The sequence below is a fragment of the Macaca nemestrina genome, chromosome 17 (assembly GCF_043159975.1).
Source record: "Macaca nemestrina isolate mMacNem1 chromosome 17, mMacNem.hap1, whole genome shotgun sequence".
Lineage (NCBI taxonomy): Eukaryota > Metazoa > Chordata > Mammalia > Primates > Cercopithecidae > Macaca > Macaca nemestrina.
In genome coordinates, this window is record NC_092141.1 from 67,420,652 (window position 1) to 67,491,270 (window position 70,619).

The following is a 70,619-nucleotide window of genomic DNA, read 5'->3' on the forward strand; positions in this document are numbered from 1 at the left end:
AGCAAGACAAAAAGGTGCTTTATTGAGTGGCAGTATAGCTCGCAGGAGACCCGAAGTGGGTAGCTTCTATCTGCAGGCAGGTCGTCCCAATGCCTGCAGCCCTCAGTGGAGAGGAGACCTGGAGTGGGCAGCTCCTATCCATAGGCAGGTCATCCTGCCATATCCATGAGTCTGGCTGAGTCTGGAGATTTTATAGGCTTCAAAAGGGAGGAAGTATGTGCTGATTGGTCCATGGGCGGCCATAGGTGAGCCTGGAAAAAGCACCGTAAGTTCTCACTCTGTGCTGTGGACTCCACCTGGAACTAACAGCCCAGTCCCCATGTTTCAGGCTGTCCCTGGTCTTCAGTGCCCAAGGTCTGGAGGGGGCCAAGGTGGCAGGGGGCTGGCATGTCAGCGCTGCCCCAAGTGTGCTCACACCTGGCTGGGTCACAACACCCAGGCTCAGTCACAACTTTGCTGCAAAATCAGAGCAGGCACTGGAAGTGGGGAGAGGCCAGGCAGTGGGACTCAGCACTTCCAAGCCTGAAGGGGCAGGGGGACCCCGGGCCCCTGAGAGCACAGGGATGCCCGGGTCTGCAGTTGCAGCTGGGCAGCTGGAAAAGCGACACCCTAGGAGCCTGAGACAGATATTTCGTTACTGTCTCACAGGTCTCTGAGGCTCTTTTTAAAAAATCAGTAAGATTGAGTAAATTATATTGATCTGTCCTCAAGTACACCGATTTTACCTTTTATTATCTTCACTCTACTACTGAGTTCATTTGAGCTTTTTCTTTTGCTTATTGTATTTTTCATTCCCATAATTTCCATTTGGTTCTTTTTCATATCTTCTATTTAATTGCTAAGATTTTCCATTTTTAAATTTGTTTCAAAAGAAGTTACAATTAATCATTGAAGCATTGTTATTACAACTACTTTAAAATCCTTGACAGATAAATTCCAGCATCTGAATCACATTGGTATTGCCACCAGCTGACTGTCTTTTCTTGTTTAGACTGTGGTTCTCTATCGCTTCTTGGCCTTTTGCCTTAGATCATGTGTAGACTGTGATTCTTCTGGTTTTTGGTATAGTGATTTCCTATTGCATTCCAAATATTTGAGTTATGATGTTATTTTTCCTATTTAAATCTTCTATTTTAGCAAGCAGTAGTCCTGTTAAGGTGCAGTGTGGAGGTTCTTGCCTTTTGTTGTTTTTAGTTCCAATGAAAGTTATTTTCAAAGCCCTCGCAATGCTATTTTGGTCTGCTTTGTTCTTGGGAAGCTGCTGGGACTCCCACCCAATCCCTGCTGATGTCTTCTGCTGATTCAGAAGGTGCTTCCTTGGGGTGCATGGTGTCACTTGGCCACCTTCTGCTGAACCTGGGTCTCCTTTTGCCACTGGGTTGGAGGGTAGAGAGACACAGGATCCCACTGCTGCTACTAATGAATTGAGAAACCTGCTAGTGACCCAGTATGGAGGTAGGGTTGGGAATCCCTATGTGGGTCTCCATTGGGCTTCCGCCTTCCCACCCTTTGGCCAGAGAAAGCAAGCTTGTTTTTTTGCTTTGTTTTGTATGTTGTTTGTTTTTTCTGTCTAGGCCTGTTGGCAGAACCCCCTCCATTGTCCAGTCTGGGGTATACAGAGATAAAGAAAACCCAGCGAACTCACGACATTGCTTTTCCTCAAGTCCTGAGGTCCCCAGTCAGCTCATCATCTTCTTTCCAGCTTTCAGAGTCCTTTTATCATTGTCTGTCGAATAGTTTCCAAGTATTTTGTTGTATTTAGAGGAGAAGAGGAGGAAAAAGTGGTTCTATACCATCTTGTTCTGAAACCATAAGCCTGGCTTTTAAAGGAAGCAGTGGTTGGTGACTGTATTCAAAAGGCAGGAAAAATGGAGTAAGAAACTGATCAGTGGCTAGGCGCGGTGGCCCACACCTGTAATCCCAGCACTTTGGGAGGCCAAAGCAGGTGGATTGCTTGAGGTTAGTGTTCAAGACCAGCCTGACCAACATGGTGAAACCCCGTCTCCACTAAAAATAAAAAAAATTAGCCAGGCGTGGTGGCAGGTGCCTGTAATCCTACTGTAGTCCTAGCTACTCAGGAGGCTGAGGCAGGAGAATTGCTTGAACCTGGGAGGCGGAGGTTGCAGTCAGCCGAGATCACGCCATTGCACTCCAGCCTGGGCGACAGACACTCTGTCTCAAAAAAAAAAAAAAAAAAAGAAGAAAGAAATCGATCAATATTAACTCCACTAAATAGAGAAATGCTGCTTATTGGTTCTTAACTATCTGATTAAAAATGGGCTTTGTGCATAATGCTGAACTCTGCAGTTATTAAAGAAATCATCAAGTGTTATTGTCTGGATGCACGGTCCTGTGATTGGTAGCATAAATGATATGATACTGGATAAGTGGATACACAATTTGATTTGTCACATGTTTTAAAGCACGTATTTCAACATACAATTGGGTAATATATCTGAGCACTGCCTGTAAATGACAGATGGTTCTAACTTTCTCAAACCCATTCACAGGGAATGAAGTGGATAGCAGGGAAGGTTACAAATCAGTGGATTGAGAATGGCAAACAGGAATAACTCACTAATTCTGCCCAACTGATACTGAACACTGTCCTGAAAGAGCCAAAGACATAACTAATTGATCACAGCACTCTCCTGTTAATTCAACAGGAGAGTGCTGTGATCACAATAGGAGAGTGCTGTGATCAATTAGTAATGTTTTCCACAGGTGCAGGAATGGGCACTGGCTGCACATATGCCACCTATTTAACACTTCTGACCTAGAAAATTCCTCTAGAGAGCACATCCTCTCTGGCTGTAGATACAGGCAGCCAACTTATCTGTTTGAAGACCCAAGGATTAAAAAACGTCCATCTTGAGGGGTTTGTAATAAGGAGATTTATTAGTGTTGGGCCCAGAGTGATGGACTTTTTCCAAAATTTTGCCCAGGGGCTCAGAACATATGGACTGCTAGTTGAAATGGGGCTTGGAATTACATTTACACACATTCCACCAATAAATATTTGAACACAGGTGCATTTTTTAACAACAGTTTTCCGCATGAACTGCAAAAATGCCTTCCAAATGACCTCTGTCTCTGGGGCCCTACCCTTCCTACTCCCATAAATCTGGTAGCCAACAAACAGCTGTAGACACAGCTTGTCTTGGGGATTAGGGGCTGCCTTGACAGGAAATAAAGCAAGGATCACTTTTTTTTTTTTTCCTTGAGACAAGGTCTCACTTTGTTGCTCAGGCTGGAGTGCAGTGGTGCAATCAGAGCTCACTGAAGCCTCCATTTCCTGGGCTCAAGCAATTCTCCCACCTCAGCTTCCCGAGTAGCTGGGACCACAGGGGCATGGCACCATGCCCAGCTAATTTTTTTTCTTTTTTTAAGTTCCAGGGTACATGTGCACAACATGCAGGTTTGTTACATATGAGTACATGTGCCATGTTGGTATGCTGCACCCGTTAACTCATCATTTACATTAGGTTTATCTCCTAATGCTATCCCTCCTCCCTCCCCCCACCCCATGACAGGCCCCAGTGTGTGATGTTCCCCACCCTGTGTCCAAGTGTTCTCATTGTTCAGTTCCCACCTATGAGTGAGAACATGCAGTGTTTGGTTTTCTGTCCTTGCGATAGTTTGCTCAGAATGATGATTTCCAGTTTCATCCATGTCTCTACAAAGGACATGAACTCATCCTTTTTTATGGCTGCATAGTATTCCATGGTGTATATGTGCCATATTTTCTTAATCCAGTCTATCATTGATGGACACCTGGGTTGGTTCCAAGTCTCTGCTATTGTGAATAAGTGCCACAATAAACATATGTGTGCATGTGTCTTTATAGCAGCATGATTTATAATCCTTTGGGTATATGCCCAGTAATGGGATGGCTAGGTCAAATGGTATTTCTAGTTCTAGATCCTTGAGGAATCGCCACACTGTCTTCCACAATGGTTGAACTAGTTTACAGTCCCATCAACCGTGTAAATTGTTCCTATTTCTCCACATCCTCTCCAGCACCTGTTGTTTTGTGACTTTTTAATGATCGCCATTCTAACTGGTATGAGATGGTATCTCATTGTGGTTTTGATTTGCATTTCTCTGATGGCCAGTGATGATGAGCATTTTTTCATGTGTCTGTTGGCTGCATAAATGTCTTATTTTGAGAAGTGTCTGTTCATATCCTTTGCCCAGTTTTTGATGTGGTTGTTTGATTTTTTTCTTGTAAATTTGTTTAAGTTCTTTGTAGATTCTGGATATTAGCCCTTTGTCAGATGGGTAGATTGCAAAAATTTTCTCCCATTCTGTAGGTTGCCCATTCACTCCTATGGTAGTTTCCTTTGCTGTGTTCTTTAGTTTAATTAGATCCCATTTGTCAATTTTGGCTTTTGTTGCCACTGCTTTTGGTGTTTTAGTCATGAAGTCCTTGCCCATGCCTATGACCTGAATAGTATTGCCTAGGTTTTCTTCTAGGGTTTGTATGGTTTAAGGTCTAACATTTAAGTCTTTAATCCATCTTGAATTAATTTTTGTATAAGATATAAGGAAGGGATCTAGTTTCAGTTTTCTACATATGGCTAGCCAGTTTTCCCAGCACCATTTATTAAATAGGGAATCCTTTCCCCAATTTTTATTTTTGTCAGGTTTGTCAAGGATCAGATGGTTGTAGGTGTGTGATATTATTTCTGGGGGCTCTATTCTGTTTCATTGGTCTATATCTCTGTTTTGGTACCAGTACCATGCTGTTTTGGTTACTGTAGCCTTGTAGTATAGTTCAAAGTCAGGTAGTGTGATGCCTCCAGCTTTGTTCTTTTGGCTTAGGATTGTCTTGGCAATGCGGGCTCTTTTTTGGTTCCATATGAACTTTAAAGTAGCTTTTTCCAATTCTGTGAGGAAAGTCATTGGTAGCTTGATGGGGATGGCATTGAATCTATAAATTACCTTGGGCATTGTGGCCATTTTCACAATATTGATTCTTCCTATCCATGAGCATGGAATGTTTTTCCATTTGTTTGTGTCCTCTTTTATTTCGCTGAGCAGTGGTTTGTAGTTCTCCTTGAAGAGGTCCTTCACATCCCTTGTAAGTTGGATTCCTAGGTATTTTATTCTCTTTGAAGCAATTGTGAATGGGAGTTCACTCATGATTTGGCTCTCTGTCTGTTATTGGTGTATAGGAATGCTTTGTGATTTTTGCACATTGATTTTGTATCCTGAGACTTTGCTGAAGTTGCTTATCAGCTTAAGGAGATTTTGGGCTGAGACAGTGGGGTTTTCTAAATATACAATCATGTCATCTGCAAATGGGGACAATTTGACTTCCTCTTTTCCTAATTGAATACCCTTTATTTCTTTTTTTTTTTTTTTTTGAGACGGAGTCTCGCTCTGTCGCCCAGGCTGGAGTGCAGTGGCGCGATCTCGGCTCACTGCAAGCTCCGCCTCCCGGGTTCACGCCATTCTCCTGCCTCAGCCTCCCGAGTAGCTGGGACTACAGGCGCCCACAACTGCGCCCGGCTAATTTTTTGTATTTTTAGTAGAGACGGGGTTTCACCATGGTCTCGATCTCCTGACCTTGTGATCCGCCCGCCTCGGCCTCCCAAAGTGCTGGGATTACAGGCGTGAGCCACCGCGCCCGGCTGAATACCCTTTATTTCTTTCTCTTGCCTGATTGCCCTGGCCAGAACTTCCAACACCATGTTGAATAGGAGTGGTGAGAGAGGGCATCCTTGTCTTGTGCCAGTTTTCAGAGGGAATGCTTCCAGTTTTTGCCCATTCAGTATGATACTGGCTGTGGGTTTCTCATAAATAGCTCTTATTATTTTGAGATATGCTGCATCAATACCTAATTTATTGAGAGTTTTTGGCATGAAGGGCTGAATTTTGTCAAAGGTCTTTCCTGCATCTATTGAGATAATCATGTGGTTTTTGTCTTTGGTTCTGTTTATATGATGGATTATGTTTATTGATTTGCATATGTTGAATCAGTCTTGCGTCCCAGGGATGAAGCCAACTTGATCGTGGTGGATAAGCTTTTTGATGTGCTGCTGGATTCAGTTTGCCAGTATTTTATTGAGGATTTTTGCATCGATGTTCATCAGGGATACTGATCTAAAATTCTCTTTTTTGTGTGTGTCTCTGTCAGGCTTTGGTATCAGGATGATGTTGGCCTCATAAAATGAATTAGGGAGGATTCCCTCTTTTTCTTTTCTTTTTTTTTTTTTTTTTTGAGACGGAGTCTCGCTCTGTCACCCAGGCTGGAGTGCAGTGGCCGGATCTCAGCTCACTGCAAGCTCTGACTCCTAGGTTTACGCCATTCTCCTGTCTCAGCCTCCCGAGTAGCTGGGACTACAGGCGCCCGCCACCTCGCCCGGCTAGTTTTTTGTATTTTTTAGTAGAGACGGGGTTTCACCGTATTAGCCAGGATGGTCTCGATCTCCTGACCTCGTGATCCGCCCGTCTCGGCCTCCCAAAGTGCTGGGATTACAGGCTTGAGCCACCGCGCCCGGCCCCTCTTTTTCTATTGACTGGAATAGTTTCAGAAGGAATGGTACCAGCTCCTCTTTGTACCTCTGGTAGAATTCAGCTATGAATCCGTCTGGTCCTGGATTTTTTTTGGTTGGTAGGCTATTAATTATTGCCTCAATTTCAGAACCTGTTATTGGTCTATTCAGGGATTCAACTTCCTGGTTTAGTCTTGGGAGGGTGTGTGTCCAGGATTTTATCCATTTCTTCTAGATTTTCTAGTTTATTTGCGTAGAGGTCTTTACAGTATTCTCTGATGGTAGTTTGTATTTCTGTGGGATTGGTGGTGATATCCCCTTTATCATTTTTTTTTTTTTTTTTTTTTTTTTTTTTTGAGACGGAGTCTCGCTCTGTCGCCCAGGCTGGAGTGCAGTGGCCGGATCTCAGCTCACTGCAAGCTCCGCCTCCCGGGTTCACGCCATTCTCCTGCCTCAGCCTCCCGAGTAGCTGGGACTACAGGCACCCGCCACCTCGCCCGGCTAGTTTTTTGTAGTTTTAGTAGAGACGGGGTTTCACTGTGTTCACCAGGATGGTCTCGATCTCCTGACCTCGTGATCCACCCGTCTCGGCCTCCCAAAGTGCTGGGATTACAGGCTTGAGCCACCGCGCCCGGCCCCCTTTATCATTTTTTATTGCATCTATTTGATTCTTCTCTCTTTTCTTCTTTATTAGTCTTGCTAGCAGTCTATCAATTTTGTTGATCTTTTCAAAGAACCAGTTCCTGGATTCACTGATTTTTTGAATGGTTTTTTGTGTCTCCATCTTCTTCAGTTCTGCTCTGATCTTAGTTATTTCTTGCCTTCTGCTAGCTTTTGAATGTGTTTGCTCTTGCTTCTCTAGTTCTTTTAATTGTGATGTTAGGGTGTCAATTTTAGATCTTTCCTGCTTTCTCTTGTGGGTATTTAGTGCTATAAATTTCCCTCTACACACTGCTTTAAATGTGTCCCAGAGATTCTGGTATGTTGTGTCTTTGTTCTCATTGGTTTCAAAGAACATCTTTATTTCTGCCTTCATTTCATTATGTACCCGGTAGTCATTCAGGAGCAGGTTGTTCAGTTTCCATGTAGTTGAGCGGTTTTGAGTGAGTTTCTTAATCCTGAGTTCTAGTTTGATTGCACTGTGGTCTGAGAGACAGTTTGTTATAATTTCTGTTCTTTTACATTTGCTGAAGAGTGCTTTACTTCCAACTATGTGGTCAATTTTGGAATAAGTGTGATGTGGTGCTGAGAAGAATGTATATTCTGTTGATTTGGGGTGGAGAGTTCTGTAGATGTCTATTAGGTCTGCTTGGTGCAGAGCTGAGTTCAATTCCTGGATATACTTGTTAACTTTTTGTCTTGTTGATCTGTCTAATGTTGACAGTGGGGTGTTAAAGTCTCCCATTATTATTGTGTGGGAGTCTAAGTCTCTTGGTAGGTCTCTAAGGACTTGCTTTATGAATCTGAGTGCTCCTGTATTGGGTGCATATATATTTAGGACAGTTAGCTCTTCTTGTTGAATTGATCCCTTTACCACTATGTAATGGCCTTCTTTGTCTCTTTTGATCTTTGTTGGTTTAAAGTCTGTTTTATCAGAGATGAGAATTGCAACCCCTGCATTTTTTTGTTTTCCATTTGCTTGGTAGATCTTCCTCCATCCCTTTATTTTGAGCCTATGTGTGTCTCTGCATGTGAGATGGGTCTCCTGAATACAGCACACTGATGGGTCTTGACTCTTTATCCAATTTGCCAGTCTGTGTCTTTTAATTGGAGCATTTAGCCTATTTACATTTAAGGTTAATATTGTTATGTGTGAATTTGATCCTGTCATTATGATGTTAGCTGGTTATTTTGCTCATTAGTTGATGCAGTTTCTTCCTAGCATTGATGGTCTTTACAATTTGGCATGTTTTTGCAGTGGCTAGTACCAGTTGTTCCTTTCCATGTTTAGTGCTTCCTTCCGGAGCTCTTGTAAGGCAGGCCTGGTGGTGACAAAATCTCTCAGCATTTGTTTGTCTGTAAAGGATTTTATTTCTCCTCCATTTATGAAGCTTAGTTTGGCTAGATATGAAATTCTGGTTTAAAAATTCTTTTCTTTAAGAATGTTGAATATTGGCCCCCACTCTCTTCTGGCTTGTAGAGTTTCTGCCAAGAGATCGGCTCTTAGTCTGATGGGCTTCCCTTTGTGGGTAACCTGGCCTTTCTCTCTGGCTGCCCTTAACATTTTTTCCTTCATTTCAACTTTGGTGAATTTGACAATTACGTGTCTTGGAGTTGCTCTTCTCGAGGAGTATCTTTGTGGCGTTCTCTGTATTTCCTGAATTTGAACATTGGCCTGCCTGGCTAGGTTGGGGAAGTTCTCCTGGATAATCTCCTGAAGAGTGTTTTCCAACTTGGTTCCATTCTCCCTGTCACTTTCAGGTACACCAATCAGACATAGATTTGGTCTTTTCACATAGTCCCATATTTCTTGGAGGCTTTGTTCATTTCTTTTCACTCTTTTTTCTCTAAACTTCTCTTCTCACTTCATTGCATTCATTTGATCTTCAGTCACTGATACCCTTTCTTCCACTTGATCAAATTGGCTACTGAAGCTTGTGCATGCATCACGTAGTTCTCATGCCATGGTTTTCAGCTCCATCAGTTCATTTAAGAACTTCTCTACACTGTTTATTCTAGTTAGCCATTCATCTAATCTTTTTTCAAGGTTTTTAGCTTCTTTGCAATGGGTTCGAACATCCTCCTTTAGCTCGGAGAAGTTTGTTATTACTGATCGTCTGAAGCCTTCTTTTCTCAACTCGTCAAAGTCATTCTCCATCCAGCTTTGTTCCGTTGCTGGCGAGGAACTGCGTTCCTTTGGAGGAGAAGAGGTGCTCTGATTTTCAGAATTTTCAGCTTTTCTGCTCTGGTTTCTCCCCATCTTTGTGGTTTTATCTACCTTTGATCTTTGATGATGGTGACATACAAATGTGGTTTTGGTGTGGGTGTCCTTTCTGTTTGTTAGTTTTCCTTCTAACAGTCAGGACCGTCAGCTGCAGGTCTGTTGGAGTTTGCTGGAGGTCCATTCCAGACGTTGTTTGCCTGGGTATCACCAGCAGAGGCTGCAGAACAGCAAATATTGCAGAACGGCAAATGTTGCTGTCTGGTCCTTCTTCTGGAAGCTTCTCTCAGAGGGGCACCCGGCTGAGAGGTGTCAGTCGGCCCCTATTGGGAGGTGTCTTCCAGTTAGGCTACTTGGGGGTCAGGGACCCACTTGAGGAGGCAGTCTGTCCGTTCTCAGATCTCAAACTCTGTGCTGGGAAAAGCACTACTCTCTTCAAAGCTGTCAAGACAGGGACGTTTAAGTCTGCAGAAGTTTCTGTTGCCTTTTGTTCAGCTATGCTCTGCCCCCAGAGGTGGAGTCTACAGAGGCAGGCAGGCCTCCTTGAGCTGTGGTGGGCTCCACCCGGTTCGAGCTTCCAGGCCGCTTTGTTTACCTACTCAAGCCTCGGCAATGGTGGACGCCCCTCCGCCAGCCTCGCTGCCACCTTGCAGTTCAATCTCAGACTGCTGTGCTACCAGTGAGTGAGGCTCCATGGGCATTGGACCCTCCGAGCCAGGCATGGGATATAATCTTCTGGTGTGCCATTTGCTAAGGCCTTGGAAAAGCGCAGTATTAGGGTGGGAGTGTCTGATTTTCCAGGTACTGTCTGTCACAGCTTCCCTTTGCTAGGAAAGGGAATTCCCTGACCCCTTGTGCTTCCCAGGTGAGGTGATGCCCTGCCCTGCTCCATGGGCTGCACCCACTGTCTGACAAGCCCCAGTGAGATGAAGCCAGTACCTCAGATGGAAATGCAGAAATCACCCATCTTCTGTGTCGCTTATACTGGGAGCTGCAGACTGGAGCTGTTCCTATTCAGCCATCTTGGAACCTCCCCTCTGAGCTAATTTTTAAATTTTTATTTTTATTTTTATTTATTTATTTATTTATTTAAGACAGTCTTGCTCTGTTGCCCAGGTTGGAGTGTAACGGCATGATCTTGGCTCACTGCAACCTCTGTCTCTGAGGTTCAAGCGATTCTTGTGCCTCAGCCTCTTAAGTAGCCGGGATTATAGGCACGTGCCACCATGCCTGGCTAATGTTTGTATTTTTAGTAGAAACAGGGTTTCACCATATTGGCCAGACTGGTCTCAAACTCCTGGCCTCAAGTGATCCACCTGCTTTAGCCTCCCAAAGTGCTGGGATTACAGGCGTGAGCCAATGTTGAGTCAATGCTGCTGGCCCTAATTTTATGTTTAATAGAGACAAGGTCTTGCTATGTTGCCCAGGCTGGTCTTGAACTCCTGAGCCCAAGTGATCCTCCTGCCTCAGCCTCCCAAAGTGCTGGGATTACAGGCATGAGTCACCACACTTGGCTTAATACTCTGCTTCATAATACATATAAAGAGAATTACTATCATTTCATCTGACAATTGTGTAAAAATATTATGTAAGCAGCAGAAAACGCCTGTGGAGTGGTATAAAATGCAGAAAGAATGTCATCGGGTGCCCAACCACTGTGTTCCCACACTGGAGGGAAAACCGCCTACATGGGACTTTGAGACTTGATTAGGATCTCCACCATAGTGCCTCCCAAAGGGATCTTCAAAAGTAATTTTTAACGTATGTGGGTTTGTTTTGTTTTTGCCTGTGAGCAGACTTCAGATCTCAGCTCTCCTGCATAACTTTTTTTTTTTTGAGACAGAGTCTCACTTGTCGCCCAGGCTGGAGTGCAGTGGCATGATCTCAGCTCACTGCAACCTCTGCCTCCCAGGTTTAGGTGATTCTCCTGCCTCAGCCTCCCAAGTAGCTGGGATTACAGGTGCCTGCCACCATGCCCAGCTACTTTTTTTTTTTTTTAGTAGAGATGGGGTTTCACCATTTTGGCCAGGCTGATCTCGAACTCCTGACCTCAAGTGATACACCCACCTCAGCCCCCCAAAGTGCTAGGATTACAGGCATTATCCTGTATAACAACTTTGCATGTGCTAGTCACACTTCAGGGACAGCTGCCCTCCCTGGCCTAGCTCTCTGTGGATCAGCTCAAGACCAATTTCACTTGATAAGAATCCAATACTCTCTAAGTGCAAAGAAGTCTCCATCTTTTTGCTAGAAAGTTCTGAAGAATGTGATCCTGTTACGTGGACCTACCAGGTTCATGAGCTAGAGAGCTGCAAAGGTATCCTTGTGTAGAAGGTAAAATGGACATTTTTAAATGGGTGGCAAACCTTCTCCGTGGTGTTTCACCTTCAACCTGGCCTCCTTTTCCTTTCATGAGTAACAAAACTTGAAAATGTACACGTGTGTATGTAGCCTTTTCAGTCTTAGAAGTTACGGTCACATTTCGTATTATAAATTCTAGCTGTGAACACATTCATCACTTATAAGTGAATTATATTAGTAGCCTCGATTATGGGTCCACAAAAGAATGAGGCAGTATAGTATACGGTTAACAATCATCTCTGGTATTTGGGATATTTAGGCTCAAATACCATAGCTCTGCATTTTTTTATTTTTTATTTTTAAATTTTTTTTGAGGTGGGGTCTCACTCTGTCACCCAGGCTGGAGTGCAGTGGCACAATCATGGCTCACTGCAGCCTTGACCTCGTTCCTCGGCCTCCTGAGTAGCTGGGACTGCAGGCACACATCACCACACCCGGCTAGTTTTTGTATTTTTTGTAGAAATGGGGTTTCGACACATTGCCCAGACTGATCTCGAACTCCTGAGCTCAAGCAATCCACCCAACTTGGCCTCCCGAAGTGCTAGGATTACAGGCATGCACTACACTGCCTGGCCTGCAATTTTTTTTTTTTTTTAAATCTGTGCAAACTTGGGCACATTATTTAAACTGTCTAAGCTTTATTTTTTTTTTCTCATTTGTACAATGAGATAAGAATCCTACCTTATTGGGTTGGTGTATTTATCAGGGTAATGTATGTAAAGGCCTTAGCGTAGCATCCAGCACAGAATAAAGACTGTTGTTGGCTATTAATAATAATAAAAAAATTCTCTGAGCGGCTAAGATATATCATGAATCAATCACTTTTGCTCAGAGACAACCCATTAGGCCCACACTCTGGGTCTACATACTTTTATTCTTGACAGAAATGGTTTACAGCGGCATAGCCATAGTTTTGACAGGGAGAGTCATTTGGTTTCCCAAGATCTAGCACAACAGGAACCCCTATGATCTCATGGCAGGGACTGGCTAGGACCAAGGCAACTGTCAGTAACAAAAGGAACAATGGATGGAATAGAACAAATCAAACAAAGCAAGGGCTCGATGTTAGGAATCCGACGGTATTTAGAAACGGGAAAGGCAACCTTACATTCCTCGAGTCCCTGAAGGCACCACTGTAGTACAGAATAGTACAGTAATTCATGTTGATGGTGAAGTGTGCCTCAGCCTTCCAGAGACAATTTACGTATATTCACTATTTTAAAATAGGCAGAGAACCAATTTTCTATTACCAGGCAAGCACTTCAAAAAAAGGTTAAGATCAACATTTTAGTGCTTGAAGACAGGGGAATTTCAGTTACATGTAAAATCCCCTTGGATAAAACAAGTTAGCTTCCAAAAAAACTACTAAGCGTCACTATGTTTAAAATGCTTAGGCCGGGCGCGGTGGCTCACGCCTGTAATCCCAGCACTTTGGGAGGCCGAGACGGGCGGATCACGAGGTCAGGAGATCGAGACCATCCTGGCTAACACGGTGAAACCCCGTCTCTACTAAAAAATACAAAAAACTAGCCGGGTGAGGTGGCGGGCGCCTATAGTCCCAGCTACTCGGGAGGCTGAGGCAGGAGAATGGCGGGAACCCGGGAGGCGGAGCTTGCAGTGAGCTGAGATCCGGCCACCGCACTCCAGCCTGGGCGACAGAGCGAGACTCCGTCTCAAAAAAAAATAAAAAATAAAAAATAAAAAATAAAAAAAATAAAAAATAAAAAAAAATAAAATGCTGAAATCAATTCTGCAAATCAGTACTGTATAGATTAACCACTATCACCTGCAAAAGACAGTGGCTACTTAACTTTGGTACCAACAATCAGGGTCAGCTTGCCTGTGACACTTTAACGAATGAAATGTGTTGTTTTCTGATATGCCCCTTTCAAATCATGATCCAAAGAGGTGCAGTGAAAAACAACAGACAAAAACCAACAACAAACAAGACTTCCCACTTATACTCTTCTCGACGATGCAGTTTGTGGAGAATTCTCCCCGTCTCTGCGCTCAAGATTCCTTGATGGTAAAATGAGGGAGTCTGGACTAGTTGATCTTCAAGGTCCCATCCAGCTTGGATGTTCTGGGATAAAGTCACCTGACCCAACTAACAGGTACCCAGTGAGTGTCCTTGCTCAGCTTCTCTAAGACCACTTTGAGCTGGCTGTAGGCACCCTGGAGATCCTCCTTCACCAGCACGGCGTCTACCAGGTGCCCGTAATGCTGGTCTATGAAGGCGGCGGAAGCGGCCATCTCTTGCTGCTGCTCATCCTGCAAGGAAAGGGATGGTAAAAGGAGCAACTGGGTTGTTCTCCTATAACAAACCTATAACCTTTGTCTTGAGCAATGTTCCAACCTTTAAGCGATGAGTGGATGACTAGGTCTCACTGATAAACCAACCGTGTACACAAGAACAGAGCGTAGGGACAACATCACGTCAAACTTCAAAGAAAGTTAATGGGCAGTAGACACAATCACTGTTCAGTCATTCACTCACAGGATACCTCCTGAGGACCTATGACCTCAAAGCCATGATAGGAAGTGCATTGGGAATGCTGATTCTATATCCGTGTATATATGTCAATATCACACTTCCTGCCTCAGAAGTACTTCCAAAGAAGTAGTAGTATTGTGCTGCATGGCATTTGGTACACAGGTTAAATAAGTATAAGAAAGAACTATAAATAATAACTATATAAAAACAGAGCAAACATTTCTGCAATCAACTAGTGGAAGAAGAAATCATTCTAATGCCCTCCTGAAGACTCCTAAATTCATAGTGTAGAACTAAATTCTTTTCATTTCCTCACACCAGAGCCAAACACTAGCACAGCAAAGTGGAGTTATTTAAGAAAGCACTGGACAATTCTAATCAAATTCCCCATGTCCTTAGGGCAGCTGATCTCTTTAATCAGACTGCCTTCCTGACACCTAACATTAAGGTATAGGCAACGACTCCATCTTACCCAATGTGGGCACTGTTTGCATCTCCATTCAAAAGAACCTCTAATAAGTACCAGTTTGGGTGAGTAGTTGTCTGACAATCTGCCTGGTTCTGGAAAACAGGAAAGTGGCAGGCCCTTTCTAAGTAAAACTACAAAATGAAATTTGTTGCTGGCATTCACTCATTCCCCTTTTCAGTCCTCTGTTGCCATCTCCCCTCTGTTTCTAGGGGCTCAGTGTTTTCATGCTGCCACAGGGAAAGGGTGAGTTCTGTTCTCTCCCAAAGAGACGTACATTCCAAAATATTCCCCCGTCTTCTCTCTGCCACCAGTCAAAAGCCAATTCCTACTTTAGTGAGAGCATCTGAAATTTCAGGATTCGAGTCCTCAAGATCTAGGAAAAGGGTGTGGCGTGCTACTTCAAAGACAGTTGAAATGTTCTATCTAAGAAGGCTGAGATAATTTCTTCTCCTTTTCTCCTCCAGGAGGGAAAAAACTGGATTAAATTGGGAGACATTTCTCAATTCTATATTCCATATAGAATATTCTCGCAGGGCTACTTTCATACTCAGAAGCACTTCGCACTATCCCATAACTGCCCCCTGGCTCTTCAACCCCTCCTTCCCCACTCCCTGACACACATCCATCCTATAGACCTGTCTGCTGCTTCCAGTTTCCCCTCCTCCAGGCACCCACATGGTTCATCCTGGAAGCATTTGGCTAGTTAAGAAATTAAAGAAGAAAAAATTTTGCCACAAAGAACCACAATCTTCCTAATAAATATCTGCATCCGGAAAGAACTTAAGTAAATCTCTAATGGAGTAAAAACACGTGATATTTGCTTTGCAATCATAAATCCCCTGAACCCCTTTCCTGGCCTGTAAAGATGGAACTCGCCACCTGTGTCTTCAGCAAGAGTCACAGTCCCGAAGATCACATAGGAAAGATTCCCCCATGCTGTCCATCACCCCCAGGCTGGATTAGCTTTGCTGGGTCAGAAGCCAGAAGCCTCATTAACTTGTGGTCAGCAAGGAAACAGACAGAGGATGTTTTGGGTCCCCTGCCAGGAACTCAGGTGCCAGACAATGGACAGATATTTAACGTTACACAAAACCCATGCCTTTGTGAGGAATTTTTCCAAATGTCATCTGGGGTCTGCCAACATACATCAAAACCACATGAAAGGCTGAGTGTTAAAAACGGAGTGCCTGGGCCCCACTCCAAATCCCCTACGTCGGAATCTCTGGGAGTAGAATCGGGGACTCTGTGTTGAACAGCCTCACTGTGACCTTGCTGCCTACTCACAGCTGCAGGGTGGTGGAGCACGAACGGACCAGCTGCATTTCATCATCAGCCCACCTGCTTGGAATGCAGTATTCTGGTGGGCAATAAAAGAGATGGGATAGACGACAAAACCGGCCAGGCTGGAAGGACACTGGGAATAGAGTGCAGCTGCTTCTCTTGAAATAACCACCATGGGCCAGGGAGGGTTCTGACTCCTAGAAAGCTGGCACTGCCTGTGGACCTGATTATTTGGCAGAGCTTTCCTTGAGTCCTAGGAAGCTCCCTCTTACTCTCCTAATGAATTCTTGACTCTTGGAAAAATGAGCCATTTCCCCCCGCTTATTCAATCCTGAAATATTTGCAAAACAAAACAAAGCCAATACAGTAAAACGAATGGGCAGATTGATCCTAAAATTCATATGGCAATGCAAAGGACCCAGAATAGCCAAAACAAGCTTGAAAAACCTGACTTCAAAACGTACTACAAAGCTAGTAATCGAAGCAAGACGGTGTGGTGCTGGCCTAACAATAGACATGTAGACCAGTGGAAAGGGACTGAAACTCCGGAAAGAAACCCTTACTTTTCTTGCCAATTGATTCTAGACAAGGGTGTCAAAATAATTAAATGAGAAAATAGTTTTTTCAACCAGTGATGCTGGGGTAACTGGCTATCCACATGCAAAGAATGAAGTTGGACCCCTACGTCACACAATCCACAGAAAATAACACAAAATAGATGACAGATCCAAATGTAACTGCTACAACTATAAATAATTTAAAAGAAAACAAAGGAGTAAATCTTTATGACCTTGGATTCAACAATGATTTCTTAGATACGATACCAAAAATATAAGCAACAAAATAAAAAATACATTGGACTTTATCACATTTTAAAATGTTATGCCTCAAAGGACGCTATCAAGAAAGTAAGGGCCAGGCATGGTGCCTCCCAGCACTTTGGGAGGCCGAGGCAGGCAGATCACCCAAGGTCAGGAGTTTGAGACCAGCCTGGCCAACATGGTGAAACCCCATCTCTACTAAAAATACACAAAAAAATTAGCCGGGCGTGATGGCATGCGCCTGTAATCCCAGCTACTTGGGGGTTGAGGCAGGAGAATCACTTGAACCTGGGAGGCGGAGGTTTCAGTGAGCCAACACCGCACCATTGCACTCCAGCCTGGGCAACAAGAGCAAAACTCTGTCTCACAAAAAAAAAAAAGAAAGCGAAAAGACAACTCACAGAATGGGAAAAAATATTCGCAAATCATGCATCTGACAAAGGACTTGTATCCAAAATAGATAAAGAATTCTTACAACTCAATAATAAGAAATGGACATTTAAAAATAGACAAAGTATTTGAATAGACATTTCTCCAAGAAAGATATAAAAATGGCCAATAAACACATGAAAAGATGTTCAGCTTCACTGATGATTAGAGAAATGCAAATCAAAAGCACAATGAGATACCACTTCACACCTACTAGTAGTGCTATGATTAAAAAGACAGACAATAACAAGGGCTGGTGAGGATGTGGAGAAATGGGAACTCTTGAACGCTGCTGCTGGGAATGTAAAATGGTACAGCTGCCATGGTAGAGTCTGGCAGTTCCCCCAAATGTTAAACATAGAGCTGCCCTATGACCCAGCAATTCCATACCAAGGTATACACCCAAGAGAAATGAAAACATACGTTCACACAAAAACTTGTATATGAATATTCATAACATGATTCATAATAGCTGAAAATCCATAAATGTCCATTAATTGATAAATGGGTAAACAAAATGTGGTACTCTATACAATGGAATATTATTCAGCCATAAAAAAAAAAGAATGAATTACTGATACATGAATGAACCTTAAAAACATTATACTAAGTGAAAAAAGCCAGATACAAAAGGTCTTATATTGCATGAATCCATTTATATGAAATGTTTAGAATAGACAAATTTATAGTGACCGTAGATTAGCAGTTGCCTGTGGCTAGGAAGGGACTGGAGGAAAACAGATAATGGGAAATTCTAACGGGCTCAAGGTTTCTTTCTGAGGTGATGAAAATGCTCTTAAATTGACTGTGGTAGTTGCAACAACTCTGTGAATACATCATTAATTGTATGCTTTAAATGGGTGAATTGTACAGTACGTAAATTTTATCTCAATAAAGCTGTTAACTCCCCCTCCAAAAAACACACAGTAAATACACAAAACAAAAATTAGTTAAGAGCCTCAGGGAGAATTGCCTTTAGCATTTTAGTGTATTTTGTGTGTAACACAAAATTAGAATCCTGATTTTTTTATTTTCTGATTTTTTCTTGTACTTAGCTATGTCATAAAATATTCCTCCAACACATGGCTTTTATGTATTTAGTTAGTTAGTTATTATTTTTTTTGAGACAGAGTCTTGCTTTGTTGCCCAGGCTGGAGAATAGTGGCGCGATCTCAGTTCACTGAAAACTCTGCCTCCCAGGTTCAAGTGATTGTCCTGCCTCAGCCTCCCAAGTAGCTGGAATTACAGACGCCTGCCACCACGCCCAGCTAATTTTTGTATTTTTAGTAGAGACGGGGTTTCACCATGTTGGCCAGGCTGATCTCAAACTCCTGACCTCTGGTGATCCACCCATCTAGGCCTCCCAAAGTGCTGGGATTACAGGCGTGAGCCACCACATCCGGCCCCAACATATGGCTTTTAACTGGCTACAATAATATTTCAATACATCCCGTAAGTGTCATGTAATGGAGTATATCGAACTGAGTCCTGATAGTGAACATTTAGGTTGTCTCTGATTTTTTTGTTATGTGATAGGCATACTGTACGTTTCTGTTTTTTGTTTTTGAGATGGAGTTTCACTCTTGTTGCCCAGGCTGGAGTGCAGTGGCGCAATCTTGGCTCATTGCAACCTCTGCCTCCAAGTTCAAGCAATTCTCCTGCCTCAGGCTCGCAAATAGCTGGGATTACAGGCATGTGCCACCATGCCCAGCTAATTTTTTGTATTTAGTAGAGATGGGGTTTCACCGTGTTGGTCAGGTTGGTCTCAAACTCCTGACCTCAGGTGATCCACCCGCCTTGGCCCTCCAAAGTGTTGGGATTACAGGTGTGAGCCATTGCACCCAGTCAATACTGTATGTTTCTAAATGATTCTAAACTTAAGCTGATACTCCCCTTAGAGTTCCTTGTGTGTGTGTTTTTTTAGACAGAGTCTTGCTCTCTTGCCCAGGCTAGAGTGTGCAGTGGCGTGATTTCGGCTCACTGCAGTCTCTGCCTCCTGGGTTCAAGTGTTTCTCCTGTCTCATCCTCCCGAATAGCTGGGATTACAGGCATGCGCCACCATACCTGGTGTAATATACAAAATAATTTTTGTATTTTTAGTATGAGACGGGGTTTCGCCATTTTGGCCAGGCTGCTCTCAAACTCCTGACCTTAGGTAATCCGCCTGCTTCGGCCTCCCAAAGTGCTGGGATTATAGGCGTGAGCCACCATGCCAGCCTCCCCCTTAGAGTTTCTAAAGGAGAAAATTTCTTTTTCTTTTTTTTCTTTTTTGGAGACAGTCTCACTCTGTCATGCAGGCTGAAATGCAGTGGCATGGTCATGGCTCACTGCAGCCTTGACCTATTAGGCTCAAGTGATCCTCCCACTCCCATCTCAGTCTCCTGAGTGGCTAGGACTATAGGTGTGTGCCACCACACCTGGCTAATTTTTGTAATGTTTTTGTAGAGACAGGGTTTCACCAAGTTGCCCAGGCTGGTTTTGAATTCCTGGGCTCAAGCAATCTGCCCACCTCAGCCTCCCAAATTGCTGAGATACAGGTGTGAGCCACCGTACCGGGCCAAGGAGAGAATTTCTAATGTTCCTTGTATGTATGCCATTCTAAATAATTTATTGAGACCAGGTATGGTCAGACTTTGGGAAGCTGAGGCAGGAGGATCACTTGAGGCCAGGAGTTTGAGACCACCCTGGGCAGCACAAGACACCCTGTCTCTGTAATTTTTTTTTTTAATTGGCTGGGTGTTGGTGGTACATGCCTGTAGTCCCAGCTACTTAGGAAGCTGAGGAAGGAAGACTGCTTGAGCCCAGGAGTTCAAGGCTGCAGTGAGCCATGATTATACCTCTGCACTCCAGTCTGGGCAATACAGCAAGATCCTGTCCTAAAAAAAATAAAAGGCCAGGCACAGTGGCTTACACCTGTAATCCCAGCACTTTGGGAGGCCAAGGTGGAAGGATCACTCGAGCCCAGGAGTTCAAGACCAGCCTGGACAACATAGTGAGTCCCTGTCTTTAAAAATAAAAAATAAAATAAAAAATCTATCAATGTGGACAGTTAAAACTGAGAATCAGTATGAACTAGGATTGCATCAAAATCTTGACTTGGAGGGAGCTTCCTGACCAAGGGGAAGGATCCGAGAAGGCCTCCTGCAGATGAAACCAGCTATATAGGACAGCAAACAAAGTCTATTCTGGGACTGAGTTGCTTCTGACTGCCCCCACCACCCATAATAACTTCCAGCTCATTCTGCTGACTGACCCTGTTAAGAACCAAAAAAGATGAGTCATCAAGTCCATACCGCCTAGAAGAACTCTGTCAAATATTTAGGTTTGGGTGAGGGTTTCGCCATCCTGACATAGACTGGGCTGAACAAAGAATCTATGACAGTGAAACAGAGGTTCATTTAGGATACATCAGATGAACTCATCCACGAGTTTTAGAAATCCCTTCACTCACTGATGATTCAAACTGGTTTGAAAGCAGTGATAATGACCTTGTTAGTTGGGATTTCAATTAAAAATACTTGGGTTTGGCCTAGGAATGTAGTTTGATGAGTGTAGTCTGTCACACTCACATGAGGTCCCTGACAGGTGTCATATTTTGGGGGAGGGTGCTTATGTGAGGGAGTGGAGGGGTGTGAGCCCGGGAAAAGCCACCTGCCTGGTTTGGGAGGCACTTCCAGCTGTTCACCTTGAGCCTTCTGGCCATGCAATCATCTTAAGTTTTTCAATAGGCAAAATGGAAAGACAATCACGTGCAGAAGGTGCATCCCGCATCCCTCTTCAGCTGCAAGCACCCTGATGCAGCTAGAAGCATTCCTGTAACAGCCTCCCTTAGGCCTTCAGAAAAGAAACAATCCACTTTAAACTTACAAATGGGGCTGCCGTGTCCTCACAAGCTGGGGACATAGGTGGTGTCTTTCTTTTTTCCTGAATTGCAGGCTTTACAAATATAATATAGGGTTTAAATTCTGAGGTCCTCAGTTGTTTCAGTGCCTGAGAAAGAAAGTTCAGGAATATTATATACTTTTGAAGTTTTTTATTGTGAAATATACTTTTGAAAACTCAACGTGTGCTTCAGTCCCATAACCCCAACAGCAAAGGTCCTGGTTACATGGGTCCCATGACAATGGACTTCAATGGGGCAGACCAACTGCTCCTTTTCTCGTCCTTCACTTCGACATTGAACTCAGCGGGGCCCTGAAGTCACACTCACTGCAAATAGAAGGTTCCTAAGCCTCAGCTCAGAGAGAGTTGCTGTCTCTCTTAGCTCTGACCCTTCTGGCTATAATTAACCTTCTTAGGCTCCTCTCCACCTTCCATTTCTGATGGGTGAGGATGCAGGAGTCAGTGTGTATCTATTTAGTCAAATGTCATCAATTGGACTACACTATTACCAAATTTGTGCTATTACATCTCCTCTTGGTATTCAAAGAAGAAAACGTTCGCAAAGCAAATGAGATTACCGAACAGATCACTTAAACTGTAGACTGTAGAAACTGTACTCTTAATTAATGCATTTTATCTAGAATGTAAGGGCTCCACTTGGAAACACTAAATATTAAACTGCTATATGCATTATCTGCACCCTTGATCAATAAAGTGATCAATAAAATTACTTTTCAAAGAAATTTTTGAAACTCAGACTTCTAATTTTGATTACTAACTCCCTGTAAGTCCAAATGAGTGAGCGTTTTCCTTTGTAGGCATAACGTGCTTTTTGGAATATGTTTCAAGCAAACTTCTTTAAAAAAAAGCCTACAGTTTATATCATAAAATCAGAGATCTGTTTCTATAGAGGGGAAAAAAATCCCAGATTGAGTTCAAAGCTTGGAAGTTTTTCTAAAAGACAAGGTTAAAGAGATGGTTAAGCCCCTGCTGAGCCCACAGCATGCCGGGTGTGCAGGAGTGGAAATGTTTTTGAAGCACTTCACAGGGCCACGTCTCCCTCCCTCTTTTTCCCCTTTAAACTGCTCTCCTCACTGCCTCCCTGAGTGGTTCTCTAAGCCACTGACTCCACCTGCCTTGGTTGGGGAGAGGGAGGCCTGGCACCGAGAGCTCAGCCCCAGCTTCACCTGGGTACTGACATCCCTAATTCTCTGGCACATTGCAATGGCCAGTCAGCGCCACCAACTACAGCATGATCTGTTCCATGCAGGGGTTACTAGCCTGGGTCTGTGGGCCACCAGAGTGTCCACGAGCTCCCTACAATTAATGCAGCATTTGTGGATAGAGGGGCATGTTTTGGGGTACAAGGCTTTCATTTGATTTTCAAAGGAAGACCCAAAGAAATTGAACAGTTAGTGTTCCAGACTAAAAATTCCTTAGGCTGAGGTTAAGTGTTGTATAAAACGTACAATCCCCTAGTTATAAATTCCATTAACCAGAAATGGCCAGCAGGCCCAGGAACTCACTTCCGGCTCCACATCCACCAAACAAACTTTGTTTTTGGCCATAACAGCCTGAATGGCCTCCAGGCTGGTTCCATAGAAATTTTCCTTATATTCACCATGTTCCAGGAACCTAAAACACCACCAAAGGGGAAAAGACCTTTAGTTCCTCAGCTTTCCTAAATTAGCAAAGGAAAGGGGACCTCCCAACATGACTTCTCTCCCGCTTCCCCCATCCTTTCTGGGAGCCCTCCCGGGAGCTCCAGTGGAATACAGGTAGATATAAAAAGACGCAGCTGCCTAGAAGGCCAACTGGCCCATCAAGCAACGTACTTGTTGTGATGTAAGTCGGCCTCAAATGCTTGCTTAGACACAAAGTGATATTCCACTCCTTCCTTCTCATGGCTCTTTCGGGGCCTGGTGGTATCTTTTAAAGAAAGAAGGAAAGCTGGGCAAAGAGATGTCACATCACAGCACGTGGGGATAGCAGCAGGCTTAGGCACTCATTTGGGAGTTGGCTGCTGCTGTGTCTAAACCAAGCACTTCTACCTCATTGCATGTCCCTGTATCAGGCACTGTGCCTTTCCAGGCAGGTGTATCACTGATTCACACAACAACTCTTCCATGTAGGCAAAAGGAGGCTTTTCCTTTTGCAGCTGAGAAAACTGAGGCACAGAGAGGCTCGGTGCTGTGCACAGTGACACACAACCAGTAGAGCACACAGCCAGAATCGGTCTCTCTGCCAAATGCCCAGCTTAAACCCTTAACCACTCTGCTAACTGACTCCCTGATGCTGTGGCTTTTTTTGTTTTTTTTTTGTTTGTTTGTTTGTTTGTTTTTTTGAGACAGAGTTTTGCTCGTCTCAGGCTGCAGCGCAATGGCATGATCTCGGCTCACTGCAACCTCTGCCTCCCCAATTCAAGTGATTCTCCTGCCTCAGCCTCCCGAGTAGCTAGGATTACAGACATGCACCACCACACCCGGCTAATTTTGTATTTTTAGTAGAGACGGGGTTTCTCCACGTTGGTCAGGCTGGTCTCAACTCCCAACCTCAGGTGATCCACCCGCCTCGGCCTCCCAAAGTGCTGGGATTATAGGCGTGAGCCACTGTGCCCAGCAGATGCTGTGGCTTTTGAAGAATCACTTAAGAGACCCCTAGGTCCTAACTTTTAATTCTTCAATGTTTTTTCTTTTTTGAGAGCAAAGGAGCCACATATACATTTGACCCTGATGTATGCTTTTAATTCTTTAGTCAATTAGTTCTCATCTCCAGAAGGAGACAGGAAGACAGACCGTCCCTATATGGATTGGATGTGTTTCAGCAAGGCTGGCTCTCAAACAAAAATGTTAAAACACATGGTGTTTTCTCATTGATTTCCATAACAGAATTGGGATGCACACTTCTGAGGAAAATCAGGTCTTCCACAGAACAAGGGCACACACAAAGCCACACACACGGCATTTTCCAAAAGATAAAATGGGATCTTGGGGCGCTGTGTCTTTTGGCCCATGGGAACCATCCAGGGGATGCCCTGTGTTCTATCTGTGGCATCTTAGTCCAACCTCCGGTAGAGCTGCTAGGGTCACTTTTCCAACCACGTCATCCCCCTGCTTAAAAACTTTTATTTATCTATGCATTACATTCTAAACACCCTAGCTGAATATATGAGACCTGCATGATCTGCGCAACCTCTCAGCTCCATTTTCCAGCACATCATCCACACTAATCTCCCCAGTCCCTAACACTGCTCTGTCCCTTCACACATGTTGTTTCCTCAGTACGGAAAACTATTCCTTTCTCTTCTGCCTGGAAAACTCCTATTTACACTTCAAAACCCAGCATAAAAGTCACTGCCTCTGGGAAGGCTTCCTTGACTCCTCCAGTTTCTAAAACCAAGGAGGAAAATCTCCTATCTGTGGAGTGCCTAGAAGCAGGTGGGCCTGACCATCCAGGTACCTCTTCCCCAGGGGATGGATCCAGGGGGTTCGGAACAATCAGTGTGTTAGCAACCTCTGCATGTCCTGTTTCAGTTCCCCTGAAACTTGGAAGGCTGTGGCTCCCCGAAGCCCTCCAGGTTCATCACAGCTGTCCTGCCAGAATGGCCTCCCCAGTGCCATCACCTCCCCCACATCCCTGCCACTTCAGACTGGGCTCTGGAAGACAGCTCTGACAACCCACAGACTAGCCGCTGGGCCCAGGGAGAGCAGTGTGATCAAAGTAAGGCTTCGTGGCTGCTCTGCCCCAGAACACTCTGAGGAGGCCCACTACCACCACCACAGTACCCCTCTCAGTAGCCACCAGGTATTCATACTGCATCCCTCTGAGGCCAGGGGGACTGAGAGTGAGTCCCAGAAAGGAAAGGGGCAGCCAAGGGCATGAAGTGGCAGGCAGCAGGTGAGAGGCCATTGTGCAACCTCATTAAGAACATGACTGGGGCAGGCTGCCTGGGTTTGAATCTTGGTTCCACCACTTACCAACTGTGTGACATTGGACAGGTTAGTTAACCTCTCTGACCCTCACTGTCTTCCTCTGCCATACAAGATGATGATAATCTCTCTTCTCAGGGGTACTGGAAGGGCTGACCCAGGGGACTGCACATAAAAGCTCTTGGCATATTACCTGGCACCTTCATTCTCCTCCTCCTCATCCTCCTTATCACATTCAGAACCAGGATCCTCTACCCACTGGAGCTTGACATCCCAGGGTGCCCCTAGCAGCAGCAAGCCCCAGGAATTGGCAGGGGAGGCATCACCCAGGAATGTACCCAGCCACCCTGACAAACTGGAATCTGACTATGAGGGAGTGCCAAGAAATACCACTCACAGGGTTCTGTGGCTTCTCTGACCTGCCCTCTCATCCAAGCAGAGGGCAGGGGCCATCGGAGTCAAAATTCACTGTGATGAGGAGGAATGCCCCCTACTGTGGAGGCCCTTTGGTGTCAGGTTGAGGCTGCCACTTTGCCTACAATGTGCTCTGGACTCACCTCCCACCCCAGGCAGGAACCACGCAAGTGGTCCTCCAGCTTCTGCCTCAGAGGGTCTCAGAGGACCACTGAGAGTGGATTTCTTCCCATCAGGCCTTTGTCCCATAATTTGCCAATAGCAGGCAGTGCCTGGTGATCCTTTAAACCCAAAGTAAGGATTTGGATGAATCTGGGAAGTTAAGTCCCCATGAAGTATTTGTGTGTGTGCAGAAAAACACACACCCCCACATGGGCCCTCTTACGTGGAACAGCGACACCAAAGTGCTGTGGGTTCTCGGCCACCACCTTTTGCTTCAGCTCGTGCAGTCGGGCTCCCAGAGACCCTGGGAAACAAGAGGAAGGCTGACCAGGGTCCCTGCTGAGCTCCCTCCCCACCTGCTCCAGGGAGGAAACCAGATCACTTCCTGGAAACCCAGGATGGCACCTACCGATCAGAACCACCAGGCGGGGCCGCTCTCCAGGCTGGTGTTGGTACCTGGCCACCTCCTCGTAAGTCAGCAGCTCTGGAGACTCAGCTCCGGAGGACATCTTCCCTTCCTGGGAGCCCCCCAGTCTCTCCCTACAGCCCAGCCGGAAACTCCTCCGAAGACCAGCTTGGAAGGAGGGGCAGAGGGACACCATGGCATTTGTCTCAGAATCTCCCAGAAGAGACTTTTTCCACCTGGCCAGACCTGGAGATGGGACTGAGTCCCACTGACCTCTCCCAACCTCCTCCTGCTACTGGAAGAGGTTGTTCGGGAAACACAATGGTAAGATGAAAGGGTGACCCTGCATTCACAAACTAGCGCTCAAGGTCACTGTTTTACTTGGCATGTGACTGACCTTGGACAAGTCCCTTTATCTCTCTGAGCCTCAATTTCCTTATCTGTGAAATTAGGATATGAATCTATAAATACCATGTGTGGTCCTAGATCGGATCCTGGACCAAGGGAAAATGCCATAAAGGACATGATGGGGACAATTGATAACATTTAAATAACAGCATATAATAGATTTGGATGCATTTTAAATTCTCAGAATTTGATCATTGCCCTGAGGAAGTCCTTGGCCTTGGGAAATACATGCTGAGAGATTTAATGGGAAAGCGACATGATGTCTACAACTAAGTCTCATATGACTCAGGAAAAAAAATGCAGAGATGTGGGAAAGGAAATTGAGCAAACATGGCAAAGGAGCAACAACTGGTGAATCTGGCTGTGGAGTATATGGGAGTTCTTTATATAATTCTTACACCTTTCCAGTAAGTTTGAAATTACTTCAAAATAAAAGCTAAGGGGCTGGGTGCAGTGGCTCATGCCTGTATCCCAGCACTTTGGGAGGCCGAGGCAGGTAGGTCACTTGATCCCAGGGGTTCACGACTAGCTGGGCAACATGGTGAAACCCTGTCTCTACAAAAAATACAAAAATTAGCCAGGTGTAGTGGCATGCACCTGTAGTCCCAGCTACTAGGGAGGCTGAGATGGAAGGATCGCTTGAGCCTGGGAGGCTGAGGCTGCAGTGATTTGTGATCACACCACTGCACTCCAGTGTGGGTAACACAGCAAGACCATTTCTCAAAAAATAATTTAAAAAAAAAGTTTAAAAGCTTTTTGGAAAGGAGGACTGCTTGAAGCTAGGAGCTTGAAACCAGCTTGGGTAACACAGAGAGACCCCACCTCTACAAAAAAAATATATTTTTAATCAGCTGGGCATGGTGTCAGGTGCCTGCAGTCCCAGCTACTCAGGAGGCTGAGGTGGGAGGATTGTTTGAGTCTAGGATGTTGAGGCTGCTACAAGCTGCAATGTCACTACTGTACTCCAGCGTGAGTGACAGAGCAAGGCCCTGTCTCTAAAAAATAACCAAAAAACAAAAAAAACTTTTTGCCTATCTCTAAGATGTTTGAAAAAACTGACGAAAGTAAAAGAAGTGAAAAGGGGCTCTGGAGAGCAGTGAACACCCCTCACTGTGTGGTGGTGGTGTTAACACTGAATAAACTCCAATTGCGATGATGGTGATAATAGAATTGGTATTAATGTAGGGGTGTGTGTACCTTTCCCGCCAGGGCATGTGCCCCATGGCTGGGTAAAAGCTGGGTGGGGACTCAATGCCTGGGCAGACTCAGCTCCTGCTCAGGCTGAGAGAACTGAGGAGAGACGGGGGTCCCACAGGCTCTGCTGCTCCAGAAGGACTCCTGGGGCTCACATCAGCCTGCTTTGACCTCTCCCTGCCTCTGGAGCCTGGGGTGGGGCAGGTTGTGCATGTGGGTGTCAGGGGGAGCTACTTACCCACATACTGCCCTTTGAGGTAGCCCTCACAGTCACAGGCCTCTGGGAAGCAAAAGAGGGAAGGAAGCCAGTGAGTCCCGCCAGACACATCTGGCCCAGGGGACCCCGCCCCTGGATGGCCGGGCAGGAAGAGCCCCCTGGGATGGTGTCTCATGGGGAGCTCAGGGGAAATCCCATGTCCTGGATACCCCAAGAAAGCAAGGTCTTCTGTTTTGCTCAGTTCTCCATGCTTAGGCCCCTAACAGCCTTTCCAGGCCCTGAGGGGGATTCTAGGCCAGCAGGCCTCCCCAGTCCCTGAGTGTGAGCAGCGTGAATAAGGAGGGATTCACTCCTGCCTGCCCTGCCCTCCCACCCCTTGTCTCCTACCCAGCCCCATCACAGCACGGCTGAGTCCTGGAAAGGCTGGGCCCCGCATGTCAGGAGAGCAGGGAAGGGCCCCAAGGCCTTGAACCCTGTCCCCACCAACTCTGCCTGCCTCAAGAAACAGCCCAGTCTGGCTGGCAGAGCAGGAAGAGGTGTGCAGACAGCGGGAGGGGCACAGCTGCCCACATGGGGAAAGAATACGAGTCCCTCAGGCCCCAAACGTTCCATGGAAAAGGGGCCGTGCCTGTGCACAGCGGACAGATACTGGGCCTACCTTTGTCACAAGGCTGATCATCTGCGGTTTGCACAAAAGACAGATGGAACAGCGTTAGTGGAGGGAAGCGGGGACCCTGCGGCTGAGGGCAGCTACGGCCCGGGTGCCTGAGGAGCCCGCCATCTGGCCTCTCTCCCTTTCCTCCAGTGAACCTGTGATCTGAGCTGTGGTACATTATTAAACCCCAAGACCTGCTCTAATTAGTCTTCTTGTGTGTGTCTCATTAGCAGCCCAGAGAAAGCCAGCTCGTCAGTGGCGCAGCAGCCTCAAGGCCACTGCACTCAGTGGCCCTTCTAACCTGACAGCAAGTCTGGAAAAGTGGCCATTGTCAGGGGCCCAGGGAGCAGCTTACTCCAGGATCCTGTAGTGGGAATAGGACCCACTCTCTCTTTTCTGGGGTTGGAGTCTGGCCCTGGAAAACGCAGATGCCTGAGGGTGGAGCGGGGTGGAGCAGAGCCGCAGGCCATCTGTGTTCTGGTCACCTGGCACCTGCTCAGGCCACTCACTCGGTTACAAGTCTGCCCTCTAGTACCGGTGAGACCACGCCCTGGAAAAGCTTCCTCTCTACACGGGGCCCTACCCTGGGGCTCTGATCACAGGCCTTCAGAAAATGTGACCCCACCTCTGCTCACTTCACCTTGTGACCCTACATATTCCCAGCTTAGAAAAGATACCTGACTCTACTGACTTCATAGCGTTCCAAGAAGTAGGTGGACGTGTTTTCTAAAGTGTAAAGGGCTACACGGTGTAGAGTTGCCAGATAAAGTGCAGGATACCCACTTAAACTTGAATTTCAAATAAACAAGAAGTAACTTCTCAGTGTAAGTATGTCCCAAATATTGCACAGGACATACTTCTACTATAATAAAAACTAAATAAAAACATACCTATGCTATAAACCAATCTGTCATCTATCTGAAATTCAAGCTTCAACTGGGCATCCTTTATTTGTATTTGCCCAGTCTGGCAGTCTGGCAGCCCTACCAGAGGCACCGGGTCACACACGGCCTTCTCCATTCCCTTCCAACGCCACTGCTTCTTCCATTTTCAGGGTCAGAGAGCCCTTGGGAATCTAACGAAAGCTGTAGATCCTCACACGCACATGCATACGCGCGTGAACACACACACACATGTCTGCACATCAGTTTGGGAAAGTTGTTAATATATCCCCCAGCATCATCTATGGACTCCAAATATACAAGCTCCTCTCCAGTGACTCCAGCCACCTCCTACTTCCCACTCCCTCCTTCCTCTGGAGTCCATGAGCTCAGACAAGACCCCTGATGCCCCCTCCAGCCCACTGCCTGCTTCTTCCCAGCCTGAATCCTTCCTCATCCTAACCCCGGGCCCTCCCCAGAGTGCCATCCCTGACAATCTACTCACAGGGGGGCTTCTTGAGGCTCTGGGGGCTCGGCAGGGTGCCCGCGGCTCTCCGGTAGCTTAGTCGTCTGCAGGGACACAAGGGGATGGGTGGGCCCGTGAGCTGGGCCAGAGAATCATTTGAAAGGAACTTCCTGGAAAACTTGGGAAACCAAGGCCTGGATCCCACAGGTGGGCACACACTGGACATTCTGAGGGCCTCCTGCTTCGCACTAAGTTCCAACGAAGGGAACACTTTCACAGGGCTCACTGGTTCGCCAGGAGGAAGAAACCGAGTCTCTAAGTCCAGAAATAGCTCATCCAGCTCAAGATGGCCACACAGGGATCCAGCCCAGTGTACGATCCTCAGCTGGTCATTACTCCCCTATGGCCAATTTCCAAGCAGAGGCGGCCCCTTCTCTACTCTCCAGCCTCCCCATCTCTGAGGGAGCTGGGAAATAGCAGAATGACTCCCAGGAGAGGCTGAGGACAGAAGTGACCCTAATTTAACACCCTCCCCTCAGTGGAAGGCTCAGCCCGGGTAGACTATCCAATGTGGCTGTCAGTGGAGAGGTGAGGCTCTCAGAGGTGTCCAGATTCCCACATTGAAATGCAGCCGAAGGGTTGGGTGTGGCGGCTCACACCTGTAATCCCAGCACTTTGGGAGGCCGAGGTGGCAGGATCACTTGAGGTCAGGAGTTCAAGATCAGCCTGGCCAACATGGTGAAAAAATACAAAAAGTAGCCGGGCATGATGGTGCACGTCTGTAATCCCAGCTCCTCGGGAGGCTGAGGCAGGAGAATCACTTGAACCCAGGAGGCAGAGGTTGCAGTGACCTGAGATCGCACCATTGCACTCCAGCCAAGGGGATAGAGTGAAACTATGCCTCCCAAAAAAAAAAAAAAAAAAAAAAAAAATTGCAGCTGAAGAGCCCTCCCCCACATCCTCTGGTAAGATGTTGCCAAGACCTGTGAACCCTAAAATGGAGATGGGTGTCTGGGGTTCCCGAGGGGACAGAGCTTCGTTCTCAGACTTTGGCACCTCAGAATCAGCTGGAACATTTGTTAGAATGTGGGGTTTCTGGGTGGGACCCATGGATTTGCATTTCTAACAAGTTCCCAGGTGATGCTGAAGCCCCCGGCCAGGGGGCCACACCTTGAGGGCCACTAAAATGGGTGAACCCTGAGGTTCTGTCCTTACCACAGTCCACACACCAAAAGATGTGAGGGCTACAACCCACAGAGGAAGTCACAACTGCCACCCTCTGACCCAAGACTGAACTTCTTGGAAGTCTAAAGAAATAATTTGAAATATGAGGAACAGTCTATGTGCAAGGTAAGTATACTGAAGCCTTTTAACAGTGAAGAATTGGGAACAACCTAATAAAAGTGCAGCCACAGGAAAGCAGTGAAATCACTTAGCTAGTTCCTCCGAGAAGCCTTCCCTGCATTCCTGGATGAGGACGCAGCCTCCTAATATGAACTCACAGAGCACCAGGTCCTCCTCCCTTGCACCCATCACATTTACATAAACTGCTTGTTTGAAGAGTGTCTGACTTTTCCACTGAACTATAAGCTCCTCCAGGGCAGAAACCCCAGGTTCACAGCAGCCTGCAGGATGCTCAGCACAAGGCCAGCTCAATTCAACCTAAGTACCTGCCACCTAGGAATGAATGGCACAGCTCCTGATGAGTTAGTATATAGCCACTAAAATCACACCACAAAAACGATGCTATAATATGGAAAATACTCATGCCAGAAATGTTAAAAAGAAAAAAAAAAAGGCAAGACCCCAAATTCTGTATGCAACACTCACATAAAAAGCACAGTAAGGAAATAAACTGCTGTTTAGATAGGGGTGAGACGTGGCGAATTTTCTTCCATAGTCTTCCTCTTCTGTATTTTTTTTTTTTTTGAGTCAGGGTCTCACCCTGTTACTCAGGCTGGAGTGCAGTGGTGTTGTAACAGCTCACTGCAGCCTTGACCTTCTTGGACTCAAGCGATGCTCCTACCCCAGCCTCCCAAGGAGCTGGGACTACAGGTGTGTGCCACCATGCCCAGTTAGGTTTTTATTTTTTGTTTAGAGAGAGACAAGGTCTTACCATGTTGCCTAGGCTGGTCTCGAACTCCTGGGCCCAAGGGAACCTTCTGCCTCGGCTTCCCAAAGTGCTGGGATTACAGGCGTGAGCCACCACCATGCCCAGCCTCTCTTCTGTATTTTTATATTTTATTTCTCAGCATTCTCTAAGCATGCATTATAAAATATACATTAACTTAGGCTGGGCCCAGGGGTTCATGCCTGTAATTCCAGCACTTTGGCAGGTCAAGGCAGGTGGATCACTTGAGGCCAGGAGTTTGAGACCAGCCTGGCCAACATGGCAAAACCGTCTCTATTAAAAATACAAAATTAGCCAGGCATGGTGGTGCACGCCTGTAATCTCAGCTACTCAGGAGACTGAGGCAGGAGAATCGCTTGAACCCGGCAGGTGGAGGTTGCAGTGAGCTAAGATTCACCACTGCACTCCAGCCTGGGTGACAGAGTGAGACTCTGTCTCAAAAAAAAAAAAAAAGTGTGTGTGTGTATATATATTTGTGTATATACATGTATTTTGTGTGTGTGTGTATATATACAGATACACACACACACAATAGATTCCTTTAAATCTCAAATAGCCATCACCACTAGTTATGGGAAAAGACCAAACACAAGTGCAACTGGTACTTACCTTGGGGAAACAACGCTCAGCAGGCCCCTCTGGCTGTGAGGACACAGAGACTTGGGGGCCTGTCATGTACCTGCACCTCTGCCACTTTGGAACCAGCCCTTCACGACACACCCCAGACCCACCTCTCCTGGAACCGCTTGGAGGGGATGAGGCCGGCTCGAAGGTTGGTGTCCCCGACTCGCTTGGCCTGCCACCACGTGGGGTCGTCCTGGCTCACCACTTCCAGGACCTGCCTGCGCTGGAAGGGCAGGCCCGCCTCCTGACAAGGGATGGCCCGGTCCTCGCGAGGGTTGTAGTGGAAGAGGGCGCGCATGAACACCTGCACAAGGAGGGCTCTGGTGAGGCGGCCCTTCCCCATGTGAGCACCGACAGGTCATTGCCACATCAAAGGCCACATGATAACGACCACCCACACTTAGGAGGGCCAAGCGGCCTTTCGAATAGAAAGCTACTTGGAAACACTGCACATACGTTCTTAACTGTTCTTCAACCATTTGGGATACTATGGTCAGGAATTCCATCAAGAATCAGAAAATTAATAGACCCCATGACTGAATATCTCTTTCTCACCTAAATATTTCCTTATTTACTTGACCAGCTGTCCTCATAACAGCCTCTTAGCATACACACAGCAACAACTAATCCTGGGAACAAAAAGTAAAGGCAAGCACAATTTCTAACTCAAGTGTTATTTTTGACACGCCAACTGAGCTGACGGAAGGCAGCAGCCATCTGTTATATAAGTAATCTAGATGTTTGGGTAAGAACACAAATATCAACAAAACTACTGTTACTGACTCCTCACCATCACTTTTCAGTGGGTAATTGACACCCACAGCTCTTACAGCTCAATCCTGCCTCATCTGCCATAGACCCCGCCAAGCCCCAATTCCCCCCTCTACTCTAGAGTCACCCTCTCTGGAGAAGATGGTGTGAGTACACAGCATTTTTCACACTTCCTTGTTCTCTTCTATAATTTGGTGGCATGGATTAATTTTATTTATTTCTATTTTCAGACCATTAGGGCCCAATCACTTCAGTGGCAAACAGAAAAAAAAAAAAGGAATCAGGGGTCTTCCTCAGACAGATACAAACTGTATTCCTTTATATGCCAACCAGAAAAGATTCCATCGGACAACAGTAAGAACTTTCTGGCATATGTTGTGGGGACAGATACCCTTAACCAGCCACAGATGTTACCAGGGTCCTAAGCACTCAGAAGAGTGTGATCTTAAGTGGCCAGCCCAAATCAAGCATCTGGATCAAGAAGAAATTTTCAAGAAGGATGGGCTGGGGGACAGGCTACTCATTTTGTCCTTTAGGAAAACCAAGTTCTCTTCCTCAAAGAGGGTTCCTCAAGTCAGAACCCTCAAAGTTGCATATGGGGACCACATTCGCTTGCCCTAAAAAGAATCACTTTCCACCAGGTAACAGGAAATATTATGCCCTGGGATTTAACCAAAGAGCACAAATAAGAAACAGCTATATAAAGATTATTTCTTCACTTGCTGCAAAAAACTGTCATTGAAGACATAGTCCATTACAAATCCACATTCTTCGAAGTATCGACTGACATTCCCTCTCTGCCAGATGCTGTAACATCTCTTCTTTCATGCTTTAAGTACTGACAGGCAGGTATGGGAATCAATCTTGAAAAACTGGCATGCTTCCTTCCATTCTCTGCTCAACAGTATGTAATTCATTATGCTATCCTTTTTGCCTTGGCTGCCAGGAAACTCAGATCCAAATGTACTGTGAAATCAAAGTGATGCCCTCCTCTCTATCTCATCAACCACCATCTCACAGTTCAGGTCTTAATAATGTCTCTCCTGGGCTTTTACAAGCGCCTTCTACCAGGCCTCCCTGCCTCCAACCTCTACCTCTACCCACTCCACCCTCTCCCTGTGGCTGCCTCAGGGAGCTTTCTAAAACACAAATATAACTATACCACTCCCATCCTAAAAAACAAAACAAAACAAAACAAAACAAAAAAAACCACACACACACACACACACACACACACACACACACACACAAACACCTTTAAGAACTTATTAGAACCTATGGGACTATCTCTTGGGCTGTGGGATGGCTTCCCATATGCCCCAGGGCTGGACCATTCAGTGCAGCCTGGGCTGACTTCCAGCCAGCTGCCAGCACCTGCATCTCTTTGCCTAAGGACTTACTTTCTCTGGCCACTGGAGCCTGCTCTTCTCTAATCCAGCAGGCAGAAGTTGCTAGGAATTAATCCCCCAGGTGCAGCCTGGCAGGAGTTGGTGTACAGATCGCCCAGCTCCCAGGGCCCCTGGGTGGGATGATAGAGGCATGTGTTCCACAGGGGAGGAAGTAGTTCCCCAAGTTCCCAGCAGGACTAAGCTCCAGCTGCCCATAGTGGCAACCTGCTTGATAACACACCCTTGGTCAGATCAGCTGTCTTCCCTTTCCCAGTCCTGTACTGGTGTTTCCTGGGGTCACTTCCCAAATAAACCATTTGCATTAAAATCCTTGTCTCAGGGGCAGCTTCTAAGAGGCCCCAAACTAAGCAAGGATTATGCCAAAACCCTTAACAAGGCATTGAGGCCATTCAGAACATAGGCTTAACCCACCTCCCCAGCAAAACCCACCACCATCCTCCCCGCAAAGTCCCAGCACATCGCCCTTAACGTGCTCCTCTCCAGAATGCCAGGGAGCCTCTGTATGGGCAGACCCCGCCAAGGTCCCACTCTTCTTTACCTTCTTCAGGCCTCAGTTCCAACACCCCCACTCTGACACCCTCAAGGGTGACTGTAACTCTTTGTACAGAATCTTGACAAAGCACTTATTACATAGCAAGGAAAGGTTTGCTGCCCTTCTGCACCAGGAACCCTTGAAGCTACCAAGAGTCCCTGTCTCCAGCATCTGGCAGAGTGCCTGGCACAGAGGAGGTGACCAAATAAGGCAGGCTCAGCAACAATTAAACAAATGGCAGTTACTTAATTGGTTCAGAATTCAGCACACTTGGTACCTTCTCCTCCTCTTCATGGCCCTGCGTTTCTATTTCAATTAAAATAACCTCGTCTTTTATTATTAGTAAGCCACGTCAAATCCTGTTTAGAAAGAGGCAGGGTACAAACAAATGAATCACTTTGTGACGGAATTAAAGTCCTTCAATGGGCACAGATTACTAGGACCAGATCTATGATCGGTTCCCGAATGACTGTTTCAAGAGGCTGGACTGGATCCAGCCCCCAGCCAGCGAGCTGCATCTCTCAAGCTGAGAGAGGGTGCCGCAGGCCCACCTCCCCATACCTTGCTCTCCTTTAAGCGATCTTCCTCCTGGGTGGCTGGGATGATTTTTAGGGTGATGGATCCCTGGGACTGGGCCTGAAACGAGAGAGAACAGAAGCTTCTCGCCTACCAGGTCTAACCCTCCAAGAGCTCAACTTCTACTTCTCAGGCCTAAAAACTGATGTTCAGAAAGTCAGACTTGCAGCCTTCCAAGGCCCACCCTTCTAGGATGGTGCCCTGGTTGAATGAACTAAAGCAAAACTCAGTAACCAAGTAACTGTACCTTTTTGTATTTTTTTGTATTTTATTATTTTAAAGGCAGTTCAAATTTAGCAGTGGAGGGTTGGTAACTGTATTTTCAAAAGGCAAAGGGACGGAAGAATTTCCATGAGAACCCAAGGACTACGTGTTGAATTCCAATCCTCCATCCCTGCTGACCACTAGGGCCCCAGAGGGCTCCCTTCCTTGCTTTCCTCTTGGGTCATCTGAACAACCCATTTCAGCTTCCTTTGCCTCTTTCCTGACTGATTTGGGGCTGGTCTCTGATTAATACTTCCCTCTTTGCTTCCATCTCCCCAATCTCAGGTCATGCCCAGCTTTCCAGGAGCTCCCTTCACCCTCATCTACAGAGACCCTGCAGCCCAATGCCAGGGGCCCAACAAGGAAGAATGCTGTCGGACCAGGACAGCAGGGCCCAACAGACCACCTCCTGGCCTCTCCACTACCCAGACAGCCCACACCCTTGCTCTGCAGCACAAGGAAGTTGGCACCCAAAGCCACAAAAAAGCAAGCTTGGGCAAAAGGACTGAAGGGCCTGCCTGCAGTCTGCATCCTCTACAGAGGGGGCTTTGTTTTGTTGGGTTTTTGTTTTGTTTTGTTTTTTGAGACAGAGTTTTGCTCTCATTGCCCAGATTGGAGTGCACTGGCATGATCTCGACTGCCTGCAACCTCCGCCTCCCAGGTTCAAGCTATTCTCCTGCCTCAGCCTCCCAAGCACCTGGGATTACAGGGGCCCACAACCATGCCCAGCTAATTTTTTGTATTTTTAGTAGAGACGGGGTTTCACCATGTTGCCCAGGCTGGTCTCGAACTCCTGACCTCAGGTGATCCACCTGTCTCAGCCTCCCAAAGTGCTGGGATTACAGGTGTGAGCCACTGGGCCCAGCCCAGAGAGGGCTTTAAACAGTGGGCCTCCTCTCTTCCGATCTTATCCTGTTTCTGCCCCCAAAACTATCAGAAGTTAGCAAAGAGTATCAGGTTGGGGGAGGAATCCTGAGGATAAAGGGGACCAAGCTATGATTGGGGCTTTTCACAATTTCAGTTTTGACTTCAACTCCCCAGAATGGACCACGGAGATTTTCAGCCAAGCATTTAATACCTTGAAATCCCCTTACACTTCTGAAGGGCTTTACCCTTTTCCAGATGTTGGCATCCCAATGATAACCACACATTGGTTGAGAAAGAATCCCTATCCCAACGTTAAAGGAAAGGAAATGGAAACTCAGATGATCTGATGGCTTGTCCAAGGTTGCACAGTTGGAAGGAGGCAGAGCCAGGATTCATACCCAGGACCCAGGACCCAGGAGGGACCTTGTGAAAGGGAGCCAGGGGAAGGAACGAAGGCTGTGCTGAGAAGAGGGTCTAAGAGAGGCAGATGGAAGGGAAGATCCCCTCCTCCTGCCGCCACCCCATACCCCAAGCACACCGTTAGGGGCACACCATAAGGCCACTTTGCCTGCCACCTCCTCAGGACAACAGCAAGGCTAAGCCAGAATCTGCCTTGGCTCCGGAAAGCGCCCCGCTCTGGGTGTCTGAAGACCCAGCACATCCCTAGCAGGCATGTAGCACGGACCAGAATCTGGCTGATCTCGTCGGGCCGCTTGTGCAGGACTGCGATCCCGTTCACTTCTCGGAGCTCGTCTCCAACGTGGACCAGGCCTAGGAGACACAGGGACTGACCATCAGCACAGGAGGAGAGCCTGAGCACCAATCACTTAGAGCTCCAAGCACCACAGGGGCCTGCCTGAGGAGCCCACTGCAGGGCCAACTCGAGGTTTAAAGTTGATGGGTGGGACTCGGGCGAACTAAGCCCCTGAGTGCTGGGCACCTCACTTGGCATGGAGGGCTCAAATCACCCAGTAAAATCTCCATTTTACAAATTGGCACCTGAGACCCAGGAAGATTAAGCAGCTTGCATAAGGCCACATTGCTATGAAATAATGAAGCCAGTATTCAAACACAGTTATTCTGATGTAGAAAGCCTGTGTTCTTTTTGCTATAACCTCTGCTTCTTTAAAATTATCATTAACTCTTCACCTTCCTAGGTTTACAGATATACTCCTAGAATGGCGTCCTTAAGTCTTAACAAGGAAAGACAAAAGCGCCAGTGAAGACATCATTAAGACTGTAAACACAATATGAGCCTCTGCCTGAATGACAAATGTCTTGGCATATTAGGGCCCTATTTGCTACTCAAAGTGGACACTGGCCTGGCTGCATCAGCATCACCTGGAGGCAGGTTAAAAGTGCAGAATCTTCAGCCTAGCTCAGACCCTGCTGAATCAGTCTGCATTTTAACAAGATGCTCAGGGAATTTGTGTACTCGTTAATGTTTGCAAAGTGCTGGTCTAGGATTCTCTGCAACGGTGACCCCCCAGACTTTGGGGGTAACATCCCCCTATATCAGGAGGTTTGTCTCCCCAGCTTAGTAGCTCTTCCACACACCGGTGATTCTCAACCTTTCTACCCAAATGAATCTGGGGCACAAACACTCTCTTTGTAATAGTGGTTTGACAAGACCTGGGGTGGTGGGGAAGGGTGTCATCCCTGCCCCAGTTAGTAATCCCCCAAGCCCATGCTATATTCTTAACTGTCACAGTCCTTGGACTAAACCAACGCATGAGCTTTTTCTCAATCATCCCAAAGTACTCCATGACTATTTTTTATATATATACGTATATATAAAATACGTATTATAATAAAATATATGACATATATATGTAATATATAATTTTTTCTTTTTTGTTTTTTTAGAGACAGTCTCACTGCATCACCTATGCTAGAGTGTAGTGGTGTAATCACAGCCCACTGCAACCTGAAACTCCTGGGCTCAATCTTCCACCTGGGCCTCCCGAATAGCTAGGACTACAGGTGGGGGCCACCAGGCATGGCCTATATTTTCTTTTTCCTCTTTTTTTTTTGAGACGGAGTTTTGCTCTTGTTGCCCAGGCTGGAGTGCAATGGTGTGATCTCGGCTCACCACAACCTCCACCTCCCAGGTTCAAGTGATTCTCCTACCTCAGCCTTCCCAAGTAGCTGTGATTACAGGCATGCGCCACCAATCCTGGCTAATTCTGTATTTTTAGTAGAGACGGGGTTTCTCCGTGTGGGCCCAGGCTGGTCTCGAACTCCCGACCTCAGGTGATCTGCCCACTTTGGCCTCCCAAAATGCTGGGATTATAGGTGTCAGCCACAGTGCCCGGTTTTTTTTGTTTGTTTGTTTGTTTGTTTTGAGACAGAGTCTCACTCTGTTGCCCAGGCTGGAGTGCAGTGGCATGATCTCGGCCTCACTGCAACCCTCCACCTCCCAGGTTTGTGTGTTTAGTAGAGATGGGGTTTCGCCATGTTGGCTAGGCTGGTCTCCAACTCCTGACCTCAAGTGATCCGCCCACCTCAGCCGCCTAAAGTGCTGGGGATTACAGGTGTGAGCCACCACGCCCAGCTGGCCTATATTTTCTATTAAAATTTCTACTGACTTGGGAAGGAGATAGATGAGAATTCCAGCCACAACCCCAGAAAGCAAAGCACATCCCAAACAGGTGGTCTGATAGGAGAGAAGTAAGGGGAGCTATGAGCAAAAGTGGAGGGCTCTGGAACAATGGCCATGATCAGGGTGTGGGCCAGCTTTGCACGCCGCCACTCACCGCTCCTGTCTGCCTGCGCCTCCTCGCATGATCCTGGCCACCACGACAGCCCCTGAGTGCTCGTCCCGCCGGATGGTGGCGCCCTGAACCCGAGACAAAAGAGGCAGGTTCTTAAGCAGCAGCTCCAAATCTCAGACCCCTACTCTCTGGACCCCAACACAGCCTCCCCAGTCCCTCCCTCTGACAGTCCTGAGGGCAGATCAGTGGGGACCTTCCCAATGCTGAAGACAAAACAAAACCAACATCTCCCATTAGTACAGCCCTGCACTTCACAGTTTACAAGGCACAATAATGCTGCAACATTTTAGATGAGGGACTGGGGCTCAGAGAAGTTAAATATCCTCAAGGTCACCCAGCTGGTAAAGGGGAAAGCTTTTTGTGATGCCAAATCCAGTACGTTCTCCATCACATCTCTGTCATATCACAGTTCCTACCACTTGCAAAGACATTTAATAATGAGGATGATACGTGCCAGCTAATTCTCACCCTGCCTCTACCCAATCACAGGGTTACCCAGGCCTTCTGCTGCTGCTGAGGGAAACCAATTATGCACCCCCAACCAGAGCTTCGGGACCAGGACTTGGCCCATGAAGCACAGCAGAGATGACACTTAGGATGAGAAAGGAACTAACGAGCCCTCGATTTCCTGCACCACAGAGGCTGGACTGCAGCAGGACAGCAGAAAGCTTAAAAGCTAAGCTCTAGGGCTGGACAGCCCTGGGTGTGAACACAGTTCCAACCATTTACAAAAAGCATGTGGCCTTAGCAAGGAAATCTCTTATCCTCTTCAAGCCTGTTTCCTGTGAGATGTGGGATAGCATTTAAACTCACAGTGTTGTTGCAAGGATTCATGCAATGCACTTAGTACACAGTAAGCACTCAACATATGTTAATCACTTATTAGTGGCTGTAACTGCAAACACATTTGCACAGTTATTGTTAACATCATCCGTGCCATCTATTTGAAGTACATAAAATAATTATTACTAGAGAGGCCATCAACTAAGAACCCCAGGACTTCTCTAGCCCCCCCCAGACCTGAGAACTTTCCAGCATTGCTATCTATCATTTACTCAGCTCTGAACTGCCAGCACCCAATATCGCCTGGATAGGAGGGCTCACAACGTGTTTGCTAAATCAATGGATGGCTGCTCCATTTTACAGGTGAGGAAACAGGAGGGAGAGGAGAGATCCTCGTCTGCTTGCAGAAGAGGCTCATTGGAGGTCATTTGGGGAAAGCTGGAAATAGAGAATGACAGCTGTGGGATCTTCTGGAGCCAATCTCAATTCTCTGGGCTTCCACCACTTCCGTGCATCTCATAAACAACACTGTCCCTTTGGTCGGTAAATCAATGCTGAACCAGGACCAAAGTGATAGCAATCAGTCTACTGGGGAGAGGAATGCCCCGTGCTTCCTCAATATTCAGAGCAGGCATTGTCACACGTTTTCTGTAAGAGGCCACACGTAAATATTTTAGGCCAGCTACACAGTCTCTGTCACAATGACTCAACTCTGCCATCGCACTATAAAGGCAGTCACAGCCTATCTGTAAGTGAATGGGCCTGGTTGTGCTCCAAAAAAGCTTTATTTTAAAAAATAAGCTGTGGGCTGGGTTTGGCCCTTGGGCTGTAGTTTGTCCATTTCTGGCTTAAAGGATGATCAGGGTCACCCTATACAATTGTGCAGGTTATTTACTGCACAAAGCGGGTTGGCCACAGTTGAGAGGGGCTGTATCCACCCAGAGGAAGAGGTGCCCGGCACACAGAGGCGCCACAGGGACGAGCAGCAGCCCCGGCAAAGCTGCTGTCACTCACTCTGAAGACTTCGGGGAGGGTCTTGTCCCAGTGTTCTGGGTGGGGGTGAGAGGCAGGGGAAGAGTGGGTTAGAGAGAAGCAGGCAGCAGCACCTACCAGGGGTTCCTTGTTCTTCACCAAGCGGACGATCTTCACAGATTCCTCATCAAAATCCTCATCGATATTGTCAGGCAGAGGCGGGAGAACGGGGTCAAAATTCTTCTGGGCAACCGTGTCGTGTACCATGAGCACAGCCTGTCGGGAAAGCAAGAGAAAAGGAGGGCTGGCCCGCCACTCACAGGGTCAGCAGGCCGTGGCTAGGTGGTGGTCTGGAGGGTGGCAGATGCCATGCCAGAGAGACAACCGCCCAGACACTAGTGCTGAGGATCGCTCCCTCAGAAGTCTCCACTCCTCAGCCTCACGAGGAGAGCTCCCTCCACCCCCATCCCAGGAGACACAGAGGCATGGGTGGGCAGGGGCTCTGCGTGACTACCCTCAGGTGCGGGGTGGACAGCAGCTGGAGCAGCTCCTTCTCATCACTGTGCACGGAGGCGGCCTGCAACTCCTCCATCACCTGCAGAGAATGAGACAGGCGCCACCGATGGCTAGAGGTGCCCCTGCCCCACATCTGCTGGGTCCTTCTTCTTTGGGTCACAGACCCAAGGGCCCACCCAGCTGCAGCCCCCAGGGGCTGAGGGGCAGACCCTCAGCCACCCCAGGACGATGATCCCGGGAACATCACACCAGGGGTCAGGAGCAGCTCGACGGGGCCATCCTCCAAGGAGCCACCATTTTAAGCCCTATGTGCTTTCTGCTTTATGTGGATCTTCTCACTGAACCCTGCAACCAACTCGATGCAGAGGGTCTTGTTACTTTGCCATTTTACAGATGAGAATCCTGAGACTCAGAGATTAAACATCTTGCCCGAAGTCACAGAGCTCATATACAGCACAGCTAGGATTTGAACCTGGGCTTACCTGGCTCTCAGATGCTATTTTATGAATGAGGAAATGGGAGCTCAGAGAGGTTGAGTGGCCTACTTAACATCACAGAGCCAGTGGGACAGGCAGCGCTGAGCCTGGGACGGGCAATCTAATGTGCCCCTAATCACATTCCACAGTGGAGAAGGGCCCAGGGCTCTGCATCCACAGGCTGCACCCATCCCTCCCCAGGCCATCTCCTGGGGTTAGGAGAGTTTATTCAGGAGCTGATCTTAGTAATCAACCAGAATGGCTTTTCCCCAACCATACAACACAGACGACTAGGTCCACAAGAAATTAAGAAGCGTTCCTTTAAAAAATGAGAAGCCTGAGCCAGTATGCGGGGACACACTCTAGGTCCCTTGACTTCAGGAAAGCACAGATACAATGTCTAATTGACCTATTCAAATCATCCGTCTTCAGAGCAGTTTGGGAACTGCTCAGCCAGTCCAATGCTCTCATTTACAGCAGAGGAAACAGACTTGCTCCAGAACACACAGAGAGTGGGCAGCCCCATGTCAGTGTCTCCCAACCCAGTCCAAGGCTCACCGGTTCCTCCCTGCCTTTCGGGGAACCCAGAGAGAGGAAGAGAAAGAGGAGGACAAGGGAAGAAAACACCTCTTCACCTTTGGGCTCCTGATTCCTGGTGTCCCCAGACTAAGCAAACGAGGCAAGATGAAGGAACTCTACAGGGTAGGGAGTGGGGCAGACGCTCTAAGGAGAAACCTGGGGCTTACATCCTCAGCGAGGGCCACAGCGCTGTGCAGAACTGGGGTTGGACTTTGCCTTTCATAATAGCGAAGCTTCTCATGAATCTGCAAAGACAGAGTATTTCAGATGCACCCTGGACACCACACATCCCACCCATGGCTGTGGGGACAACTGAGGCAGCAGACTGGGCCACTGATGGGGCACCGTAAGAGAAAGTCCTGTGCAGTGGGCAAGTGAAGGCCTTCCTGGGGCAGGGAGATGACTAGGATGACCTCAGACAGCCCCAGACAGCTAGAAAGACCTCTAGACACCCTTCCAGGCAGGATGACGTGGGACTTCACCTTCATTAAGTAACTGAGGCTTTTTTCACTGAAAACATCCCTCAGGAAGCCCATCTCCTCCTTGTGGTTGGAGTCAGGTCTCAGCTGGGAGGTCAGCAGGGCCAGGGTTTCATGCAAACCTGGGGAGAGGTGAGAAAAACAAAGGATAGCAAACGCAGTGGGTGCTCCCTGCCCCCAAGGAGCCCGAGTGGGGCCTCAAACAGCACTTCGGTCCTGCCGTGAGGACATTCTCTCCCCAGGTTCTCACTGCCAGGGCCTGGAGGCTGCCAGGCAGGCTCTTGTCTTCAGCCCGGGGGAGGTACTTACCAGAGTCCTCCGACAGCACTGGCATGCTGGTGTTGTCACGTCCTGACCTCTCCCTGCAGATTCTGGGAGAAGGGGGTGGGGGTGGGTATTGAAGCTCCATCAAGCATATTTATTCAACAAACTGACTACACCTCTACTGTGTTCTCTGAGACCAAGCTGTGGACAGAGAAGATGGGAACAAATAACTCTGCTCACTTTTTTCAGAGAGGAAGGAAATAAAGCTAAGATGTGCTGAGTGTTCTCAATGTGCCAAGCATTGTGTGGGGTGATTTCTATGATAAATTTTTTGTCTGCACAAAGTCCTGAGAAAAGACTGCGAATGTTCCCATTTTCTTGATGAAGAAACAGCGGGCTCTTCCAGGCTGGCCTTGGAGGTGCCAAGTGACCCTGCCTGACAGTGTCTGCTGTCCTCCGCAGCGCACCCCCTCCACTATAACCTTGTAAGAGCCCTGGCTCAAGCCCCCGCTGGGACCCACCTTCCACAACTACCTGGCTGGGCCTACAAGCCCCCTCTCCCCGACCCCCCAAGACCCAACCCAAAGGGAGTCTCCAGACTGGAGTGCAGAGAGGAGGGGGAGAAATGGGAGTCGGGCTTCCACTATGCGGGGAGGACCCCTATCTCAGGAGGCCCCCCAAGGTGCTCTGCAGCACGTGGACCTCAAAAAGTCCTCCTTAGGAAGAGGAGAAGGAGAGTCATGATTGATTCATTCCACAAACATGGAGCCAGCCCGCGGCGCCGAGCCCCGGTGCCACTAAGAGGCATAAGAACCGCCCCGGGCCCTCCAGCCCCCGCCTCGCCCCGCCACGCCGGACTCACCCTTGGGCTGCTCCCCGCAGGAGGCCGAGCACCGACTCCCGCTCGCTCTCCGAAGGAACCTGTGGGACGAACAAGGAGCGCGCTGGGCGCAGAAGCCGCGACCCCAGGGGACCTCGGAGGGCGGTCCCGGAGGACGCAGAGCGGCAGGGAGCTGGGGGCGCGCGGCAGGGCGGGCGCGGGAAGAGGGAGGCGGGGGCCGAGGGGCGGGGCTGAGACCCCCGCGGTGGGCTCGGTGGGCCGCGAGGCTGCCTGGGAGCACCAGAGGAGGGTCTCGGCCCGGTCTCCCGCCCCTCCCGCCGCGGCGCCCAGCTCCCTCGTCCGTTGCCCGCGCCGCCTTCTACCTCGTCGCGCCGGGATGTGTGCCCCGCGAACGGGAGCCGCGCGGGTGCTCCGAGCCTGGGCCGCCGCTGGCTCCGCCTTCCTGGGCCCCTCCCTGCGGCCGCCGCGCAGGGCGGGGGTGGCGGAGCCTAAGGAGGCGCGGCGCGGGGAGGAGGCGGGGGAGGAGCAGAGGCCGCCCTCCGCGTCTGGCACCGCCGCCCCCCCCGGGCCGGGCTCCGCTAGCCGGCGTCGTACCCCCTCCCGCTCTCCCGCTCTCCCGCTCCCTGAGCCCCCTGCCTGTGTCCCCCCCGCCCTGGCACACAGCCAGCCTTCCCTTCCGGCCGCACAACCCACCCTCCTCGAGTGGAGGGGTGGACACCTGCTCAACAGAGAATTCGATTTTGCAAACATTTATTGAGCACCCTCCAGGTGCCAGGCGCTGTGCCAGGGGCCAGGGCTTCAAAGACGACCAAGGCAGAGATTCTGGGTTTGAAGATCTCCCGAGCTGGGGCTGGGGGCCGGTCGGATGCGAGGGCAACTCGCTGTAACAATGCAACGCGCTGGGAAAGATTTATCAGTGCACGCTGCCCTGAGGGCGCGGAGCAGGGGAGGAGAAGTCAGGCTGGAGAGAAGGGGGACTCCATTCTGCCCGGCTGCAGGGGGGTGAGGCTACATACCAGAGGCCACCAGCATCCAAGGGCTTTACTGGAAAAAGAGCTCTGAAATGGCCATGACAATAACTGACTTCCATTGTGCTGTCTCTACGCCCGGGTACTCCTCAGATCACTTCCCTTCACAGTAGTTCCTGATAGCAAGACCATTATTATTTTGGTTCTGCAATTGAGAAAACTGAGGTTCCAGGTGGAAGAATGTGTATAGGGGAGAGCATAGGAACTGCTGGGCGAGTGAACAGGTGGTTGTGGGTATTAGAAAGTGAGGAGTGGGTGAGTGAGTGGGCCCCCTTCCCTCAATCCCAGCAGCAAAGAACAGCACAGCACATGTCAGGAGAGGTGGACCCAGAGGTCAAGTCTGGAAGTAAATCCTTCCCAGGAACCAGGGAAAATGGGTTGGCAGGCCCCACAGGCTGTAGTGCATGGGGAGGCTGTGAGAGGCAGCAAATGTCATGATGACGTTTCCCCTCATTCCTCAAAAATTATCCTCATTCCTCAAAAAATATCCACACTATTGCCGCTCAAAATGTAACTTGCCTGAGACTCACTAGGGGGTTGTGTAATGCTGGGGTGGTGCCAGATTCTGAATTTCTAACAAGCTCCCAGGTGATGTGATGCTGCTGGTCTGCAGACCACACTTTTTGAGTGGAGAGAGACTGCATGAGACACATTTTTAGCTGCAATGCTTAGTGTTGGAAAGATAACGAGAACCATCTGATAGGGGGTCAAATGATTTAGGACAAGAACACCAGGAAGTGATGTTGGAACAAGTAGATATTTATGTGCCTGAAGGGACCCAATCCCTACCTCACACGATATTCAAAACACGATTTAAGAGAGATCACTTGCCTAAATATAAAGCAAATTGATAAAGCTACTAGAAGAAAACAGGAGGGTATCTTTTAAATCTTGGGGTATGGAAAGATTTCCTAGAAAGGATGCAAAAAAGCCAGGCATGGTGGCATGAGCCTGTATCCCACATACTCAGGAGGCTGAGGCAGGAGAATTGCTTGAGCCCAGGAGTTCAAGGCTGCAGTGAACTATGATTGGTCCACTGCACTTCAGCTTGGGTGACAAAGAGACACCATCTCTTAAAAAGGAAAAACTAAAAAAAAAAAGCATGGACCCTGAAAACAATTGATAAACGGACCTCATCAAAATTTAAAACTCCTGCTCATCAAAAAACACTTGGCCTGGCACAGTGGCTCATGTCTGTAATCCCAGCACTTTGGGAGGCTGAGGCGGGTGGATCACCTGAGGTCAGGAAATTGAGACCATCCTGGCTAACACAGTGAAACCCCATCTCTACTAAAAATACAAAAAATTAGCCAGGCGTGTTGGCACACGCCTGTAGTTCCAGCTACTCAGGAGGCTGAGGCAGGAGAATTGCTTGAACCCTGGAGGTTGCAGTGAGCCAAGACCAGGCCACTGCACTCCAGCCTGGGTGGCAGAGTGAGACTCCATCTCAAAAAAAAAAAAAAAAGACCGGGCGCTGTGGCTCACGCCTGTAATCCCAGCACTTTGGGAGGCCCAGGCGGGCAGATCACAAGGTCAGGAGATGGAGACCATTCTGGCTAACATGGTTAAACTCCCTCTCTACTAAAAATACAAAAAATTAGCTGGGCATGGTAGCAGATGTTGCAGGGAGTGGAGATCACACCACTGCACTCCAGCCTGGGCGACAGGGTGAGACTCCGTCTCAAAAAAAAAAAAAAAACTATTAAGAAAATAGGACCAGGGACCAGGTGCAGTGGCCCACACCTGTAATCCCTTCAAGCACTTTAAGAGTTCAAGGCTGGTAAATGGCTTGAGCCCAGGAGTTCCAGACTAGCATGGGCAACACGGCAAAACCCAGCCGGTATCTACTAAAATTACAAAAACTAACAAGGTGTGTTGGCTTGTGCCAGTAGTCCCAGCTGCTCAGGAGACTGAGGCAGGAGGATCACTTGAGCCTGGGAAGCAGAGGCACAGTGGCTAATGCCTGTAATTTCAGCACTTTCGGAGGCCGAGGCAGGCGGATCAGAAGGTCAGGAGTTTGAGACCAGCCTGACCAATGTGGCGAAACCTCGCCTTTACTAAAGATACAAAAATTAGCTGGGCATGGTGGCGTGCGCCTGTACTCCCAGCTACTTGGGAGGCTGAGGCAGGAGAATCGCTTGAACCTGGGAGGCGGAGGTTGCAGTGAGCCAAGGTTGCGCCATTGCAGTCCAGCCTGGCCGACAGAGCAAGACTCCATCCCCTCCCCCCAAAAAAAAGAAAAGAAAAAGGAAAAAATATATATATATGGCAAAGTAGACCTCAAAACAAGGAATATTACCAGGGATAAAGGGGGATATTTCATGATGATAAGCAATCAGTTGATCAAGAGGACGTATCTTATGTGTATGAATCCTATGAATCTCTAATAATCAAGCCTCAAAGTGCCTACCAATATGAATCATTTAATATCACTCTGAATGTCGGCCAATATCAGCAGATGAGAAAAAGAAACAACAGACATAGATATTAGAAAAAGGTGATAAAAAGGTATACCTTGAAACCCAAAGAAATTGACTGAAAAGCTAGTAGAAATGATGACAAAAATTTAAGATGGCAGAGTATACAATTGATATTAAAAATTTATGACTTTCCGGCCGGGGACGATGGCTCACGCCTGTAATCCCAACACTTTGGGAGGCTGAGGTGGGCAGATCAAGAGGTCAGGAGATCGAGACCATCCTGGCCAACATAGTGAAACTCCATCTCTACTAAAAATACAAAAATTAGCTGGCTTGGTGGCACGTGCCTGTAATCCCAGCTACTCAGAAGGCTGAGGCAGGAGAATAACTTGAACCAGGGAGTCAGAGGTTGCAGTGAGCCGAGATTGCACCACTGCACTCCACCCTGGTGACACAGCAAGACTCTGTCAAAAAAAAAAAAAAATTATGACTTTCCTATGAATAAAAATAATTATAAAGTATAATGAAAGAAAAAATCCAAACTAAAATATCAAGAGTAAGATTAAATTCCAAGTTATAAACTTAATAGGAAAAATGAAAGACCTATTGATATTTGAGGGAAAAAACTGGAAAATTCTAGTGAAGGACATAAAAGACAAAATATACCTCAAATAGCTAGGGAAAGAACAGTTCAATAGTGCAATTATATTAATTCATTCTGAAATAATCTTTATACCCAATCCAATTCCAATTAAAATATAAGAATGATTTTTCAAAGGGAATTTATTAAATGCTACCACAATTCATCAGGAAAAATAAACATTGGTGAATAATAGGAAAGTTCCGGGAAAAAAAAGAGTTTTGGGACCAGGGGAGATGGGATGTAAAAATATGAAAACAATTTTTAAAGTTTAGTACTGAGTCTGTAGTCCCAGGACTCTGGGAGGCGAAGCAGGTAGATCACTTGAGCCCAGGAGTTCAAGACCAGCCTGGACAACATGGCAAAACTCCATCTCTACAAAAAATGCAAAAATTAACTGGGTGTAGTGGTGCTCACCTGTAGTCCCAGATGCTCAGGAGGCTGAAGCAGAATTGCTTGAACCCGGGAGGTTGAGGCTGCAGTGAGCCATGATCGCGCCACTGCACTTAAGCCTGGGTGACACAGCAAGACCCTGTCTCAAAAAAAAAAAAATTAATTAATAAAGTTTAGTACTAAAGAGGCAATCAACAGCTAGACAAATAGAACAGAACTGAAAGAACAGAAATAGTCCTCATGTATATTGTCTTTTAATATTTGAGAAAGGTGACATTTAAGTGGAAGGAGAGGAATTTTTTTCTTTTTTTTTAATGTGGGGACAGGCCAGGGAAGTAGCTCACACCTGTAATCACAGCACTTTGGGAGGCTGAGGCGGGAGGATCTCTTGAGCTCAGGAATTCAAGACTAGCTTGGGCAACATAGCAAGACCTAGTCTCTACTAAAAATTAAAAAATTTTAAAAAGATTGATGCATGTGCAAGTAGACTCAGCTGCTCAGGAGGCTGAGGTGGGAGGATGGCTTGAGCCCGGGAGATAAGAGGCTGCAGTGAGCCGTGATCATGCCACTGCACTCCAGCCTGGGCATCAGAGCAAGACCCTGTCTCAAAATAAAATAAAGTATGGCGACAATTACAACCAGCTACTCTTTATGAAAAAAAAAGAGAGAGAGAGAGAGAGAGAGAGAAGGCTGGGTGCAGTGGTTCATGCCTGTAATCCCAGCACTTTGGGAGGCGGAGGCGGGCAGATCACCTTCCGTCCTCCGCAAGATTATAAAAATAAATCTACCGAGAAAGTATTTTTATGTGAGAAGTGAGGTAGGGATCCAGCTTTGCTTCGCTTTTGTTTTGAGACGGAGTCTCGCTCTGATGCCAGGCTGGAGTGCAGTGGCGCGCTCTCTGTTCACTGAAAGCTCCGCCTCCCAATTCACGCCATTCTCTTGCCTCAGCCTCCGGAGTAGCTGGGACTACAGGCGCCCGCCACCACGCCCAGCTAATTTTTTGTATTGAGATGGGGTTCCACTGTGTTAGCCAGGATGGTCTCGATCTCCTGACCTCGTGATCCGCCCCCCTCAGCCTCCCAAAGTGCTGGGATTACAGGTGTGAGCTACCGCGCCCAGCCTAATTTTTGTATTTTTAGTAGAGAAGGGGTTTCACCAAGTTGACCAGGATGGTCTCGATCTCTTGACCTCGTGATCCGTCAGCTTCGGCCTCCCAAAGTGCTGGAATTACAGGTGTGAGCCACCACGCCCCGCCGCAGTGAGGGAAACATTTCTAAGTAAATTCCAAGTCCAAATCTATAAAGAAAAAGGTGGATATGTCTGACTAAAAAAAGGGTAAACATTTTATAGGTAAAAATATTATTTGCAACATATGATATCATATGCAATATGATAAATTCCTCAATTTAAAAGAGTTTACACAAATAAATGAGAAAAGATGAAAAAATTTAAGTCAAAGAAAATAGTCTAATACCAAAAAAATATAGCCAATAAACACAAAACTGATGCTTGATCTCCCATTTTTTAAAAAAAGGAAAAAAAATCCAAAAGATGCACAACCTCAGTCATAATCAAATAATTCTAAGCCAAAATAGGAAGTGATGTCCCTTGTCACCTATTAAGACAAAAATGTTTATGTCTGTTGACATCCAGTGCTGTCAGGGATGTGGTGAATAAAAAACATTTACACATTTGGAAGGAATATTATTTGGTGCGAACTTTCTGGGACATGATCTGGTAACGTTTGTTAAAATATTATTTGTACATGTCCTTTAGTCCAGAGGATATTTGGGCAAGCAGAATGGAAGAAAAGATAAGCAGAGAGAGATGTCTGAGTGAATGAGAGCTTGGAGCGGGAGTGCTGGGAGATGCTGCATCCTAGGACAGGGCAGGTGCAGCGTGGGCAGAGTTGGACCAGATGGCCGGAAGCCCACGGCAGAAGTCGCCTCACCCAGCCAGGGCTCGGTCAAGGTGCTCGTTTAGAGCAGCTGCAGAGGGAACAGCAAGATGAGCTCAATGCCAGAGGAATGAATGACTTCGGATCCATCTGGACAGGGAGAAGAGAGTTTACCAAGCATGCTCTGGAAAAAAAAAAAAAATGCCAACGATCCTTGAAGAAGTGACAGAGAGAATCTGCTTCAGGCTACAGGTGTGCATTGTCATTGCATTTGGCTTTCAGCCCAGACACCATAGGAAACCAGAAATAATTCCAAGAGGAGCAATGGGCTGGGGCCCAGGCATGAAGCAAGAGGGCAAGTCAGAAGAGAGTGGAGAAAGGGCAGGCTCAGCTCCATTTACTTCTCAATGAGAAGGGAAATTACTGTACTGGGGTTTTGGGGTTTTTTTGTTTTGTTTTGTTTTGTTTTTTGAGATTTTTTATAATTTTTTTTTTTTGAGACGGAGTCTCGCTCTGTCGCCCAGGCTGGAGTGCAGTGGCCGGATCTCAGCTCACTGCAAGCTCCGCCTCCCGGGTTCGGGCCATTCTCCTGCCTCAGCCTCCTGAGTAGCTGGGACTACAGGCGCCCGCCACCTCGCCCGGCTAGTTTTTTGTATTTTTTAGTAGAGACGGGGTTTCACCGTGTTAGCCAGGATGGTCTCGATCTTCTGACCTAGTGATCCACCCGTCTCGGCCTCCTAAAGTACTGGGATTACAGGCTTGAGCCACCGCGCCCGGCCGAGATTTTTTATAACTTTTCCTGCTGTTCGTGGCTTTTGTTACCTATTTCTCTTATTTTTATTTTTATTTTTTGAGACAGAGTCTTGCTCTGTCACCCAGGCTGGAGTGCAATGGTGTGATCTCGGCTCATTGCAACCTCCGCCTCCTGAGTTCAAGCTATCTTCCAGCCTCAGTCTCCCAAGTTGCTGGGACTACAGGCATGCGCCACCATTCCCAGCCAGTCCTAGAATTCTTATGTTGTTCTTTTTTCAAATCTGCTGTCACTTTTTATTCTTTCCAGTTCGCTGCCAAAAATGTCAAGCTTGACTTTTACTTCCTTGAGCACAGTAAGAATAGTTGTGTTAAGGCTGATCCTGCTTTTTACAGTATATGGAGTCCCCACGGGTCTGTTTCGTTGTCTCTGCATATTATTGCTTATTGAGTCTTCTCATAGATTTGGTTATCTTTGATTACATATTAGATGGTATTTGAAAAAACTGTTTGTAAAAATGATCAGCTTAGGCTGATGCTATTTTCCTCCAGAAAGGATTTTTCGCTGTGATACCTTTAAGGTACCCGAGGGTAGGGATGGGGAAGGTGCTGCCAGACAAGAACCACTTTTAATTCAAGTTCAGAGCTTGAAGTTTCCGGGGGCACCTAAATGACAGAATGTTGGGTGGAAGTCCACGGTGGTCTGGTTTGTATAGCCTTTTGGGGTCCCAGCCTAATGTGACCAAAAATATGCCAGATTCCATTCACCGCCCCCAGAGGGCCCTACACTCCTAGTTCCTCCTCTCAGCTGCTACTGAGTTTATCTTTCTGGCTTCCTGTCCACTTGCATGCACACTTACGCCTGGGAACCCCCATGCTCTTTTTAGCTTTTTTTTTTTTTTTTTATAGCTTTTCACTGCTTTTTTTCTTTTTCTTCTTCTTTTTCTTTCTTTCTTTCTTTTTCTTTTCTTTTCTTTTTTTTTTTTTTTTTTTTTTTTTTTTTTTGAGACAGTCTTGCTCTGTTACCCAGGCTGGAGTGCAGTGACATGCTTACGGCTGACTGCAGCCTCGGCCTCTCAGGCTCAAGTGATCCTCCCACCTCAGTCTCCCTGGTATACTTTCTTTTTTCTTAACAAACTTCATATTTTAGAATAATTTTAGATTTGCATAAAAGTTGCAAAGATAGTACAGAGAGTTTCTGAACACCTTTCCCCCTGTTTTCTCTAATGTTAACATCCTACATAATCATGATACATTTGTCAAAACTAAGACATGGACACTGGTACGTTATTATTAGGGAAATTCCAGACTTTATTAATCTTTCACTAGTTTTTCCACGAATATCCTTTCTCTGTTCTGGGATCCAGTCCAGGATAATACATTGCAGTTAGCCTTCAAAGTTTCTGAGAAGATTTGAAATTTACCTATCAGTAAATGTGGGAATTTACTGATTCAGCTTCCAAGGCATTACCAGTCTCCCATTACTGCCCTCCTCCATCATATTCCCTGCCATTCCCAGAAGTAATTGGTCAACATAAAAAATTTGAAAGGGGCCGGGTGCGGTGGCTCACACCTGTAATCCCAGCACTTTGGGAGACTGAAGCAGGCAGATCATTTGAGGTCAGGAGTTTGAGACCAGCTTGGTCAACGTGGTGAAGCCCTGTCTCTACTAAAAATACAAGAAAATGAGCTGGCATGGTGGTGCATGCCTGTAATCCCAGCTACTCAGGAAGCTGAGGCACAAGAATCCCTTGGACCCAGGAGGTGGAGGTTGCAGTGAGCCGAGATCGCGCCATTGCACTCCAGCCTAGGTGACAGAGTGAGATCCTGCTGTCTCAAAAAAAAAAAAGAAAAAGAAAAAAAGAAAAAAAAAAAAAAAGAAAGGGAGTTTTCAGATTTGTTTGACAGAGAAAGTTGAAAAATCGAGTTTGCAACCAGCTAGGGTAGGGAAGCTGAGGGGAGACTAGAGGATGAATGTGTGACAGAAAACAGAAAGCATGGTGGTGGTCTACACTGTGCTACAGCAACAAGCAAACTGCAAGATCTCAGTGGCTAAACACAGAAAAGTCTGTCGCTTGCTCACTCCAAGTCTGCCGCATGCTTGGTGGCTGTCCAGGGCAGTTGTCTTCCAAGTGGTAGCTCAGGAATCCAAATTTTCCCGTCTTGTGGCTCATTTATCTTTGCTGGGACACATCTTCCCCACTGCTGATGTTTCCTTCCACGAGCAGAGAACCCCACTGGCCCAAAACTCTAGGACTCTCTCCACGCCTCTCTCTATGCCTCTCCATGCCTTTCTCCATGCCTCTGCTGATTTGATTGATGAATGTTGAAGGAGGAACAAGGCATGTGTAACCCAGCCCTCTGATTCCTTTTCTCTGGGGAGCTGGCCCACCTGCAAAAAGTATGTATTCTAAATTGCTACACCACACCTCACCCTGAGTATTACAGGCATGGCCCCAGCTCCACCGAGGGAAGAGGGATGCAGTTTTACCTAATTCTGGGGTTCAGCATTAGGTTCTGCCCACTGTCCTGTTTCCAAAACCTTGTTACTACGCCTACATCAAGCTTATCCCCCCGCGGCCCACGGGCTGCATGCAGCGCAGGATGGCTTTAAATGCTGCCCAAAACAATCATTAGTGTTTCTGTATTTCATGTGTGGTCCAAGACAATTCTTCTTCTTCCATTGTGGCCCAGGGAAGCCAAAAGATGGAACATCCCGACCTACATAAACAATAAACATAACTTATGCAAAAGTACACTTACTTGTCCATAGACTTATTCAACATCTAAGACAGCAGTTCTAACCCAGGATATTTTTACCTCCCAGTGGAATGTTTGACAATGCCCAGAGGCTTTTTTTTTTTTTTTTTTTTTTTTTGAGACAAGGTCTCACTCCCATCGCCCAGGCTGGGGTGCAGTGGTGGGATCTTGACTCCCTGCAGCCTTGACCTCCCAGGCCCAGGTGATTCTGTCACCTCAGCCTCCTGAGTAGCTGGGACCACAGGTGCACACTGCCATGCCTGGCTAATTTTCTGTATTTTTTGCAGAGATGGGGTTTTGTCATGTTGCCCAGGCTGGTCTCAAACTCCTGGGCTCAAGCGATCCACTCACCTTGGCCTCCCAAAGTGCTGGGATTATAAGCGTGAGCCACCTCACCCAGCCTGGAGACATTTTTGATCATCACAACTGGGGAGGGACTACTGGCATCTAGGGGGTACAGCTGGAGATGCTGCTAAACATCCTATAATTCACAGGACAGCCTCCCACAACAAAGAATTATCTAACCCAAGATGTCAATAGTACTGAGGTTGGGGAAACCTTGATCTAAGAGAAGCAAGTGACCCTCCTGAAGCAGCTGAAGTGATTTAGTCCAAGTCCAAACTGAAAGGAATTGGACCAGGGTGGCCATCGAAGGTCAAGCAGCTCAGTCCCCTCATCCCTGCAATTGCACCTCTTCGGCACACAGAGCCCTTCCTCAGGATGCGATGAGGCTGCCACGAGCCCAGTGATCTGTCCAGGAGCCCTTGTGCCCCGTTGCCTCTCCCAGATGCAGTGATGGTGGGGCACCTCCCCGTGCTTCTGGTGGGAAGCAGGACGAAAGTGTCCTCTCTCCTCAGATCCCCAGCCCACCACGGCGGTCTGCCTGTCGGCCCCTTCTACCCCAGAGTGTGGCCTAAGGGTAGAACTAGGTGCAAGGCTCATGCCAGCACCTCACTTTCACCCTTCTCCCCAGCCCTTGCTCCACTTCCCAGCCTGGTGAATCTGTTTCTAATGGAGTTCTTGAGCCAGCCTCCTGAGCTAGGTGTGGGGCTGGGAAGTGGAGGGGTAGGACCTTCAAATATGCAGGAAGAGGGTAGGGACCCACTCAACACCCTCTTTATATAGATAAACATTTGGTAACACCTCACTTACTCTCTTAAAATGACAATCGTAAATAATATGCCTTCTCATGCACTTACTTTTTTAAAATCACACTCTAGTGCCTGAGCTATACTAGGGAGAAAAAAATAAAAGGAAAGCGATTTATAACCAAATGACACATATTTCAATCTGTCAGTGCTCAGGTCCCATGACACTAGAAAGTGTAATGAAGTGTCAGATACTTATCTTGCATATAATAAATAAGTCTGAATTTAAGAAACGTAGAGGATCAGAAATTATTCTGTGTAAGGACAAAAATAAATAAATAAAAGAGCAAAGATATGCTATCAAATGTTAGAATAAATATTATTTTAAGGCCAGGCATGGTGGCTCGTGCCTGTAATCCCAGCACTTTGGGAGGCCAACGTGGGAGGATTGCTTGAAACCAGGAGTTTGAGACAAGCCTGGACAACATAACAAGACCCTGTCTCTACTAAAAATAAAAAAATTAGCCAGGCATGGTGGTGTACGCCTGTAGTGCCAGCTACCTGGGAGGCTGAGGTGGGAGCACCACTTGAGTCTGGGAGTTTGAGGCTGCAGTGAGCTGTGATGATGCCACCGCACTCCAGTTTGGGCAACAAGAGTGAGACCCATCTCAAAATAAGTAAATAAATAAACAAATAATTTTTTTTCTTTTTTTAGACAGAGTTTCACTCTTGTTGTCCAGGCTGGAGTGCAATGGCGTGATCTCAGTTCACTGCAAGCTCCACCTTCTGAGTTCAAGCGATTCTCCTGCCTCAGCCTCCCTGAGTAGCTGAGATTATAGGCATGTGCCACCACGCCTGGCTAATTTTATATTTTTATTGGAGACTGGGTTTCTCCACGTTGGTCAGGCTGGTCTCGAACTCCCGACTTCAGATGATCCGTCCACCTCGGCCTCCCAAAGTGCTGGGATGACAGGCGTGAGCCACCGTGCTGGGCCATAATTTTTTTTTTTAATTTATTTTTTTGAGACAGAGTCTTACTCTGTAGCCCAGGCTGGAGAGCAGTGGCACCATCTTGACTCACTGCAACCTCTGCCTTCTGGGTCCCGGTTCAAGCAATTCTCCTGCCTCAGTCTCCAGAGTAGCTGGGATTACAGGCACGTGCCACCATGCCCAGCTAATTTTTGTATTTTTTTAAGTAGAGACCGGGTTTCTCCATGTTGGCCAGGATGGTCTTGAACTACTGATCTCGTGATCCACCCGCCTTGGCCTCCCAAAGTGCTGGGATTACAGGTGTGAGCCGCGGCACCCGGCCAAATATTTTTTAATATGTATTTTTTTTAAACTGCAAAAACAGATCACATTTTGTAGCCTGTACATGTAAAAGGGAGGCAGGGGCTGAGATCATGGTAACAGAGTTTTTACCAACGTGAACAGCTGTCCCTGCCCAGAAATGGCAGCAGTGCTTCTCAGTCATTGTGAAATTAAAACACTTCTCCCCACATTACTAGACTCACACACACACACAATCTCCCCTTCCAGAACCACTGAATTAATGCTTCAAATATTAACCTGACAAGTGAGTAAAATTCCAACTGAACATTTGGAATGATATATGCCAAAATATTAATGATGCTTTTCTAAAGCAGAAGGGGAATTACAAGAAACACTCCTTTTTTTCTTTCTTTCCTTTTTACGTTCTGTATTGTGTAAAATTTTGCTTACAATCTGTATGAACTTTGCAAACAGACCAAAAAAAAAAAAAAAAGTCATTTTTCAAGCCAGTGTGTCTGGGCTCCCAATAGTTTGCATGTTTGTTTTGGTCCTTTTAAGGAGGATCCAAGTCCGCGATGGAGAAACCATCAATTCACTTTTTCAAACGCCAAAACAACTCCGCAGGCGTGGGGGAGACCTATCTTGCAGCCCTGCCGGCCCAAGGCTCGGCTCCAGGGAATTCGGCTCACCGCAGCCCTACGGCTTTGCTCAGCCCCGTCTGCACCGCCGCCCCGTGGCCAAGGGCAGTACTGCGCCCTCCAAAAGGCGATGGTGGAGGAGGGGCCCGGGGCCTTGCCCCAGGGACAAGCTTCTTTCTGTACCACTGACCACATGGTAGTCTGCTGAAGTTTAGGGACCCCTCTCTCAGTATAATGACGCGTAAATATATAAATAAAATATATATGCTGAAAAGAAAACTAATACTGGTGAGATGATTCTCAAAACTCTTTATAAATGTGTAATATAATAATAGCCGTTTCAGTATGGTTAATAACCAGCTCTAGAGGCACGTCTCGGAACTCATTATTTTCTAAGCAGTGAGGAGTACACACGAGGTTTCAAGATATCCACAACCTGATGTGCCAGTGTCTGTGATTGTAATTGGTAACAAAGTTACAGGTACTGCTAACAGTACACTGTTAATACGAGGAAAAGCTAAATATTAGAAGTTGATGAAAGTCAATATGTAACTTTTTCCCATGCGAATTCGACTTACAGGCCCCTTAGGGCGCACGGACCACAGGTTAAGGCCCCCTTGAAGGGGCAAGAGTTTGGGAGAAGCGCCAGTGTGGGTTTTCAGTCCTGGGAGGTGAGCCGAGGGGTAGGCACGCATGGGCGCTCAGAAAAGGGAAGGCAGAGGCGCCTCTCCGGCTGGGCCTGCGGAGGGGTGACCCACACGCCCCTCCCCTCGCTTCCTCGGCCTGGTTTCACGCGACTGGAGGAAGTTAAAGACCCGCGTGGCTGAAGAGCAGCTCACAGTTCCCAGCGTCTGCTCCAGCGGTGTCCAGCGCCCAGAATGCGGCTTCTGGTCCTGCTATGGGGTTGCCTGGTGCTCCCAGGTGAGATGGGGAGGGGGTCTTGGGAGGGATGTGGGGCTCACCCTTGGGGTCTGCAGGAGAAGGACCTCCTGACTGCCTGATAGCCCACCCCACCTATCCTCAGCCTCCTCAACCCTAGGGGAGCCGGGCGGGGTGGGGGTGGGGTGAGGTGGGGACGGCGCCGGGCCCCACTTGCTGTTTCTGGAACCTAGAGCCAGGTTTTCTCTCAGACCTGTGGGTTTCCCCTCATGGCAATGTGGCTGTGAGAGTTGCTTTGCCTCTCTAATCTTAATTTTTCTACCCTGTGCCAATCCTGGAGGCAGACAAGACACCCCGTCTGGTTGCTCTGTTAAACTCAGCATATATTTGTTGAATTTCGGCTGTGCCTCTCCCCACAACCCTGAGAGATGAAGAATTATCATGTTTCGTCAATTCTTTTGCTTTCTTTTTCTTTACCTTCTAACACAAAATCAGGATGCATCCTACAACTGATGTCAGTTGTTCATTTGGCAATGGTGAGACCCCATCTCCACAAACAAACAAACAAATTAGCCAGGCATGGTGGTGCACACCTGCAGTCCTAGCTAGTGGGAGGCTAAGGTGGGAGGATCGCTTGAGCCCCAGAAGTCAAGGCTACAGTGAGCCATGAGCACCAGTGCCCTCCAGCCTGAGCAACAGAGTGAGATCCTGTCTAAAAACAAAACAAGGCCAGGCGCGGTGGCTCATGCTTGTAATCCCAGCTCTTTGGGAGGCTGAGGCAGGCGAATCACTAGGTCAGGAGATCAAGACCATCCTGGCCAACACAGTGAAACCCTGTCTCTACTAAAAATACAAAAAATTACCCGGGCATGGTAGCACATGGCTGTAGTCCCAGCTACTCAGGAGGCTGAGGCAGGAGAATCGCTTGAACCCGGGAGGTAGAGGTTTCAGTGGGCAGACATCATGCCACTGCACTCCAGCCTGGGCAACAGAGCGAGACTCCATCTCAAAAACAAACAAAACAAAACAAAACACCCAGAAACCCTGCTGGCTATCTGACTGTCAAATTCCATCTGAACCTAGAACACTCCCCCAGCCCCAATTTCTCAATGGGCCAGGGTTAGGGAAACAGCAACAGCCCTGCCCCAAGTTCGCCCAGAGTAGCAAGGAAGTAATGGCTCTTCCAAGGCTGTCCCCAGAAGGGATGACTGAGAAAAGCCTTCCTTCCTCCTCCTAAAATGGAAGCTCTGGCCTTGACCTTGGTACATGGAGCCTGGTTATTCCAACCTCCACTCCTGCTCTGATTTTAGGTTACGAAGCCCTGGAGGGCCCGAAGGAAATCAGTAGGTTCGAAGGGGACACTGTGTCCCTGCGGTGCACCTATAGGGAAGAGCTGAGGGACCACCGGAAGTACTGGTGCAGGAAGGGTGGGCTCCTCTTCCCTCGCTGCTCTGGCACCATCTATGCGGGAAAAGAAGGCCAGGAGACGACAGAGGGCAGAGTGTCCATCCATGACAACCGCCAGGAGCTCTCGCTAATTGTGACACTGTGGAACCTCACCCTACAAGACGCTGGGAAGTACTGGTGTGGGGTCGAAAAACGGGGCCCCGATGAGTCTTTACTGATATCTCTGTTCGTCTTTCCAGGTAACAAATATCTCTCCTTTCCCAGGCTAGGGACAGGAGCTGCAGAGGGAAGCGGGAGGGGCGGTGGGGCATAATCCTGGTGCAAACCTTAGGGGCACTGAGTCCTTAGGGAGATCATGCAGGTCAAGCGCTGAGCAAGGCTTGGGGTACAGAGGGAGCTGCATGAGTCTTGGCCATTCTTTCACTCTTGCTGCCCACGGTCACACCACTAGTAGATGTCAGAGCAGGACTGGACCCAGATCTGTCCAGGGCTGGACTCGGTGCCTTTCCTTTCTGCCCAGATGTGCTGGAAGGAGATTTCCATAGGCTGGGTACAAGATAGACATATCAGGGGATAAAGAAGACTCCTCGCCTGGTGTCAGAGATATTCCTGAGGCCTCCCGAGGCTGGGCCAACAATTGCTGCATTCCAGACCCAGCCCACAGCGTCACCTCAGCCCTGGTCATGCTGGCCTCACCCTGCATGTGCCCTCACCTCTGCCCTCCTGGCCTCCACCTCCCCAGATATTGAAGTCTAGCCACAGGTGCTAGAGTGCCTGGGAACCAGCCTCTGGGTAGTGTGCCTGAAGGAGAGATCGTTAAATGCAGGGAAACTAGAGGACCAAGGCTGGAGCTGTGGGAACTGGTAGAGGATAGAACACCTCTCTGGGAGCCCAGATCCCCACCTGGACCTGATGAACTAAGGAGAAAGAAGCCAGAGAGGGCCCAGGGGAGTGGGAGCCTTGGTCTGCTGGCCAGTGAGGGCGAAGTATGTCTTTGTATCCCCATTTCACAGATGAGGGACTGAGAGTCCAAGAGACTAAGTGATTTGCCCAAGATCTCACAGCAGGAAGTGGTGGAACCAGGATTAAAACACAAGTCATTTCCAGCTTTGATGTCTGCTTTATTCCTCTTCTAGCCCCATAGCTGGGACCTATCCCAATCCCAGGCCCATCCCTACCACCATATCCCCTAATTTTTTTTTATTCCCTTATCCATGGATCTTTAATTTGGGGAAATAAAAGTAAACTTGCCAAAAAGCAGCAGCATCAAACTACGTTGAATCTGTTCTTCATTATTTACAAGATTCTCTTATCTCTTCCAATTCTTATCAGTGTTCATATGTCATTTCTGCAAGTTATGAGCAAGTTCACCTGTGTTTTAGACTTACCCTCATTTGTAATTCTTTATTTGCGTATGATATGTGTATTGCTATATTATCCTCCTGTATCAGACTTTGTTGGCCTCTCTCTGATGGCAGTTGGGATATTGAAAATGAAGAAGACTCACGACAGTGGTGTGCTGGTAAATGTTGAGCAGGCTGGGGATGCAGATGCTCTCATTTTGTGGTGTTTTCCAATTTCTGTGGTGTCCATTTCTGTGGTCCAATTCCCATGGCCAATTTCCAGCCATCGACAGTTTAACAACGGTCTCACCAATTCCTGAAAAGTTGACAATGAGCTCTTGTGAGCCAGTGCGAGCCATCTCCAGGACACCATTGAATATGGTGAACCATGGGAAGAATTTCTAAGAAAGTCAGAAAAAGACAGATGTACCCACTATCATTTCTTTTCTTTTTATTTATTTATTTTTCATTCATTCATTCATTCATTCATTCATTTTTCTGAAATGGGGTCTCACTCTGTCATCCAGACTGGAGTGCAGTGACACAATCTTGGCTCATTACAACCTCTGCCTCCCAGGCTCAAGTAATCCTCCCACCTCAGCCTCCAGAGTAGCTGGGGCCACAGGCACAAGCCACTGTGCCTAGCTACATTTTGTTTTTTGTTTTTTTTTAAGATGTGGTTTTGCCATATTGGCCTGTCTGGTCTCAAACTCCTGGACTCAAGCCATCTGCCCACCTCGGCCTCTCAAAGTACTGAGATTGCTGGTATGAGCCACTGCACCTGACCAGCCTATTATCATTTTCTTTTATTCATCTTTGTCTGAAGACCCTAGGCAATGAAATATGCAAGATTAAGAAGTATAAGGCCAGATGTGGTGGCTCACGCCTGTAATCCCAACACTTTGGGAGATCAAGGTGGGTGGATCATGAGATCAAGAGTTCAAGACCAGCCTGGCCAAAATGGTGAAACCCCGTCTCTACTAAAAATACAAAAATTAGCCAGGTATAGTGGCAGGCGCCTGTAATCCCAGCTACTCAGGAGGCTGAGGCAGAGAATTGCTTGAACCCGGGAGGCAGAGGTTGCAGTGAGCCGAGATCATGCCACTGCACTCGCTGGTAGACAGCAAGACTTAGTCTCAAAAAAAAAAGGAAGAAGTATAAATGTTGGAAAGGAAAAGATAAATACTCTGCATTTGCAAAAGATTTTATTATCTACTTAGAAAAATCCAAGAATAAACTGACCTAGTGTTACATATTGAGTATCCCTAATCCAAAAATGCAAAATACTCCAAAGTCTGAAACTTTTTGTGTGCCAGCATCACACACACAAAGGAAATGCTCATTGGGGCATTTTGGATTTCAGATTTCCAGATTAGGGATGCTGAATCAGCAGATATAATGCAAATATTCCGAAATCTGAAACACTTCTGCTCCCAAGCATTTTGGATAGGGGATACTCAATCTGAAGAAGAGAAGGTGGTGGACAAAGAGGGAGAGTCCAGGATGGCACACAGTCAGCAAGGACTGGGGAGGTGACAGACAGACTTGGGAAAGTGGGGACTGGAGTAGCTCCTGGGGGGTTGGTTGTATCAGGCTTCTGCCCACTGCGCTGGGCACAGAGGATAGGCATTTTGCCCTTAAGGAGTCTCAGCCTAGCAGGGAGACCCAGTACACAAGAAATTGCAGTGTAAGTGAGCATTAGCACCACTGGAGGCATGCACAGGGGACTGTGAGTGCACAAAGGAAAAAAGATTCGCTGCTTCTGGGGAAGACATTTCAGAGGAGTTGACCTTGAGCTTGTGCTGAAGGACAGAACGAAGTGCTTCAGGCAGAGATGGAAACGAAAGCCATCGTACACAGAGGAACAGCATGTCCAAGGCACGGAGGTGGGCGGGAGGCTGGCTTAGTCGGGAATAGAGGACAACTCTATGGCTGGAGCACTGAACAGGGAAAGAGGCGAGGTTGACAAGGTGGTTCAAAGCCTGAGTTTTGTTCTTTGCTTTTTTTTCTTTTTTTTCTTGGAGACAAAATTTTGTTCTTATTGCCCAAGTGTGAGCTGCCACGCCCAGCCTGAAGCCTGAGTTTAAGAGGCCTCAAAAGGCATACTAAAAAGTTGGAACTTCGGCTCACACCTGTAATCTCAGCACTTTGGGAGGCCGATTCGGGCAGATCACCAGGTCAGGAGATCGAGACCATCCTGGCTAACACGGTGAAACCCCATCTCTACTAAAAATACAAAAAATTAGCTGGGCGTGGCGGCGGGCGCCTCTCGTCCCAGCTACTTGGGAGGCTGAGGCAGGAGAATGGCGTGAGCCCAGGAGGCGGAGCTTGCAGTGGGCTGAGATCCCGCTACTGCACTCCAGCCTGGGCGACGGAGGGAGACTCTGTCTCAAAAAAAAAAAAAGTTTGAACTTCGGCTTATAGGCAATGGAGAGCCACTCACTGTTCTAAGGCAGAGAGGGATGGGATCCAACACAGACTTTTGAGACAAAACTGGCATAATGTGAAGGGTGGCAGGGAAGAAGCAGGCTGAGAGGCAGGTGGGGACAGGGGAAACTGAGGGTCTGAGCTAGGTGAGAGGCCAGAGGGCTGCAGAAGGAGAAGACCAGGGATCTGCTGGAACCCGCCACGTGGCTCCTGGTTGGCTGAGGCGAAAGACAGCAGTGCTCTGTGCTGAGGTTGGGGGTAGGAAAGCTGCCAGCTCCTCCCAAGGAAGGAAAAGGGGTTCAGAGCGGTGCCGCCCCTGAGAGCAGCCTCTCCCTTTCCTCTAGGACCCTGCTGTCCTCCCTCCCCTTCTCCCACCTTCCAGCTTCTGGCTACAACACGCCTGCAGCCCAAGGCAAAAACTCAGCAAACCCAGCCCCCGGGATTGAGTGAGTGAATGGCGATTCCGCCCCATCCCTTGCCACCCTTCTTACAGAAGCAGCCAGTGAGTGCCTGCCTGGTACCAGACACAATACTTTATGACCACTTAGGTGTCCCCACAAGCCTGGGAACTGGGTCGTCCAGCTGTGGAAGTACAGGCTCAGCAGGGTTAGGTCACTCGCTTAGGGTCACACAGGAAGCGCCAGAGCCTGGAAGTGGTCACAGCCTGACCCCAAAGCTCGTGTTCTGTCTGTGCCATCCAGAGTCTCGGGGGCAAGCCAGAAAGGCCGGGCGTTGGGCCCTGACCTCTGGACTCATCCCTGCCACCCTGCCCTTCTTGGTCTCATGGCTGCAGAAGGAAGTCAAGACCTTACTGAGGCACGGGTGGTGGGGAGGGGGCACATGATGGTGAGGGGAGGACCTGCCCTTCTGGTGAGGAAGGAGGTGACAATTGACTGTGACTGTAGAGGGAGGGCAGGAAAGTGGCCACTGAATGGTCACTGGAAAGGGTCATGGAAGCGAGGAAGGGGAGTGCTTATACCTCCCCACAGAGGGAACAGGCTGTGGGCACAGAAAGAGACTGAACATCACACACAGCTGTGGGGTGTGTCTGATCTACGGTCTGCTTCCTCAGAATGGCTTCATCTACATCTGTTTGCTTACTGGGGTATCCTTTAGCTGGGGATGTTCTGAGAAATGGGTCCCAGAGAGGCTAGGGTTCAGGGGTCAAGGGTCAGAGGTCTGGGATGCTGGGATGCAAGGGTCAGGAAGGATGCTGAGGCATTGCTTTTGGACTTGTAGCTTCTCCTGGGCTCTACCCAGCAGGAACCACAGCCAAGCAGGGGAAGACAGGGGCTGAGGCCACTCCATTCCCAGGGACTTCCCGGTACGGGCACGAAAGAACTTCTCAGTACGCAGCAACCTCTCCTCATGCAGCGACCTCTCCTCCTGCAGGGAGCTCCCGCCCCACAAAGCAGCTGGACTCCACCTCAGCAGAGGATGCCAGTCCAGCTCTCAGCAGCGGCAGCTCTAAGCCCAGGTGAGCCCCAGGTGACCAACATCACCTTTCAGGCCATCACTAAACCATAAGCTGCCTTTGAGCAAATAGGAACCCAGTGGTCTTTCCTCTAAGCAGACACATCCTCGTGTCATGGCCACAGCCTGCAGCACAGAGGGTCCTCACAGGGACCCTTGAGCAGTAGACAGCTTGCACTATAGGAGCCAGCAGCTCTGCTGCCTGTCCAAGGCGAAGGGTCCACCAGGGTCGCAGTCCCCACCTCTCTCCCTGCCCCAGCCTCAGGGATGGCCCCCCCAGTTCGGGGGCTTTTGCCTATATACTTTGCACTAAGCCCTGTGCCAAGCATGAAAACTCAGAATCCAAAACAAAACAATTTTTTTCCTTACAACTGGAGTCCCAGCCTGAAGGATTGGTTCTTGGGGGTTGTAAATGCACTTGGCTACCGACATCCAGGCAGCTGCTGGCAGGTTCAGATCCTGCTGAAAGTGAATCCTGGGGTTGGCAACGGGAGCAGGGATCCCTCCCACGCCAGAGAGGGCTGATGGGACATCGTGGTCCCTAGTGCCCTCTGATCTCCTTGGGAGAGATAAAGGACATGGCTTGACTCACAGTAAGAATGCCAGGATGCCCCACTTGCCTGTGCCAGTGACACCAGCCCAGATAAAGGCCACTGAGAACTTCCCCGCACACCACTGCGTGACCTGGCAAGTCGCTCATTGCTTCAGGTGTCAGTTTCTCCAGTGTGAAATTGAGCCACTCCTACCTAGTTACACAGGGATTGTGGAATTTAACAACTAACACTGACATGGTACCTGGCATGTGTCTGGCACTGAACTATGTGCTTTTCACATCCTGACCCATTTGATCCTCACCACAGCCATTTTACAAAAGAGGAAATTGACACCCTGGGCGGTTCAGTCACTTACCCAAGGTATAGGAAGGTGGTGGAGCTAGAGTTTGAATCCAGACAGCCTGGCTTCAGGGTCTGCACTAATTAAATAATGATTGTCAAGAGCCAATAGCACTAAATATCGCCCTCCTGCACCACACCCCCCACAAGTCTTTGCTGCATTGAATTGAATTCCACACTAGGGATTGGCTTTCTCAGCCTGTACTTGGGACCCCCAAAGGACATAGACTCTGGCTTATCTGGTAACAGCCACTAGGCTCCTTGTGTCTCATCTCCAGGGTGTCCATCCCAATGGTCCGCATACTGGCCCCAGTCCTGGTGCTGCTGAGCCTTCTGTCAGCCGCAGGCCTGATCGCCTTCAGCAGCCACCTGCTCCTGTGGAGAAAGGAAGGTGAGCAAAGGTGGGTGGCAGGAAGGTGGGAGACTCACTGGACCAGGGACCTCGCTGAGACCTGCAGCTCCCCGTCTAGCCCCGGAAAGACCCTGTGGGTCTCAGCGTGTCTGTCTGAAATGTGGGCATCAGGAGCTATGGCCTCCCTTCTGAAGGAGCCACAAGGTAATCAACATTAGGAAAGCAATTCACAAGGGGAAATGGGAGAACGAAGGGTTCTCAGCTTCTTGCCTGTCCGAACTGATCAAACACTTCTCTACCTGTTGATCCCAGGGAATTCATGGCCAGCTCCTTGTGTGGGAACCAACTGCCAGGGGCAATGCAGGACCAAGCACTTGAACTTGAGCAGAACAGACATTGTAACCCCACTCCTGCCACTGGGTCTCTAGAGCTGCTCAGTCCCTTCCATAGGCTGGGGCTCAAATCCCAGCTCTGCCACTTTTCAGCTGTGTGAGCTCAGGCAAGTCATCTAACTGCCCTAAGCCTCATTTATCTCAAATCACAGATATACATCAAACAGAAATAGAATACAAGTCACAAATGTCATTTAAAACTTTTGAATAGCCACATGAAAAAGAGTAAAAAGAAATGAGTGCAGTTAAGTGTATTTTATTTTATTTTAATTACTTATTTTTTTAGAGATAGGGTCACACTCTGTCGCCCAGGCTGGAGTGCAGTGGTGTGATCATGGCTCACTGCAGCCTTGAACTCCAGGGCTCAAGCGATCCTCCTGCCTCAGCCTCCCGAGTAACTAGAACTACAGGCATGAGCCACTACGCCCAATCTAGTGAAGTTGATTTTAATAATGTACTTTATTTAACCCAATATGTCCAAAACATTCTCATTGTGATACGGAATCAATATGAAAATATCAATGATACATATTCTACTTTCATGTTTTTCATATTGAGCCATCAAAACCCAGTCTAATGTAAAATAGTCACATTTCAGTGCCTGATGGCCATGTGTGGCTTCTGGCTGCTGTGCTGGATGGCAAAGACTAAAAGGATTAACCAAAATCTCAGTAATAAGAGCTACCATGTGCCAGGCACTATCCCCAGCTTATCTTGCTTATCCTCTTTAATCTCCTCCACACTGTGGAGTACACCTATTTTCCAGAGGGAGAAACTGAGGCACAGAGTAGTTAAGCAGCTTGCCCTCTGTTTGCATAGCTAGGAAGTGGTGAAGCCAGGAAGATAATCACAATGTCGTCCCCGTGGAGGTGGCCATGGGGGAATCCTGGGCCCGCTTTCCATCTCTTCCATGTGGCTCCTAGGAGGAAATGTGGGCTTTGTCCAGGTCCCCTCTGAGGAATCCAGGGTGGGAGCATTCCTGGTCACAACCTCAGAGCCACTTAGCACCTTGCCTCCCAAACTTTGATTGCCAGCTAGCAGCGGTGGCAACCCTTGGTAGCCTGTTAGAAATACAGACCCTGAGACTCTCACCTCAGCCTACTGAATTAAACTCTGCACTGTATGAAAATGTCCAGGGTGTCCTATGTGCACACTAAGGCTTAAGTAGCAGTGACCTTAGCACACAATTTTCCCAGCCAGTTTCTGACCCTCGTGAGATCATCTCCATGCACTGATCTCAGAAGACTGGGTCATTCCCAAGGGGCTGAACTGGAAGGGGCTCTTCTGCCCATCTGGCTGCCTCCTGCCTCTGGGAGGCCCCTGCTCCCTTATGCAAGGGGGCCAGTACGCCTTTCTGGGCCGAGCTCCAGGCCATTCCCGGCTACACCTGGCTTCAAGGAGCTCCTGCTTCTACATCTCTTTCAGCTCGACAGGACATGGAGACACAGAGGAATGAGAAGGTCTACCTCTCACACTTGGTAAGGACAGAGGCGTAGGGAAGCCCAAGCTCAGATCCCCTTGGGGCTGCAAGTCAAGATTTCTGGGCTCTGCTTCTGTAACTTCCTACCTGGGCCTGCATGCCTGACCTGGAGGCAGCACTTGCTCCCCACCTTGGAGGAACCTCTGTGAGCCCGAAGACCAGTCCTTCAGGGTGTGAGCCGGACAGAGTGCCCGTGGGGGACTCACAGGTGGGAACCTGATTTCCCGCCAGGTGCCAGGCAGGGTGGGCACCAGGAGCCATGTGAGCATCTTCTCCAGGCGCCTTCTTTCCATGCCTCCTTTTATAATTACAGAACATCGGAGCTAGATCCAGAGGAAGCCTTTGAGATCTCTAGCCCAACCTTTCTCTCGGATTAAAGCAAATCCCCTTTCAGAATGCCCAGGGGTCAGGGAGCTGTTAGAGATGCACTCTCCAGGGCCCCAGCCCCCGCTGAACCCTCCAGGGATGTGGTCCAGGGACTCTGGCAGTGCTACAGACTCTAGTGTGCTTTTACAAAAGATGAAACTGAGGCCCAGAGAGGGTAAAGGTCTTGCCCATGGTCACACAGCAGGTGGTGGCCCAAATAGAAAACAGGACCCAGATTTCTTGACTCCCTGCCCTTCTCTTTCCAGAACTCCCTGATGTTTTCTCTGAGCCTTCCTTGGCTCTGAGACCAAGGTGACATGGCTGCCCTAGGACCCAGGCTGAGGGTGGTGCTCTGGGGACCAGGGGCAAGAGAATAAGGGTCCCTGTGCCCATTATCTGGAGCAGGGAACCTGCCCCAAGGCTACTGCTGCAAGAAGAGACTGTGCCCTCCGAGGCCAGCACTCCAATGGAGGGGGCTGCAGCATTGCACTTCAGGAAACAGAAGCCTCTGGCCCCTCCTCCCTCCGCTGTTTACTGAGATGCCTCCACTCCATTCCTTTAAACACAAGGGCAGGAAAGCAGGGCTACCACTGCCTTCTTTCCTGGCGCCAGTGAGGACAAAAGACTCAGGCCTGATCCCCCAAGGATGGTCTGGGGTGGAAATGGGACTTTGGGCTGTGGCTTAGGAAGCAGCTGTTGCTGTGTCAGGAAGCTCAACAGGGCCAAAGGTAGCGGAGGGGAGTAAGGGAAAAGTCATGGAGACACATGGATGGACGGATGGTGGGTGCCACTGGCTGCCTCCACGTCCGGCCTCCTGGCTCTGTGGCCTGGGGCCTGGGTCTCACCCCACCTAGCTCCAGAAGAGGGGTTGGGGTCCAAGGATGCTGAGAGCACCTGTACCAGCCACAGCCCCCATGCTACTGCCTTCTGGCAACCCTGGGAAGGGCTGCTTTGGGCTTTTTCCTGCCTGAGGCACCTGACCCTGGCTCTGCTGAAGAGGGAGGGGACAGGAAGGGGCACAGGGCCAGCAGGTAGAAGGTCTCTAGGGGCAGCCCCTTGTTGAGGGAAAGATGGAACAGGGCCTCCCAAGAGTGTCAGAGGCAAGAACCTTGTAAATACGATCAGGTGGGAGCTTCTGCTTTTTCTTGATTATTTCCCTTGTGGCTTCTCCATAAGTTTTAGCAGAGTCTGGAGATGGAATTGAAGGGCTTTGGGGTTTTCTTTGCCCACATTCAGGTCAAAGAGGGAGGGGGATGCATTACTCATACTCTGAGAGAACCTCACAGGGGTGTGAAAACCCTGAGGGAAGTGTTAGGGGTCAGACCAGCATTTTCTTTCCCAAAGAGATCTTGCTAGAAGGATTGCCATCCATCCATTCATGTCAGGGGCTTTATATATGCCATTGAATCCTCATCATTCCCACACGAGGTAGATTATTATCCGCCTCATTTTGCAGATGAAGAAATACAGGCTCGGCTTTGCAGACGCTGCCGCCGAGGAAAGTCCTGTACTACTAGCCATGGTCAACCCTACCGTGTTCTTTGACATTGCCGTCAAAGGCGAGCCCTTGGGCCGCGTCTCCTTCGAGCTGTTTGCAGACAAGGTTCCAAAGACAGCAGAAAATTTTCGTGCTGTGAGCACTGGAGAGAAAGGATTTGGTTATAAGGGTTCCTGCTTTCACAGAATTATTCCAGGGTTTATGGGTCAGGGTGGTGACTTCACACGCCATAATGGCACTGGTGGCAAGTCCATCTATGGGGAGAAATTTGAAGATGAGAACTTCATCCTAAAGCATACAGGTCCTGGCATCTTGTCCATGGCAAATGCTGGACCCAACACAAATGGTTCCCAGTTTTTCATCTGCACTGCCAAGACTGAGTGGTTGGATGGCAAGCATGTGGTCTTTGGCAAAGTGAAAGAAGGCATGAATATTGTGGAGGCCATGGAGCGCTTTGGGTCCAGGAATGGCAAGACCAGCAAGAAGATCACCATTGCTGACTGTGGACAACTTGA

General features: G+C 48.0%; 2 protein-coding genes, 1 long non-coding RNA gene and 1 pseudogene across 7 annotated transcripts in view; 2 read left to right on the forward strand and 2 right to left on the reverse strand.

Moving 5' to 3' along the window:
* Positions 1–12,596: 12,596 nt before the first annotated feature.
* LOC105469459 (MAGUK p55 scaffold protein 3) lies at positions 12,597–45,141 on the reverse strand. The gene is given in 21 exon segments (XM_011720477.2): positions 12,597–14,013; positions 21,104–21,226; positions 22,645–22,753; positions 22,954–23,047; positions 25,847–25,927; positions 26,033–26,197; positions 27,870–27,911; positions 28,507–28,527; positions 29,890–29,954; positions 32,713–32,909; positions 35,879–35,953; positions 37,710–37,795; positions 39,781–39,793; positions 39,795–39,863; positions 41,692–41,829; positions 42,068–42,148; positions 43,292–43,369; positions 43,607–43,725; positions 43,913–43,974; positions 44,730–44,788; positions 45,071–45,141. Coding segments are annotated over 19 exon segments (1,758 nt in total). The 5' UTR covers positions 43,938–43,974; positions 44,730–44,788; positions 45,071–45,141; the 3' UTR covers positions 12,597–13,836.
* An 8,585-nt stretch (positions 45,142–53,726) lies between these two features.
* Positions 53,727–63,996, reverse strand: LOC139359651 (uncharacterized). The gene is made up of 3 exons (XR_011615884.1): positions 61,269–63,996; positions 54,328–54,557; positions 53,727–54,228 (listed from the first exon to the last, which is right to left on the reverse strand). It is a non-coding gene; the product is annotated as an uncharacterized lncRNA (long non-coding RNA).
* LOC105469423 (CD300 molecule like family member g) overlaps positions 58,360–70,619 on the forward strand; it is a 17,377-nt gene continuing 5,117 nt past the window's right edge. Inside the window, exons 1-6 of one of the 5 annotated variants that reach the window (XM_011720416.2) lie at positions 58,360–58,515; positions 59,784–60,119; positions 63,995–64,096; positions 64,890–65,127; positions 66,295–66,407; positions 68,186–68,238. In XM_011720416.2, coding sequence (XP_011718718.2) covers positions 58,473–58,515; positions 59,784–60,119; positions 63,995–64,096; positions 64,890–65,127; positions 66,295–66,407; positions 68,186–68,238 — 885 coding nt within the window. In that variant the 5' untranslated portion in view covers positions 58,360–58,472. Of the gene's footprint in view, positions 58,516–59,783; positions 60,120–63,994; positions 64,097–64,889; positions 65,128–66,294; positions 66,408–68,185; positions 68,239–68,518; positions 69,965–70,619 lie in introns of those variants that run through there. The other 4 variants (XM_011720433.2, XM_011720457.2, XM_011720425.2 and 1 more) reach the window with 4 other exon arrangements.
* LOC139359650 (peptidyl-prolyl cis-trans isomerase A pseudogene) overlaps positions 70,048–70,619 on the forward strand; it is a 710-nt pseudogene continuing 138 nt past the window's right edge.